General features: G+C 36.7%; 2 protein-coding genes across 4 annotated transcripts; both read left to right on the forward strand.

The window, feature by feature from the left end:
* Positions 1-15,822: 15,822 nt before the first annotated feature.
* On the forward strand, positions 15,823-34,490 carry ppp2r2aa (protein phosphatase 2, regulatory subunit B, alpha a). The gene is made up of 10 exons (XM_051668278.1): positions 15,823-16,072; positions 16,552-16,623; positions 21,141-21,238; positions 21,887-22,052; positions 27,672-27,784; positions 27,920-28,097; positions 28,403-28,567; positions 29,594-29,763; positions 32,244-32,335; positions 33,819-34,490. The coding sequence occupies exons 1-10, from the start codon at positions 16,066-16,068 to the stop codon at positions 34,105-34,107; spliced, it is 1,350 nt and encodes a 449-aa protein (XP_051524238.1). The 5' UTR covers positions 15,823-16,065; the 3' UTR covers positions 34,108-34,490.
* Positions 34,491-39,988: 5,498 nt separating this feature from the next.
* On the forward strand, positions 39,989-57,685 carry LOC127423760 (BCL2/adenovirus E1B 19 kDa protein-interacting protein 3-like). 3 transcript variants are annotated; one of them, XR_007894369.1, is made up of 7 exons: positions 39,989-40,105; positions 47,649-47,892; positions 50,606-50,687; positions 50,815-50,921; positions 51,449-51,604; positions 54,446-57,478; positions 57,565-57,685. XR_007894369.1 is itself a non-coding variant. In XM_051668312.1 (6 exons), the coding sequence occupies exons 1-6, from the start codon at positions 40,051-40,053 to the stop codon at positions 54,492-54,494; spliced, it is 693 nt and encodes a 230-aa protein (XP_051524272.1). In that variant the 5' UTR covers positions 39,989-40,050; the 3' UTR covers positions 54,495-57,685. The 3 variants fall into 3 exon arrangements, 2 of the variants coding, with proteins under 2 accessions (XP_051524272.1, XP_051524273.1); XM_051668312.1 differs by having other exon boundaries at positions 54,446-57,685; XM_051668313.1 differs by lacking the exon at positions 39,989-40,105 and adding an exon at positions 40,455-40,496 and having other exon boundaries at positions 54,446-57,685.
* The last annotated feature ends 7,550 nt before the right edge of the window (positions 57,686-65,235 follow it).

The following is a 65,235-nucleotide window of genomic DNA, read 5'->3' on the forward strand; positions in this document are numbered from 1 at the left end:
CCACGGCACATCATTTTAAATAGTTTAGCATGTCAATATTATATCAGAATAAGTGACGTTTTTTTTACTTTTTTTTTTTTTTACTTTTTAGATGAATATGTGAGTGATGCTTGTCTGTGCCAAACTCGCAGTGTTAAGGGCCATTCACACCAAACGAGTTTTCTGATAATATGGGGGCCCTATGCTATATTCTACTCCAAGCCCAGGAAAAGCCCTTTGAGTGTTTCTCTCTCCTTGTAGTTGCATTCTCCCTTCCCTCTTGAGCCACAAGGGGGCCACCTATAATGGTGTAATTGAGCCATAACAGCTGTCCAAGTCTTACCCACAGCTTTTAGCATATAAAAAAGAAAAAACCCTCTGAGGGGCCCCCGGTGGCTGGGGGGGCCCTAAGCGGCCACTTATACTGCTTATAGCTAGAAATAGCCCTGGTGTCTGTCTGCGCTCTTTTTCAATTGTTTTTCTTTGTAAAAGTGTTAGACAATCCCCTTTGACCCCAGCTGTTTTTTCAGTGCCTCATTTTTAAGATGCCGTGTCAGGAAAAACAGTACATCAACTTTTCTTATAAAACGCAAGCAAGTGACATTGAGAAAATGCATAGGGCCTCTCCAGACCAATAGCTGCGGGTCTGTTGTATATGCTGGCTTTCCATTGATTTGTTTCAGTAATTGACTGTCTAGAGAGTCCTCTAATCTGGAACTCACACTACAATCAGTTTGTTAGTCGGTAATTACTAACACCTGCCCCCAAGCCCTTTGACTCACCCCAGCAGCTACTTATGCAGCTTGTGTTTAGTTTTCCCAGGCATCCATGGATTCCAGTGGTGACTCTGCTCGGCTCGAGTATTTTGTGTGTTTGTGGCATTGTTATAGCTGACTTAAATGACACCGGTTGTTGTCACTACAGTTAGATTTGTTTCAAACATCTGGGTGATCCCACTGGATGCTTGATGTGACATTAACCTAACAGAAAGATTGCCGTGTAGAATCTAGTTGGGGGACACCCTGAAAAATATAAATCAAAAATCAAGCTAAAACCAGTTACTACAGTATCAGAAGTTTTGGTAATAGTTTACAATTAGGTTCTATTTGTTAACATTTGTAAATGCATTAGGTTTCATGAACTAACAATGAACAATATTTTACACCATTTATTTTTTGGCATATGTTAATTTATGAAAATACAATTATTTATTGTTAGTTCATGTTAGTTCATAATGCATTAACTGAGTTTAACATATACAACTTAAAAATGTGTATTAGTTGAAATTAACATTAATCCATTTAATAAGTGCTGTAAAAGTATTGTTCATTGTTAGTTCATGGGTCAATGACGTGACATTCGTTTTTAATTTATTTCTTATTTTTGTCCATCTATTCAGTTATTCAAAAATGCATACATTTATTTTACATAAAACAATTACTGTAAAATACCACTACTATGCTGAACATGTTTTTGATTTCTTAGTCCAAGGTTGTTTAATTTTTTATTTTTATTTTTTTTATTATTATTATTTTGGCTTAAAATAAAAAATGTCTGAAATTCTTGGAAAATGAAATGTTGGCATAAATAGTTTAGAAAAATCTTTCATTATTATTTCTTTTAAAAAAACCAGTGAAATGATCTTGTTTTAAAATATTATGAATATTTGAGAAACTTTTGTCCACCAAATCAGCATCATGTGGTCTAATCAACATGCAGATATCCATTCTGTTTTCATGTGTCACACAAACCATAAAACAGAGAAGACCCCTTTAGATGCTCATGACTGTGTGTGAAGTTATTTTAAAAATATCAGATAATTTTATTTTATTAAGGCACATTTGTTCATATCAATGGAGCAACCCGTGGAAAAAAGGTCCTGATATTCGTGCATTCAAAAAAATATTTTAGCCTATTTTTAAGATTTATGCATTTTAAATTCATAGCAAAATTCCATCAAATTGAATTGTAATGTTTTAATAAATTCACATTGTTATAATTTAATTTTGTTAAAGATTACGCATTTCAATTTGATAGAATTTTGTTACAGAATTGAAATGTGCAATTTTAAAAATAGGCTAAAAAGTGAGTTACTTAAAACCTCATGATATTTCTGGAAAACAAATTGCCTATTTCTTAAAATTATGCATTTAAATTTCATAACAACATTCTATAATTTTTGCATAATTAACTAAATTAAATTATTATTAATTCTGTTAATAATAATTGATCATTAATGATTAATCATGTAAAATATTTTTTTAAGTGTGACTTAAAAATTCTTGATATTCTAACAAATATTTTCCCTTGAAAAATGTTTGAAAATGTTTTGAAAATGTTGCATACTGTACACTCACATCACATGTATTTTAGGAGCAAGGAAAGTATTTTAATACCTTTTACTTGATGTTACACTACTTGACATTAAGTCATTAATTTTTTTTTTTTTTTTAATGAAATGCTATTATTTATTTATTTTTAAATATGAAACTAATATGGACACAAAAAGTACAGTTCTATGAACTTGATTCATGTGGTATAAACTAGATTATTAAAAAGATTTCTCATTTTTATCATCTGGGTCAACCTTGTTTGTCAACTCATTTAATCTAGTTAACTAATATAAACACATACAAACTTATTACAAGAGGTTACCGAAGTTTCTAGCTGGTCGAATACATGGTTAATCAGCTAAACTTCCAGTTTTATGGAGCTGAGGTTGACCTGATTGGATCTGGCTGATCACTTTGGCTATTCTGTTAGTGACCTTGTTGAGCTGGTTAATCATGTTCCAAACACAGCTTGAATTGGTTGACCAATTTGATCACCATAAAGTCAACTTAAAATCACAGTTAACCCTATTTACTTTCTTAGCACATATTCCTGGTCATATTATGATTGATTCAATGATGCGTGTTATTCCAAAGAAAAATGCCTTCGTGATCTCTCATCAAAATGTAGAAACTTGCTCCGCCTCTGAAACAACAAAAACACTTCATATTATCTAATCAATTCCAAATGGATAAAATCAAGTAAAAAAAAAAAAAATAATAATTTTCATTCAGAAATATGTCACATTATGGAAGAAAAATGTGTTGTGAAAGCTTTTAATTTGGACTTTAAACTGGAATGACCTTTTTTATTCTATTGGAGTATGATATAATCTTCATGTTATTATGAAACGTGGTGGCAGAATCTTAAACTTATGGGTCAACATCGTGTCCATGGCTTCAGTATATTCCTGTATATTTGGTATGCAAGTAAACACACACTCTAGTACACTGAAACTCTTAAGCTGTGTCAGGCTTTGGATAGCATGAATGATGAAACTGCTTTGCTGAGTAAAGCATATTTCTCTATTTGCTATTCATTTTGGCATGGCAAATGCTTCTTACAGGGCATACCCATGCCCTCCTGTGCTCTTGAATCATGAAAATATATATATATAGCACCTATTTGTTTCATGGCAAAACTGCCATTCCATGACACTTATCTGCAACGCTGTTCATAGGTTTTCATTTATGTCACAGACAAAAAAATCATGATTTGCTACTTGATTTTGCTAAAGAGCAGGTGGTTTTAGAGGGAGGAACATTCTCATTCAAGAGAGCATTAATTTATTGGACAGAAAAATATTGTAAAACACTCTTGAGTGCAAGATGATGTCATCAATATTTGTGGTCCATTCTCCAAGACGAGAAAGACTGTAAATTTAAAATGTGTTTCTCTGCTTAAAGTGCATAAATGAATGGGTCGTTCCTACAATTTGGTGCCTTTTCAGATTTAAAACTTGACAAATGAAACATACTTTTATTGGTATCTTTGTTTCATAATTAAAGGGGACATGTATGATGCAGTTCAAGCTAAATGACTTCAATTCTGATGCCCATCTGGTTTAATGGGCAGGGTCAGGGTGTAAAATAAGAGGGTGGACATTCAGTAGCAAAACCTAGCCACTACATGCTCTGTAAAAGATATTCAGCTTCCATATTTGTAAACTTACAGTGATGGTTTTATTCCTGCGAACATAAATATATTGAAATTTTAAAATTATTAATTTTCCATATATCTTCCAATAACATGGTGGGCATGCTATGCTTGACAGCATATGACTGACATCACAAAATAAAGGAAAATGTAAATAAACAGAAGAGTTACATACTTCATAATAACTTTAGTATTATTTTGCTAAATGGCTGATGTCCACAGTACATAGATCTTCAATTAAAGGTCACATAGCAGGGTGGACAATCAAATCAAGGAACGTACACAAATAAATACATAAATAAATAAACTACAAAAATGGATGTAAAACTAAACACTTGACTGTATGTGAAAACATTTAGAAAGTCGATGATTTAGCACTTATTTCATCAGAGATGTATAAGTTCTCAGTAATTAGAAATTTCACTTTAGGCCCAAAGCAACATGTAACATTACAAATAGTATTTATTCTTTTAAACAAGCCAGTTCAAAATGTCATTGGTTGAAATTAAACATTATAAATACCATAACTTGTCCTGGGAACTTAAAAGGCAGCAAATTGTAGAAACGACCTGAATAGTACACACAAAAATAGAAATTATGTCATCGTTTACTCACCCTCATGTTGTTCCAAACATGTATGACCAGGGGCGCAACTACACATTTCCGAGCGGGTATGCAAAACGAAATTTTGTGCCCCATGTATCTGTCAAGCGAGGGTGGGGGGGGGGTCATCCATTTTAACCGTTGAGCAGGGGGTGATGTTGGAGGGGTCGAGGAGGCCGATTGCACCACCTTTAGTGAGCCGCTGGCACCCCTCTTTACATGGCGCCCCATGCATTGCATACCTTGCATATATGGTTTTTGCACCTCTGTGTGCGACTTTCTTCTATGGAACACAAATGGCAGAATGTTGCGGACTCACAGTCTCAGTCACCATTCACTTTAATTGCATCTTTTTAACATACAATGAAAGTGAAGGATGACAGAGGTTGTCAGTCCCTAACATTGTCATTTGTGTTCCACAAAAGAAAAAGTCACATGGGAACAACAGTTTTAGAATAACATGAGGGTGAGTAATTGATATCAGAATTTTCATTTTTTGGGTGAACTATCCCTTTAAGAATACATTAGCATATACATGGTCTAAAACCACAAAGCCACAAATTTTGATAATACTCATAGTGTCTTTGAGAGTTTTTTGCGCTGTTTTTGAACCAGTCATTCAATTTTTCCTATCTCCTCTCCGTATTTATAAGTGTTTGATGTAATGGAGGCTCTGGGCAGGACATAAATTATGATTTATTCTTTAATCAAAGAAAAGCCCAGTGAATTATGTGGAGGAAGTGCGTGACATATGGGTCACCGCTGACAGAAGGCCACATTTGTGATCGTATATAGCAGAGTGGAAAAGGTAAAACTGCATGCGTTTCGGCTTTGTAAAATTTTTCTCAAACTCAGTATATGCTATGATGATGCTGAAGCCACAGAAACTACACACTTCACCTTTAAATAAACAGGGTTAATGCTAATTTCATGTTGACTTTAAAATCTTTTAGAAAACATCTCATTACTTCAGGAAAATCAGTTTAGTTTCCACTCATCAGATGTGTTTATGCATTTATGATTATGTGGTTATTACATTAATATTTCAACAGACTTGATTTAAGGGCTTGGTGTAAGAAAGGGCAATATTTCCTGAACTTTAATTTAGCAATCTATGGTAATCATTAATAAAATCATCAGGATTTACATGGGTGTTAGGCCTTCAATTTCAGTTAAATGCATCTCAATTATCTATTCAATAATTGATCAGTTAAAGCAGTAAAGTTGCCTGCATGTGGTATTCAGTCTGGTCTTGTTGAATCAGTATGGACAGACTGCCACCTGCCTGCTGGATATATGATGACTCACATATAGGCATTGAGATTCTGTGTGTCTCCTTTTTGCAGCATATTTGACATGTTTGCATGTTACGTGTTGAATTTCAAAGGCTAATCCTTCAGAGAGGACTAGTTATATTTTATTAGTGTTATGATTTATAAAGCAAATGTATTTAAGAAATGTTCCAGGTTCAAACCAACTTAAGCTCATTTGACAGCATGTGTTGCGTAATGATTACCAAACATTTTTTAACTCATCCCATGTTTATTTAATATTTATTTTACTATTATTATTTTAAAAAAAAGCAACAAATAACTTGTAGTTACATTAATACATAAAATTAGTAAATTGATCTGTGTTAAGTTATATCAAATATTACAACTTAGTTGAAATGACATAAATCTGGTAACTGCTGTAATCTGGTAAAAGCCATAATGCAGTAGTTTGTATGTTAATGTAATCTTGTGTTGAAGCAGTAAACGTATTTGGCTTGCTGTCTGTATACTGGAGGGCTCAGAGCTCGAGACTCGACTCGAGTCCTGAATGATTAGCCCTCCCGGACTTAACTTATTTAGATAATGAATCTGGAGTAAATAGGTGGAGATGGGGTGGAGGTGGGTGGTCAGGAGAGTTTGTCACAGGAAGCAGGTAAGCGCTAGTTTATATACTCCTGCATGCTTGCTGTGATTTGTCAGATTAAAATTAACATGCTCCTCCCAACCCACTGTTAATTAACTCCATTTCAGTAGTTCGTTTGTTAATGTAATCTTGTGTTGAAGCAGTAAACGTATTTGGCTTGCTGTCCATATACTGGAGGGCTCGGAGCTCGAGACTCGACTCCAGTCCTGATTACCCCCAAAGAAGGCGTTAAGATGAAAGATCGGTACCATGACTATGGCAGGAAGTATTTAGGACAGCAGCGACAATTCTATTTGGTAAATTGGCTTGGCGGATGCTTCTGAATTGTTCTTCCCCCCAAAATCTGTATAGAGGGAGCGCTTTACGCATGTGTTTGAAGGTGCGTTCTTGTACGATGGGCTAGGCACTTGGACTGACACCGACGCCGTGCTGGCTGAAGGCCTTTTTCGGGATGGAATTTTGGTGAGGGAGAAATGGCCTGTACCTGAAAACCCAGAGGGTTGTGAGCAGTCGGGGTGTTTGCGAGATGGAGCGTCGCATCTAGAGGAACGGGTAGAAGGTAAGGATTCGGCTATCACGTTTTCAGGGGTTTTAGAGGTAGAGGGAATATCATGTTGGGAAGAGACGTATAAATCATATAACTGGATTTTACTTAGCCTACGAGAAAAGTGGATGTTAGAAGCGGCTAGAGCGTGGCGAAGTTTGTTAACTGTCCATTTTGAAATGACAGGTATTGTTGGGCGGTCGGCAGAAGTTGAAGATCCGAGTGATCTGGATGGCGGAGGAGAGGGTTGATTCCTACATCTTGGTGTGTGGGTTGCTGAGCAAGAAGATCTGCGTCCTCGGCTTGGAGCAGCCAGATAGATAACGCCGTTGGACGGAGAAGTGTCTTTGCCGGGATCGGATGGCTGCGATGAAGCATTGATGGGAGAGTTGAAGAGTTCCTCGTTGGAGGGAAAGAGATCCAGTTCAGACATCTTGCTGGCTTGAGGGTGGGACCCAATTGTCAGGAGAGTTGTCACAGGAAGCAGGTAAGCGGTGGCTTATATACTCCTGCATGCTTGCTGTGATTTGGCAGATTAAAATGAGCATGCTCCTCCCAAACCTCTGTTAATTAACTCCATTTTATTACACTAGAATAATTTTAACACACATTTTGTTTACATCTTGTGACTATAATTTTGGAACAGTGAGTATTTTAATGTTTATGGACTGGCTCCATTCACTTCCATTCTAACCCAGATTTTTGCTTTTTTTAAATAAATGACATTTTGACAAATTCTGCCTATTGAGCTTAACTTGTATTGAACCTTGAACATTCCTTTAAGCACTCCAAACACATTTTACTTTTGTGATGTGATGTATTTCCAAGTAAAACAGGATATTCACAACTCGAGCAAGTTATCATGTTTTAATAAGATTACCAAGACAAACATTTCTTCTTTGGAATAATGTGCACCAATAAAGAAAGTATGGACAGAATGGACTTTCAATGTCCATTCTGATATAATGTCCACTTTAAACAAATTCCATGTTCAATACAAGCTTAGCTCATTTAAAAGCACTTAATCTTAGGTCTAATCTTGATTTCCACACATTTATTTCAACTTGTCCCTCCTTTTCAGAAGGAATGCAAATCAAGGTTACAGGTAGGCACTTATAATGGAAGTGAATGGAGCCAATCCATAAACATTAAAACACTTACTGTTTCAAAAGTATATCCACAAGACATAAACAATGTGCATTAACATGATTTTAGTGTTATAAAATCACTTACTAACCTTTCCTGTTATATACACAATTTTACAACTATGTTGCCATGACGACGGAATGCTGTAAACCCTATAATCCTGCAAAAATGCATATTTAAACAACTTTACTGCTCAGATAATACACAAGTTGACACAGAAGAATTAATGAGTTCTCTTTTATAAAATTATAAGCTTCACATTTCTGCCTTTAAACCATCCAAAAATTGGCCCCATTCACTTCCATTGCAAGTGCCTCACTGTCATCTCAGTTTTTAAAGAAAAAGATGAACAACGATATGCCACAAATGCAGTTGACTGATCTTGACTTGTTTTAAACCCGGAATACTCCTCCTAAAATGCACTTGTTGAATTTACACCCACAGAGCAAAACTTTGATAATGCTTGGACTGACATACTATCAACAATTATTGAAAGAAAGTAGTATACAATGTGTATACTGCACACAGTTTTTATGTGTCCCCAATGCAAGGAAACCCGTATGACCCAATACATTTGCCAAAACGTGCACATCTTGCATAATATCCTGTAATGAAATGTGCACAAATTGACCTTCCATTTCCAGTGTGATGAATGAACTGGAAGAGATATCCACTGCCATTTTTAATATCTCACTCTCATGACATGCAACAAAATGAGGTCAAGTGCCAACAATGTAGTATCCTAATGCACTGTTTAACATGCTATGTTTTCTTTATAGTAAGCAAAATATACTACATTTTGCGCAGTGTGATGTAAGAGGCATGCCAGCATTATTCAGAACACAACCTTTGTTTACCATTTGACTTGCATAATTTAGCTAACGATAATCTGGGGAATTGTTGTTAAAATAAAAGGCTCACAAAGCTTTTGTTTTGATCTAGAACAATGGCACAGCTTAAAAGCAAAATAAAGAAAAAGACAAAGAGATCCGTGTCCAAGGCTAGAGATCACGTGTTCTGTATAATGGGAGAAATTAATCTTTATGGGCCATATCATACAAATAAAGCCTCTGGGCAGGACTCTCCAAGCCACATTCAATTCTATTTATTCTCACTTAAGACTTGATACTAATTGGTTTTAGAGCTACAACTTACACTTACATTACATTACTGATAAATCAATAACCAGACTGTGATTTCTTATCACTTCAGCTTGTAGTCATTTAGAGAAACAGTATCATCACGAAAGGACACTAGAAATGTGGAATTCTGGGAAACAGAGTGGATGTTGAACTATAGAAGATGATCAAATGGGGGGGGGGGGGGGGGGGGGGTTTACCCAAAAATGAAAATGTTGTCATTATTTACCTTATGTTAGGTATAGCATGCACAGTGACCACATTAACACCATAAAAATAGTCCATACGACTCATGGATTGTATTTTAATCATATGTTTGTGTAAGGAACAGATCAATATTTAAGTCAACTTTCAGTAATAATCTGGAGTCTTCCCTTCATGCAAGTTTACATAATTTTACACATCCGTTTTAAAATTATAATTCATTTATTTTGGAGTAAAACTTTTTTCATGAGGAAATTACTGAATGCACCTTTAAATGAGAGAAATCAGTAGATGTGATACATTTAAATAACTACTGTATATCCTTAAATATTTAATTTAATGCTGGTTGAATTATTAATGCATGTTCACTAACTAAAGTGTTACAGTATCAACCAGTGGTTTAAAATAAGTCCATACCTGCTCATGACACATGTCGACACAGCAGAGCTGCAGGAACAGGTTTAGTGATCCTTTGGAGCAGGCTGTTATCGTGAAAGCAGGTAACAGCAGTGGATGAAAAAAAGAGATGCATTAAAAAGAAATTAACCATAGTAACCATACATGGACTTTTTTACTCAAATGGTCAGTGCATGTGCTTAGAAAGTTCAATTCTGAATAAAAAAAATTGTCTGAGCAAAACAGACATGAAAGACAGAGAAGACAAGAAATAATCTATTTGCTGCTGACTAGTATCGTTTTGTCATAAGTAACTTTTTTAATATTAACTATTGTATTAGCCACTAGACTTCTATAGGCTTCTGTAAGACTATTACATTAATAGTCATTACAAATGATGCATAAATGCTTGACTTTGTTTACCATGATTTACCATGGTAGCCTATTTTCCATTAAAACACCAATACAGTTACTGATATCACAATAAAACTGTGGCAATTTGGTAACAGCTACCACTGTAACAAAAAAGACTATTATGAATATTCTGAAGGCTTCTTTCACTGTTTAAAAGAGATCCCATTTTAATTAACTATGTCCATAATTTTTCATTAGTAACAATAACTATAATTATAGCTAGAGTTATTTCTGTTATACAGTACTATTTAAACTCTGTTTATGATTTGTTGAAGTAATTCTATGAAAGGGTACTGTATAACAGATTTTCAGAAAAATGTACTGGTCAAGCGGGATGTGGGCCAAACTCACGGCCGAAATGATGCCGAATTCGGCCCAAAGCAATTTTGCTATTTGGGCAGGCACGTTAACTTTTGTTATTTTATACCTTGATGATTTACAATTATTATTTATCTTACAATGGCAAGAACATTAATAGGTGCTAAAAACACTTTTAACAGTTGTAAAAAGTACTCGTCTATAGCAAAAAGCAACGGTAGCAAATTAGCGTGTAGCATGTTAAATTATGTCACCTAATTTTTATTAAACAGAAGATATAAATGGTGAACTGAACTTACTTGTTTAATGTGAAATTTTGTAGAAGTGCTCTTTATTCTTGAAGGTTTATACAATTTCTGCTTGTTCAATAATAATTAAAAAAAAAAAATATATATATATATATATATATATATATATATATATATATATATATATATATATATATATATATATATATATATATATATATATATATATATATATATATATATAAATGGTAAGATAAACATTTCTGTTCTGTTTTCTCCAGTTCAGGAGGTGGATCTGGTGGGGCAGTGCCCCCATGTCAATAGACCTGACCTCCTCAGTGGCCCCCCTAAACCCCTAAACTGGAGCAGTAGATTGGTAAGAGTGGTATCTTCATTTTCCATCCTACTGAGAGATCAGTGACCCCACATCATAATTGACCAAACAAATTATTTAAACAAAACATTAATGCATTATGACTACATAATAATATTCAGTAGGGTAAAGTTAAATATTCACTTATGGTTCATAAGAGATAATCTAAAAAGTCCACATGCTAAATGTCACTGATGTCCAAGTATTCAATGCAACTGCCTTGCATGTTCTGTCTTGAACACTTATTAAAAAACACATTTACACATTCTAAAGATTGTAAATTTTATGCATAACTTACACTTTAATTTGACTAATTAATTAATGAATACTTGGACACCTCTGACGTTTTAGTGCTGTGGGTGGAATTTTCAGACAGTCCCTTACAAGCGCTAGTTAATGAAAGCACATATGAGCATTTTTAGGCAAAATGTTTCAGCTACAACAAGTGTTAACCGTTTGAGTTCAATGTTTTATGCCTGTGTGATATAGTCATATATTCATTAACCCAATTGCGCTAATGATAACATTGTAAACTTATCGGCTCCAGATAGCGCAGGTAGGAGAAACCAAATGTCAAACGAACAACGAGTCAACAACACCTGAAGAAAAGGTAGAAGTTCAGCATAAATGTCGCATCTTTGGACCTGCCAGCTCCAGTTTCAGTTCTACTTAATGTGGATTATACATGCTGGTGTAAATGTTAGTGTAAGTTAAGTTACTTTTATAGCGCTATTTCCCACGTTATTATCACGAAACCCGATCTGGATCTGATTTTCTACATTATTGAATGCACCTGAGCCCAATTCGTTAGAGATCGCTCTTATTTAGCAAGCATTCATTATTTCTAATGAGGTCTTTTTTTTTTTCCCCCACCATCTTAAATGTTTTGCATTGTACAATGCAAAAACAAGACAAATGTAGTGCAGCAAGTTTGGCACAAAAAAAAAAAACCAAACAAACAATGAAGCTACTCAGCACACTGGAACAAATGTATAGAAACAGGTATGAAGAAACAGCAGCTAGCAATATACAGGGCCACAGCGCACCTGCAGTGGCAAATTTATTATGAAAACACTTAAAAACATACAATTGAAACCTCTATAAACCACCCCACTAAAGCCCAAATAAATGCCTTACCTTCGGTGAGAATGGCTCTAATACACGAAGCTCACCACATCAACATATATACAGATTAATATCGATACTGTTGGGTACAGGCGCAAGAATAAAAAACAAACGCATAAGTCACTGGGAGCGAGAAAAGAGCTTCAGAGTTGATCCTGCTGCTTCTCTTACAAACGAAATGAAAGAGAAGCAGGGGTGAATTATGACTAGTGAGGGCCCCGGGGCCAATATTCTTTTAGGGCCCCACTGGGCCAATTATATTTAAGATTGAATTATCTTTTAAAGTTGAGAACCACACAATCCGTTTTTCAGCGGTTTAAGTCTCTTTTTATACTCTTTATGTTATTTACAGTCAGATTAATTCTAATCACACATAGGGCAGATGTGGTAAAAAAAAAAAAGATAAACTGAAACACGTTTTCTGAGCAGGCACTGTTCCTGAAGAGACAGTATACCATTTTAGCGCTTGTTATACATATCAGTGTAAACTCAATGTAAATACTGCAAATTATGAATACAAAAACAAGTATGTAACAAAATGTGTGATAAATGTGTAAACGTGCATATATTTAAAGGGACAATAATACATTATGTAATATTTTAACTTCAAACACTTTAAATATAGAAGAATTCAACAAATAGTTTCCTACAGCATCTATGGATGGGTTTGGTGAAACCCATGTATAGCCCTGCTCCATAAACCGAATGTTAACTTAGTATTAGTATAAAATAGCAATAATTATTTTTTGATGCCCACTGAGGTAAATCATGCAGGTTACAATAGACAACTAAGGCAATTTTCTAAGTTAAACGTTAGATGTGTAATTCTATTTTCATATTTAGGTTCCAATCTTGTGAATATTTTTTGTTGAAAATCTGTTGCTGACATTACATTTTACACAGTGGCATCATTATGATACCATATGACATTTTCTGACATCATATTATTGTTAGAATGAAGAATTTGTACATTTTTAAAAAGCTCAAATGTGATTAAAATGATCTCCAATCATGTATCTGTAGAGAGTTGCAATGCAGTGTACACACTGAAAATGTTTGATTAAACTAATTTATTTAACTGATTTGATTTAAACTCATTTAAAAATACAGTACCTGTCATAACCACTATAATCTGATTATACTGTTAAAAAAAACTAATAATCTTTCAAATATTCACATTGCTTTATTGCTAATGTTTAAAGGCTATTTGATGGAACTGTATGTTACTAACTTTCACTTTTTAAGCTACATCCAACAAACTCTGCAAAGAGTTCAGGCAGTTCTGGCTCACGCTGCTATATCCGTTCTTACTTATCTGAACTATGGAGTGTGTTCTATTCAGAAGTAATCATCCCTATACCCTATTCCCTTCAAAGACTTCACCCTCCACTGTGAGAGCTTTGGAGGGCTGAAAGCACATCAAATACACTATTATGTTTTTTAATAAAATCAATTATCATCATGTTTTTTTATACACCAAACACTATATTGATGTTTGCTGTCTCAGGAGGTTATAGTAAAATGTCTCCATAACAGCTTGTAATATAAAACCATGAGATCTTTATAATGACAGAGCCAGCTGCATTTGTAAAATAACTAGCTGTTCACACTTTAAAAATAGGCCTCTTATAAAGTTTTATGTAAATATTTTCAAAGCTCTTTTTTTATTGTGATGGGCGTGGATGTAAAGTAATGTTGATTAAGAGATATACCTCAAAACCCTGTTTTGTCTAAGCATTGTCTAGGCTTTGGGGTGCACATATTTAAGCATATATAAACAGGTTGATGGGCTGCGAGACCTTGCAGCCCAGGGCTCCCCCGGGCCCCTGGGCACTGGCCCTATTGGCCCGGTCTGTAATTCACCTATGAAGAGAAGCACTAAATAGTTTACAGGGTAGATAATAGACACAACATCCTCTTTGAACATAATTTATCAATCAAATACTTAACACGTGGCACACCAATCACAAGGGAGAGGCACACATGTGCTCAATAATGGAGAACTGAATTTAATATTGGCAACTGCATTCTCTAATAAGTTAGAGAGGGTTACTACTGAAATGTATTCCACTACAGATTACAGAATACATGCTGTGCTCCTTGAAACAACCACACCATCTTTTTCCAGAGCAGCCTGTATTTCTCATGAGGTTACCTGTGGGTTTTTCTTTGTATCCCGAACAATTCTTCTGTCAGTTGTGGCTGAAATCTTTCTTGGTCTACCTGACCTTGGCTTGGTATCAAGAGATCCCTGAATTTTCCACTTCTTAATAAGTGATTGAACAGTACTGACTGGCATTTTCAAGGCTTTGGATATCTTTTTATATCCTTTTCCATCTTTATAAAGTTCCATTACCTTGTTACGCAGGTCTTTTGACAGTTCTTTTCTGCTCCCCATGGCTCAGTATCTAGCCTGCTCAGTGCATCCACGTGAGAGCTAACAAACTCATTCACTATTTATACACAGACACTAATTGCAATTTAAAAAGCCACAGGTGTGGGAAATTAACCTTTAATTGCCATTTAAACCTGTGTGTGTCACCTTGTGTGTCTGTAACAAGGCCAAACATTCAAGGGTATGTAAACTTTTGATCAGGGCCATTTGGGTGATTTCTATTATCATTATGATTTAAAAAGGAGCCAAACAACTATGTGATAATAAATGGCTTCATATGATCACTATCCTTAAATAAAAGACAGTTTTTTTGCATGATCAGTCATATTTTCAAAATCAATGCCAAAATTTCACGATTTCTGCCAGGGTATGCAAACTTTTGAGCACAACTGTATATATATATATATATATATATATATATATATATATATATATATATATATATATATATATATATATGATGTCACTTCATGGATGATAAATTGATTATTTAAAAAATATATTTTTTAGAAGTTAGTGGATGGCCAGTATGCCACAAATGAGAACATTTGCTCATACCGTAGTAGTGAAAATACATAAGATTCACGTCTATGCTCAACAGTTGCGATACTGTGTAAAGAAACTACATTTCCATCTTTGAAAAAAATGTTAAATTAATATTTTAACCAATATATAAAATACATATCAGATTTGGACATTAAAATATCCTGGAATACCATAGTAGGAATGACCCAACTATTATATTTTAGTGGAAACTATGTTTTTTTTTATTTATTATTTATTATTTATTTTATTGCTTAATGAACAACAGTGACATAATAGACAAAACAAAACAATAGTTATAACCAGACATACACAGGGGATATAGTACAATACATACAACTATACATATTCTTACAAAAAAGAATTATATATATATATATATATTCCTTCTTTTTTATACAAATTAGCCTAAAGGAAACGATGGTTACTTTGCTAATTCTTTTTTTACTGTGTGATCAACCGCACGTGGTCGCTGTCGGGCTTCATGCGACGTGACGTCATCAGCACACGCACGTCCACATCGCGTGTGCGTGGGAAATGTTTTCTGTGCGGATCTAATAGAGGGACTAAACACGCTTTTGTACGGAGGGAATTATGAAATCAAACCTCTTTTAACAAAAACGCTCTTCTCTTATCAAAACATCTTTCTGCAATAATCGAGTAAGAACAATCGACGCTTTGGAAATCAAGATCGAAAATAAAGAGGCCCAGGATTGATCGAGATCCCTCCCAGCATGGAAGGTACATACAACTTATTATTATTGAACTCTTAATATTTAATTTAATGCATGCATGAATGTATTGTTCAGCTATGCATTGCACTGCTATTAAATTGAGCCTTTATCTCGAGACCCCTGCTTAGGTCATTTTAATTATGTTGTATTTGAGGAGTGATTGGATTTGTTACATTTGATTTGCTTTGAATTGCACCGCTTGTTCATAGAAACAAAGCCCCACCTCTCAATGTTCTTATTCATGTCGAGATAATCACATGTTTGATGCAGTTGTGGTCAGATGTTTGACACAGTCTGACTCAACAGCTTTCTTCCAAATCCATTCAATCTTAGAGGATATCTTTTTTTTATTTTTATCAAATTTATCAAGATTTTAAAGACTTAAACTACATAAACCTCTAGTCCTTTACAGAATATTTCTTTAAAGGGGGTCTTCAATGTGGTCTTCATGTTGGACATACAGTGTGAATGTGTCTTCGGTTTCAGGAGATGTAGACGGTCCGAGCAGCTGGTGTTTGTCCCAGGTCAAAGGGGCCGTGGATGATGATGTAGCTGAAGGTAAGACATTCCTGATGGTACCTGCAAGATTCCAGGGATACGAACAGGCTGATATTTTCTGTTGTGGAATTCTAAAGGCAACAAAACATGTTTACTACTTATATGCTGTGATAATCGTAATACCGCCATAATTACACATTTCCAAAATACCATAGTTCAGTTATAGTATCAATAGTATAAAAAGCTTTCTGAAACATTGTCATTTTCTTTAATTTCTTGATTTGATGATTTTTGTGGTGGCTAATACCAAGTTACTACAGTTTTACTAATGTAGTTTTTAGTAATTATCGATAATAACAATAACTGAAATAGGGAACATTTTTTGGGGAAAAGTAGGTTTAGAAAAACTGAAGATTTTAAAGTGCACCTATTATAGTTTTTAAATGTGCCTAATTTCATTTTAAAGGTCTCATACAATAGATTTACATGCATCCAAGGTCAAAAAACACTTTCATTTGCTCATAATTAAAATTGCAGCATTACCTTTTTTTTGCCCCAGTGTCAAAAACAACTCGTTAAAGGATTCATTCTAAACTCCTCCTTTCAGAGAGCCTACTCTGCTCTGATTGGTCAGATGTCCCAGTCTGTTGTGATTGGTCTAGCTCTTAGTGTAGTGTTTGAGGGCGGGTCAAAGCTGTTTGCGAGCAGCCAATGAAGACCAGAGGCGGGTTTTTTGTTACCAAATTACGTAGGTTAGTACAGGAAGTATGTCTGGAATTACTAACGACTCGTTTCAGGTGTTCAGAATCGGTTCTTTCTTTTGGGATTCAATAACTCCGTTTGTCGTGCACTTTGAGTTTTGAAACTTTGCAGACTTTTTTACATTCACAAACAGCTGTATAACACACTACATGAAAGGTAATATTTGAAAAACCATAATAGGTGCTCTTTAAACAAAATGGGTTGTGTGTTTGTTCTCTTTTGGCATAAAGTTGGAAACAGTCATGGAAATTTCTATGACGAATATAGTTTCATCACTATTGTAAGTTATGCTAAGTCTGAAATATTTTATTGGTGAGAAATAGCTCTTTGCGAGTGCAGTCTTGATAAAATTATTTTAAGATTCCTGATCCAGTCATTTGAAATGACTACAAAGGTCGTGGAAAATTCAAGGATGTTCATTGGTGAAAAGACGTGGGAACCCTGTTCTTTAAAGTTGCTTTGGTTTTACAATCCCAACTCTGAAAAAGTTTTGACACTATTGAAAAAGCCAACTCAATCTCATGAAAAGTCGTACGAATTTGTACAAGGTGGGTAATTCATATGAAATCATACAAGGTTGTTTCTATACATTTGTACAATTTGTTGACGTGCAAATCCCTAGATGTTTAAGGCAGAAGTGAACGTTCCATGTGTCAAACGTTGTGTATGTGGTTCTTAATTGTATGCCCTTATCTAAACCTAACCATAGAGTCCCAAAGCATAATTTGAAGCAGAAAGAGTATGTAATGTATGATGGAAGACAGTAATTGTTGTGTTTTAGAAGGAGAATAGGGAGAGTCACCTGATTGGCTGTTGTAAAACTTGTACGAAGTCGTACGACCCAACTCGTACAATTTCATATGATTTATGCAACTCCTTATGATTTCTGTGTGAGAGAAGGGATGCCACGGTGTTACCGGTTTTACTCGGTACAAGGGGCAACACTGGTGTGAAATTTTACACTGGGGAAAAGGGGGAACTTTAAGAATGGAACTTCCAATATCAATACAATAGCCTAACGAATAGAATAGCCTTAAATGAAGAATAGTTGTCAAAGAGTTTGCGACCCATGATAAATGAACCTAAATAACGCATTGAAAGACAGATGTTCTTTACCAAGGTATCAAATTACACAGGCAGCATAGTACGCGCACTGACCGAAGATGTTTAATTGCAGGTAGCGAATATAATGTGCATGGTGGGTAACTGTAAGACGTCTCGGATTCGGAGTGACACAAGAAATGCTGTTAGACACACAGACACATGCTTGAAGAAACACTTTATTATATTTTTAAGAACAGAAAAGCCATCTTTGCACATGAATGTCGTGCTGTTTGTTCGGAGGTGTGCAGTCTCGTGGAACACGCGTATGTAATTGGATATTGTGATTATTTTTTTAAAATTTTTATTATTATTTATTTATTTTATAAAAATATCGTAAACATATTTCTTGCATATCGCCCAGCCCTAGGAGGGAACAAAACAAATTTATTCACACACATTCAAAGTCATTACCCTTCCGAAAAAGCTAAACTGGGTCCTGGGATGAAAGGTAATAAAACACCAACAATAAACCCGCAACAACCCACAATAAATGATGTATTTGCCCGGACAATGAAATACCCGACCGGTGGCCCATGATGGAGAGAATGCACAGATGAAGTAGGTTCGTTGCCAAAGAGATGTTGCCCTTCACAACTGTTAAAGCCATCTTTCAAAAAGTTGAACAACACACATTTTAATTGCACTTCATTTTTTCAGTTTCATTTGAGTTTTTAGTTAAAATAAATCAAAAATAAAGTTCAGAGTTTGAAATCAAGCTGCCTTGCATTATTGTGTAGGCTATTGCTTAACGAAAATTACCCCATAGTACCACTTAGTGTCCAACCAAAACATTATTTGATGTTTTACCTTGTGAATTTAATTATATATATACACTCATTTCAAATCAGATGATTGCAACATGCTCCAGAAAAGTTGAGACTAATAACAATCTGACGAGTTGAAATAACAATGTGATTTGAATCAGGAGATGTTAAACAGGTGAGGCAATCGCCTCTAAAAACGCCTAATCCTTTAAGAGCAAGGATGGGTTGAGGCTTGCCAATTTGCCAACAGATGCGTCAGCAAATAATCCAGCACTTTGAGAACAATGTTCCCCAAAGAAAAATTGGAAAGATTTGGGCCATTTCATCCTCTACAGTGCACAATATAGTCAAAAGATTCAAGGAATCTGGTCAAATGTTGGTGCGTAAAGGGCAAGACAAAAACCATTTCTGAATGTGCGTGATCTCTGATCCCTCAGACGTCACTGTCTTAAAAACTGTCATGCGTCTGCAATGGATATCATGAACATGGGCTCAGGAATACTTCGGTAAACCTTTGTCAAGCAAACACCATTCGCCGCTGTATCCATAGATGCAAGTTAAGACTTTACTATGCAAAGCAGAAGCCATACATCAACACTGTCCAGAAGCGCTGCCAACTTCTCTGGGCTCGGTCTCATCTGAGATCGAAAGTAGAACAGTGGAATCTAGTTTTGTAGTCCGACGAATCCACATTTCAGGTTTTTTGGAAAAAATAGGCGTCATGTTCCCCGGGCCAAAGAGGAAAAGGGCCATCCGAGCTGTAATCAGCATCAGGTCCAAATTTCAGTGTCTGTCATGGTATGCGGGTGTGTCAGTGCCCATGGCACAGATAGCTTGCACATCTGTGAGGGCACCATTAATGCAGAAATATAAATACAAATTTCAGAGCAACATACTGCCATCTAGACGCAGTCTTTTCCAGGGACATCCCTGCATTTTCCAGCAGGACATTGGCAAACCACATACTGCCCGGATTACAAGTGCATGGCTGCGTAAGTAGAGCGTGTGCTAGATTGGCCTGCAATTGAGAATGTGTGGTGCATTATGAAGCGCACAATACGGCAACGAAAACCCCGTACAGTTTTCTTACTTCAGCAGCTGAAGACCTGCATTATGGATGAATGGGGGAAAATTCTGCTTGCTAAACTTAACAAACTTGTGTCTTCAGTGTCCAAAAGCTTAATAAGTGTTATAAGAAGAAATGGTGATGTTACATAGTGGTAAATGCTCAACTTTTTGGAGCGTGTTGCAATCATCTGGTTTGAAATTAGTGTTTTAAAAATCATAATAATTAGATTCACAAGGTAAAGCATCAAATAATGTGCTGCAGTAGTGGATTTGATATAACACAAATGCAAGGCAAGGCAAAACGAATGGTAAATTTAAATTACAAATCAATCCTTTTTGTTTTTATTAGCATTTTCCATACTGTCCCAACTTTTTCAGAATTGGAGTTAATATCATATAAATATATAATGTAATACTTTTTTAAATGAATTAGTGAGAGGTGCTGTTTAACTTTATCTGCATAAGGGGACTGTAGACAGATCAAAATACTGTATGTTTCGCAAAGTTTAGTCATATGAGGGTTTATTGTGCATGTGTTGTAAACAAACGGCCTGTTCTTCAGAGTTGAGTCAGAACATGGCACTGCCCAGCACCACCCTGCTGCCCACTACAGTAATACGAGAGAGAGAGCGAGAGAGAAATTGTTATTCTTAGGGAGAGAAGGGTTGGGGGTTGTTGGATTGTACTGTGCCTGCAGATACCAGAGATGCCTTTTAATGCCAGGCTCTGCGTATGCCCACCCCCACACACACACACACACACACACACACACACACAGATACAAGCAGTCACTTATGTTCTTGAGAATATTCAGTGAATAGTATGGTCATATAGTTGCTCTTTTCAATAATTCAATCATTATTGTGTGTGTGTTGTTAGCTGACATCATTTCTGCGGTGGAGTTTAATCATTCCGGGGAGTTGTTGGCCACAGGAGACAGGGGTGGAAGAATAGTGATCTTCCAACAGGAACAAGAGGTAAGACGGATTAAAGAAGGATCACTGTACATTTAAAGGAATAGTGCACCAAAATTTTAGATTTTAGTCTGTACTCATCCTTGTTCCAAACATGTTTTGAAGCTGTTTTAAAGATTGTAAATGCTGCTCTTTTCCATAAAATGAAAGTGAATGGGGACTCAGGCTGTCAAGCTCCAAAAATGTATAAAAAAAAAGCTCCATTAAAGTAATCCATTCAACTAAGTCTATATTCCAAGTCTTCTGAAGCCATATGATAGCTTTATGTGAGGAACAGACCGAAACTTTAAGTTTTTAAAAAGTCTGCTTTTCTGTTTCTCTTATGGTTTTTGTTAGAGCCCGACCGATATGGGATTTTTGAGACCGATACCGATTTTAGAAAGGGGAAATTCGGCCGGTATATCGGTCGGGCACTAGTTTTTGTCCATGACAGTTGTCAGTCACTCTATGCTTTCATTGTATAAAGAAGAGCTGAATAAACACTTTCTAAAACATAAGAATGAAAGTAATATGGTTTTGGATCAATGTGGAGAATAAATGATGACAAAATGTAAATTTTTGAGCAAACTATTCGGTCAACAGTGCCAATTGCCTGCACCATTGAAGACATGCAGCTGAATAACAAGTCATGTAACATCTGTGTTTTGTCAGAGTAAGAGTCGTGCGCAGTGTCGTGCGGATTATAACGTCTACAGCACGTTCCAAAGTCATGAGCCTGAGTTTGATTATCTGAAGAGTCTGGAAATTGAGGAGAAGATCAACAAGATCCGCTGGCTTCCTCAGAAAAATGCTGCACACTTCCTGTTGTCAACAAACGGTCAGTTACATATAATGTGTTTGTTTTAAGGATGCATCGATGTATCGGCCACCGATATTTGTCGGCCAATTATTGACCAAATTAAAACCATCTGCAAATCGATTTAAACATGAAAATGCAGATATGAAAATCCTATGGTTTATTTACAGTATAATTATCATCACACATAAAAACTCTGAATTCAAATGCACTATCCAGAATTATTAATAGCTACAGAATGTAGAAGGGTATTGGCATTTCTAAGAACATGTCATATTAAATTTATAATCATTCTCATTCTCACCTTGAGGAAAAAACAACGTTACAGATGTGATCGTTGTGAAAGCAGCACGCACTTATACATGATGAGGTAAAACCATTCAAAATGCTTTGAAACCAGCAAACTTTGACTTCAGAGACATTGGTATAGGTATTCATTAAGGCTACACAATTGATTGAGTTAAGATTGAAACCGAAATGTGGTCTTAAGTGATTAAGCTTGAAAGGCTGTTTTTAATAGAAGACTGCATTCAGCACTTCAGGCCAAATTCACACTAATGGGGCTTTTCCACTGCACGGTACAGCTCGACTCGCTTTTTGGGGATTTTCCACTGTGGATAGTACCTGGTACCTGATACTTTTTTTAGTACCACCTCGGTCGAGGTTCCAAGCGAGCCGAGCCGATACTAAATGTGACATTAAAACCCTGCAGATCAATGATTGGTCAGAGAGAATCATCACTACCAGCGTCACTGGATTTGCGACAAGGGACATCAATCCGCTAGTTTTAAAGTTAGCAACAGCGACAGCAATATCATTTGTTCACACGACTTTCGAATTGTAAATGAGGTTAGCGATGAACGAAACGACGTGAAACGAAAAAGTCTTTCAGGAAATGTCTCAGCTGTTGGCCGCACACGGCTACCACCGGACCTACCAACAGTGTAGGGAAAAGTAAAAAAAAACGTAAAAGTGACTACAGAACCATCAAGGACCACAACAGCCGGAGTGGTTCAAACAGAAGAAAGTGGAAGTGGTTTGACCAAATGGACGCTATCTATGGCAATAGACTGGCGAGCAATGGAAGGGAGAGTGCCCTGGACTCGGCCAAGGCGTTGTTGGAGTCCACGATGGAGGATGGTACGTTTTGTTACGTTAACTCTATATACTGCTTGAAAGCTTCACTTTATTTAGTTGACCAGCTACTGGAAAGCTTGCTTCTAAAACAACCAGGCCAATTTAACTGTTACACTTGTGTAAAATTACCATGCACGGCTGCTTTATGCAGCACAATGAGCTAGTAGCTAACAGCTAGCGGTCGTGTTATTGATTATGGTCAGTAATGTTTGTCGCGTTTAAGATGATGTCACGGCAGTAGAGGCGGCGCAACTATGACGATCAGCCTATAATCCCACCCACATTGAGGCGGCACTAAACTGCAGTGGAAAAGCAAGCTCAGAAAAGTAAAGCGAGCAGAGTCGAGTCGAACCGTAACGTGCAGTGGAAAAGTGCCATAATATGTTTTCATTTGAAAACGCATCTTTCTCTACGTTTTGTCCTTCTGTCCATGCTGAGACAGCGTTTTTGTCAGCGAAAATAAAGCTTTTTGAAAACGCTCTTCCAAGTGGATGAATTTGAAAATGCATCTTCACATTGTAGTGTGGTCTGGAAAACTGATATTTCTGAAAACTGACGTATTTGTTGTCATGTGAAGCAGTCGTGTGATCCATTCAACCAAGGCAATCAAGATGGCGCCCCGTGTTATAGCGGCGCTGTTGTGCCTCATATTCACTTTGATAGCATTGTTAAAGATAAATGTTACTTTTGTACAACATTCACATTGCATTCCTTCAAAGGCAATGGGAAGTTTAATCGGAATTGGTGTCTGGCGACAGAACACAAGAACAATTGCGTTTCAGACTGTACATGCAACGGCGATTTGCATGTGCAGTAAGGGGATTTAAGCGTTTTCAGTGTGGACGAGCAACTTTTGGAAAATGCTTGAAAATGACAGTGTGGATGGAGAGCATTTCAAAAATGAAAATGCTTTTCTCAAATGTATCCGGCTTAATGTAGACATAGCCTTAGTGAGCATTGTGTATGCAGTCGGCGCTCTCTAGCAGTGTGGATGGCATTCATTATACCACAATAGAATTTAAAAAGGGCATTTTGTTCCTTTGGTAACTTTTTGTCTTTCCATGATGTGGTTGACATTTCAATGGAATTGCCCAACACATGCATAATATGAATTTGTGACAGTCTATTATATACCGTGCAAACATGTAAAATGCAAGTTGTTGTTTTGAACTGAAAAACAGAAGGGCAAAATTGTTTTAGAAGTACTATGAAAAAAGAAGTACTATGCTACATCAGCATAGGGAAAATGTGAAACATAACAGCTGCTGCAGAGTATTTGCACAGGGCTCGCATTGCACAAAAACTGAACTTTTTTCTTCATTAACTTATGCAGATCGCTGACGAAACTTAAGCTAAACACTGACAACTTACACGCATGGATGCATCTTGCTTACGCACTTGGATTTGAATAATAAATCACATGTTTTAAATTACCCGGCATTAGCATAATCACGGAATTGAACTCCGTTTTATTTACATATAATGCGGGAAATGTAGATCTGATTTCTATCCATTTGGCGGAGACACTTTGATGTGGCCAAGTGTAAATGGAATGTGCTTATTCAATCGGATAGTAATCTGGTCTGTAAAAACGCATCTGACCAAGTGTAAATACCCTGTAGATTTGTGTGCAGCCCAATGAAATTGGTTTTATTAAAAAAAATGTCAAAATTAAATTCCCAGATTAATGTTCTTTGTTTTTTGCAGTGATTTTTTTTTTTTTTTCTGAATTCCATGTTTTAAAGTAAAAAAATTTAATCCAAAGGGTGTGTAATTAAATTATTTCAGAAAACTCAAGTGAAAAAAGAACAACTAATTTTCTAGATTAAATTTATTTATTTTTCTTTAGAAGTGCTTTTATACAGATTATCACAGCATAATCTAAAGACAACATTGGATTTTATTGTGAAATAAAGTGCTGCACGACACAGTATAAATAAAAACTAATAAAAAGTACAACAGCACACTTGCCTGTGAGATATTGTTTAAATGTATATTATTATTTTTTATATTATTATTAATACATTTAAGTATTACATTTTACTATTCAGTACTTGTATTCGTACTGTGATTTTCTTCAGTTTTGCGCATCTAATTAAATCTAGGGCTGCAACTAACGATTATTTTGATAATTGATTCTACAATTAATCGATTAATTTTATTTCCTGTTTTATATAATAACAAAAATAATAATTACAATACTGAATTCACAATTCTATACTCTCACAAATCTTTTAACCAAGCCTGAATCATGAAAAGTGAAGTTTGAATTTATTATTATTATTATTTTCAGGACATATGCGAAACAGTTCCTTTACTTGTAAAACTGAACAATAATTATTAATAATCATGTTAGATACATATGCTTGTACACCGTCTCTGATTACAGACATTTAAGTATTTTAATTATAGTTTTTGCAAAGTCAATGAAATGGTAAAAATCCTGCACACTATCCTGGCTTGAAAAGAGTATCAAAATGTATTCAGCAACGTATCGGACACTCGACCTTCATCAGGCATTTGTTTTATTAATATTATCGTTTTTATAATAGTATTGTCACCGATTACTTGTTTCTAAACTATTCTTTTCAAAAAACTGTGTGTGCTTTTCCAGTAAAATAATGTGTGCCATAATATAAATCAGACATTACAGGTGGCATTATCAGGAGGACTTTCAAATATCAGGACCCTTAGCAAGATTATACATTATATTCAGCATTACATACAGTTTAATATAGTACAATCATCTGTAAACCCTGTGCAAATTCACTCTAGCTCTGAAAAGATTCATCCCGGTGCTCACTGTATTACATGCGCTTACATGAGCAGGACATTTTTTTTTTTTAAACCGGAACATCTTGACTGCTGAGACTTCAGTCTGATATCCATGAAAGCTGCACAGTTGATTACATTGAAACTGAAATTGTGGTATGATGTTGGACAGTTTAATCAAAATGATTGCGCTCCCTTTCTCCATTGCGATCGGTTTGATTGACACTGATGCGCACACTCGCTTGCTCAGAGTTTAACGGAGACTCGCTTGTGGTAAGAAGAAACAGTTTTGCGAAATACACAGCTGATTTTGAATTTATAACATGTTTACATTATAAAACATAGAAAATATCAGTAAATAAAATGTAAGTTATACGCTGGAGAGAAACGACTCTCACGCATTAAACAGTACAAGCACAATGTCAACGCAGAAACTGCTCCACATTAATCTGTATGCTTATGATGATCTTCTCTGAAGTGTTTATAAAGTGCTCTTATGCACTGGACAGCTTGGTTCGTGTGTTTTTTCCACTTCAACTTGTCTCCGCTGTTTTTCAAATGAGTTTCGTAGTGCAACACATTTTTTACTTTTGACATTTTTTAAGTGACATCACTGACTTCTCCGTGCTAACCGCAAATATCCAACTAATTGATAATGAAATTCATCGTTGATTATTTCCATTATCAAAGTTTTGATTTTATCGATTAGTTGTTTCAGCCCTAGTTAAATCAAGCTTTTATTTAGGCAAAAAACTCAGTGAAGCCCTTTCAGTTTCTGTGTGTATTTGACTAGTTTTTCACCTCCAAATAAAAATTTTGCGATATGGCCTATTGATAAAAAAACCCACAAAGGCTGTGTTTTAATGATTAAAAAAAAAGCCTGCATGTGCTGCGTGCTAATATCACACCAGGACTGTGATAGAGACCGGAGCAGTCACTAGGAGAGATCACACCAAGAGAAGGAATGGCATTCCAAAAAGATGTTTAATCCATCAGAGGTGCAAAATGTGCAAATAAATAGTGTTTAAAAGCGAACATAAAAACCCAGCCTGTTTTTGATACTAAGAGCAGTACCAACTCCCCTCCCTAAACAATGGAGGCCGGAGTATATTGCACTCAAGTATCGTGGGCAACCTTGTCCATGTGCTCCAAACACTCATCGTCCATCTTTTTTCTTTGTTCCTCTCCCCTAGTGGCAGCTAGTTTAAATACAAAATTTTCCCGCCTTTGCTAATTGGAACAAACCATTATTTTAAATCAAATTAAATCTCACCTCTCCATTCTTAAATAGAATACCATGGAATAAATACATAAGAACAAGAGATAATTGAGAGTTAAAACACCAAATGAATACAATAAATAGGACAGATAAAAATATTTGCACGATAAAACCCCAATAAATATTGCAAAATGGAGATTAAAACAATAAGTCTTGGAACACAGTAGAATTCCATGATGGGAGACTGCTCCACAGGCTCACCATCACAAGGACATGCTGTGGTTTGAATTTTGATTAATTTTGGATTCATACATTATGCACGTGGCTTTATCCGATATATGTCAAATTCCGTGAAGTTCCACGTTCTTATGTTAATTCAATTTTCACGACTGGTTTCCGCAAATCTGTCTATGTTTCCCACTTCGCAGAAATCATAGGGCCCTATTTATGTTTTTTGCTGTGAAATGTGTAGACATTCATATGTTAACCCTTTACCGTTGCCTTGTATGTAGATAAAACCATCAAGCTATGGAAAATCAGTGAGCGAGACAAGAGACCCGAGGGGTATAACCTGAAAGAGGAAGATGGGCGCTTCAGGCATCCTTCATCACTGACGACACTACGGGTTTGTTTCTGACACTAACACGCTCTTGTTTACCATGACTAATGGCACAAAAAAGAGGACTCTTAACAATAATAACATCACTGCTCTCGGTATCAGTAATCTCTATGTAACCGTAGACCGAATGACTCCTCACAGGTTCCAGTATTCCAGCCGATGGATTTGATGGTGGAGGCGAGCCCAAGACGCGTTTACGCCAACGCTCACACGTACCATATCAACTCCATCTCAGTAAACAGTGACAACGAGACTTATCTGTCTGCTGATGACCTCCGGATCAACCTGTGGCACCTGGACTTCACCGACCGAAGCTTCAGTATCCTGTTTTGTCATGTATGTGTTGACACCTTTAGTGACTGTAACAACAGGACATTAGATCTGTGTTGTTTCCAGCGAGGGCTTTAAACTACATGAAATAGGATTGACCCACATTTAAGTTCCATAATGTTTATGTGAAACTGGATATTCACCGGTAAATAAAGGAGGGTGGGTTTTTGTCCATCAGGATTTGATTGGATGATGAAAAGTGTGCTGTGGTACTATTGGGCAATATTGTTTTTAATTGCTTTAGTATTTCGTGTTTTATCTGAAGTTTACCTCTTAACCACTGACCGCTCTCAGACATTGTTGATATCAAGCCGGCTAACATGGAGGAGTTGACAGAGGTGATCACGGCATCAGAGTTTCATCCACTCCAGTGCAACACGTTTGTGTACGGAAGCAGCAAGGGTTCAGTGCGACTGTGTGACATGAGAACATCGGCTCTGTGCGACCAACACTCAAAATGTTAGTGACATCCTTTCACATACACATAAAATCTTCCCATATTTCACAGCCTCTTAGGCCACATCACAAGCGGTGAACCAATATACCGTCCAGGCCGATTAATCGGCATATTTGTCCATTTTGCGAATAGATTTCTCAAAGGATAGAAGTTTTTTAAATCAACTTTAAGTGATATTGTATATATTGTGAATAATTTAGGGATGTAGACAGTTAACCGGCATTAACAATTTGCTTGATTAATAATATCGGTTAAAAATGAACCGAGAGAGAGGTTAACTCAGGACATAACAGAGACCTAATTTGATGGGTTTTACATGTAGGGCATGTTATGTACATGCTATTGGCTGACAGAAGTGGAACCCAAACTGGGCTTCTGCATTTGTAGCCCATCCGCCTTAAGGTTCGGCATGTTGTGCATTCTGAGATGCTATTCTACTCAATACAATTGTACAGAGGGGTTATCTGAGTTACCGTAGCCTTTCTGTCAGCTCGAACCATTCTGGCAATTCTCTATTGACCTCTCTTATCAACAAGGCGTTATCATCCATAGAACTGCCGCTCACTGGATATTTTTTTGTTTTTCGCACCATTCTCTATACACTCTAGAGACTGTTGTGCATGAAAATCCCAGGAGATCAGCAGTGACAGAAATACTCAAACCAGCCCATCTGGCACCAACAATCATGCCACTGTCCAAATCACTGAGATCACATTTTTCCCCATTCTGATGGTTGATGTGAACATTAACTGAAGCTCCTGACCCGTATCTGCATGATTTTATACACTGCACTGCTGCCACATGATTGGCTGATTAGATAATTGCATGAATAAGTACAGTAGGTGTAAAAAAAAAAAAGTGGTCTGTGTGTGTATGTGTATATATATTTTTAAAAAACTCAAATTATTTGGTTATCTGCTTTTTCCACCACCTTGGTTATCGGTATCGGCAAAATCCACTATCGGTTGACTTCAAGGCATTTTTGGTGTTCTTGTAACTAGTTTATCGCTATGTTCTTCCACGTCTAGTGTTCGAGGAGCCCGAAGACCCCAGCACACGTTCGTTCTTCTCTGAAATCATCTCCTCCATCTCAGATGTGAAGTTCAGTCACAGCGGACGATACATGATGACCAGAGATTACCTGACCCTCAAGATCTGGGACCTTCACATGGAGAGTCAACCAGTGGAAACTTACCAGGTATGACAATATTGCAGCTTGGTCAACTCTGACCACCAGATGGCAACAGTAATCCATTGCTTGTATTTAATGGTGAAATTTCATGGATGATGATACATTTTCAGTCACTGTGGATTTATAAAGGTTAAGATAAAGCTCATAATGTTAAAGACAACATGAAACAGCATTTGCAACTTATTTAACTTGTGTGACCTTTCTGGTAGTGCGATATATTTCACAGAGAAACAGAGTAAAGTAGGGCGGGATTTAATGTTGTGGAATTTTAATGAACCATGAAAAGTTGTCTGTAATATAAAAAATAAATTAAAGGCGTGAACAGTTCTTAGTAGTCAGGAACTCGTAATTACGGTAATTTTAACATCATATGAACACAGCAATATTATTAGTTATAAAAAAAGAAAAAAGTCCTCCCCGATACCCTTGATTGCATTAGCAGAAAAGTCGTTTTAAAGGCAAAGAAAGTTATACTTTATGGATTTAAATGTTGTAAGATGTCAGTCATTTCAGCTAATCTGGATAAAATGCTTGTGCTTGGAAATGGAACAAACTATAATAAAGGTACTATATGCATCGGTATTTATAAAGTAAGCAATTGTAAATGTGTACTTAAGCAACACAAACTGACTGTGCACTGTTTTTACGTCCTTATTGCGAGTAGAAGGAAGTGTCTTGACCTAATTGTTTGATATTACTGTAATATGGCTCTAATTTGCCCATTTTAAAGACTTTATTAATTCTGTAAACATCCATTAATTGTAATATTCATGAGTAGCATTCCCTGCTGCTGTCTTTTACAGTGCATCCGGAAAGTATTCACAGCGCTTCACTTTTTCCACATTTTGTTATGTTACAGCCTTATTCCAAAATGGATTAAATTCATTATTTTCCTCCAAATTCTACAAACAATACCCCATAATGACAACGTGAAAGAAGTTTGTTTGAAATCTTTGCAAATGTATTAAAAATAAAAAACGAAAAAAAAAATCACATGTACATAAGTATTCACAGCCTTTGCCATGACACTCAAAATTGAGCTCAGGTGCATCCTGTTTCCACTGATCATCCTTGAGATGTTTCTACAACTTGATTGGAGTCCACCTGTGGTAAATTCAGTTGATTGGACATGATTTGGAAAGGCACACACCTGTCTATATAAGGTCCCACAGTTAACAGTGCATGTCAGAGCACAAACCAAGCCATGAAGTCCAAGTCTGTAGACCTCCGAGACAGGATTGTATCAAGGCACAGATCTGGGGAAGGGTACAGAAAAATTTCTGCAGCATTGAAGGTCCCAGTGAGCACAGTGGCCTCCATCATCCATAAATGGAAGAAGTTTGGAACCACCAGGACTCTTCCTAGAGCTGGCCACCTGGCCAAACTGAGCGATAGGGGGAGTAGGGCCTTAGTCAGGGAGGTGACCAAGAACCCGATGGTCACTCTGACAGAGCTCCAGCATTTCTCTGTGGAGAGAGGAGAAACTTCCAGAAGAACAACCATCTCTGCAGCACTCCACCAATCAGGCCTGTATGGTAGAGTGGCCAGACGGAAGCCACTCCTCAGTAAAAGGCACATGACAGCCCGTCTGGAGTTTGCCAAAAGGCACCTAAAGGACTCTCAGACCATGAGAAACAAAGATTGAACTCTTGAATGGCAAGCATCATGTCTGGAGGAAACCAGGCACCGCTCATCACCTGGCCAATACCATCCCTACAGTGAAGCATGGTGGTGGCAGCATCATGCTTTGGGGATGTTTTTCAGCAGCAGGAACTGGGAGACTAGTCAGGATCGAGGGAAAGATGAATGCAGCAATGTACAGAGACATCCTTGATGAAAACCTGCTCCAGAGCGCTCTGGACCTCAGACTGGGGCGAAGGTTCATCTTCCAACAGGACAAAGACCCTAAGCACACAGCCAAGATAACAAAGGAGTGGCTACGGGACAACTCTGTGAATGTCCTTGAGTGGCCCAGCCAGAGCCCAGACTTGAACCCGATTGAACATCTCTGGAGAGATCTGAAAATGGCTGTGCACCGACGCTCCCCATCCAACCTGATGGAGCTTGAGAGGTCCTGCAAAGAAGAATGGGAGAAACTGCCTAAAAATAGGTGTGCCAAGCTTGTAGCATCATACTCAAAAAGACTTGAGGCTGTAATTGGTGCCAAATGTGCTTCAACAAAGTATTGAGCAAAGGCTGTGAATACTTATGTACATTTTGTTTAGTTTTTTTTTTTTTTTTAATAAATTTGCAAAGATTTCAAACAAACTTCTTTCACGTTGTCATTATGGGGTATTGTTTGTAGAATTTTGAGGAAAATAATGAATTTAATCCATTTTGGAATAAGGCTGTAACATAACAAAATGTGGAAAAAGTGAAGCGCTGTGAATACTTTCCGGATGCACTGTAAATGTAAACTATGAATATCATACAAATGTGACATTAATGTGTGTTTGTGTTTTCAATGTTTCTTCGTCTCTCATCAGGTTCACGGTTATCTCAAAAGTAAGCTGTGCTCTCTCTATGAGAACGACTGTATCTTTGATAAGTTCGAGTGCTGCTGGAGGAGTGATGACAGGTGAGATGCTGTTTTGAAGTCAGACTCATGTACCGTAATGTTCGGTGTGGAGCCGTCACTATGAATATGGATGTCTTCATTATTATGAAATACAGGGGTGTTTCGCAATATAAAATTATGGAGAGCTGAATTTTTCAATTAAATAAAACATTAAATATTTCGAAATAATTGTTTAATATATTATTTAAAGTGAAATAGCTCATCACATCTTAAAAGTATTTCTAGGGGCCATTCACACTGTTTTGCAATTGTTTTTCTACGTAAACATGCACTTGATGAGCGCTTTTGATATGTCCACTGGGGGGGGAGGTGGTTCAAGAAGGGTCTGCCTCACTACAAGTTACGCCTCCTTTGAAATAACATGCGAAATGCTTAAGTCTTGCAACAGTTGGATGTTACATTCATACACTGTGTTTGTTGTGTTTGAGTCCCGCAGCATCCTTACACCTACAACTGTCCCTTCCCCTGTTACTAACCTTAACCACAAAGATTACAAACTGAAAAGTTTGATAAATTATAAAATTTACTGCAACTTAAAAGTTCTATTGAATACAATCATACCGACAAATCACTAGGTGGTGACAGTGAGGAGAAATGTGTTAAAAATGAAGAGGAGAAAACATTAGCGGTTTGCTAAGCTAATAGGCTAATCGGTTAGCTTGTGAGCTAACTGGAGAAAACAAAACAGAGAAATGGGGAACGTATCTATGTTCCCAGGGTCCTAAGTTCCCAAGGTCCTATGTTGCCAGGGTCCTAAGTTCCCAAGGTCCTATGTTGCCAGGGTCCTAAGTTCCTCATTTCAATATTCGGTTAACACACATTAACCCTCCATATTCTCTGCGGCATCCACGCACAACTCACCACGCGCCCCACCGAGAGCAAGAACCACATTATAGCGATCACGAGGACGTTACCCCATTTGACTCTACCCTCCCTAGCAACCGGGCCAATTTGGTTGCTTAGGAGACCTGGCTGGAGTCAATCAGTACGCCCTGGATTCGAAGTCGTGATTCCAGGGGTGGTAGTCAGCGTCTTTACTCGCTGAGCTACCCAGGCCCCCTTATATTTCATAAATATTAACCCTAACCCTATAAATCTGGGGAACATAGGACCCTTTGTCATGTGTTCATTATTTGCCATATAAACCTGGGAACATAGGAATGACCCCGAGAAATGTTAAATTTCACCATTTATATCTTCGGTTTAATTATATATATACACACACACACACACACACACACACAGAGAGAGAGAGAGAGAGACTGATGGATAAATAGATAGAATATCATTCTTCCTTTGTTTATTTTCTGAAAAACAGTGTGGCAAACATGCTTCAATTTAAAATGAAGTAAAACTAAATTTTACATCTTGCCATTGGCAACAATGGCTATTTGGTTTAAATGATATTCCAGCTATACTATTACCTTAAAACTGGTGTCCTTTTTCATATAAAAGTAAAACAAAATGTCATCTCCTCTTTCAGTGAGGTCATGACCGGCTCCTATAACAACTTCTTCCGGATGTTTGATCGTGAAGGCAAGCGTGATGTGACCCTGGAAGCCACATGGGAGAACGGCTTGCCCGGCTGCCCGCTCAAGACCTGGCGGGTGAGTGCGGGCAGCAGGCGCAAGAGAAACGAGATCGGCGTGGACTGCCTCGACTTCAGCCGAAAGATCCTATACACATCCTGGCATCCTCAGGACAACATTGTTGCCTTGGCGACAGTCAATAACCTTTACATATTCCAGGAGAAACTGAATCAGGACTTTTAAATTGGTTCATCCCTGTTCCTGGCTCTAGGAGTTTGGCGGGATCAGTTCTAACCTAGTATCCATGCACAACTTTTCTCCTGCAACTCATAGTCTTACTATTAACTACTGTAGTACGAGAAAACCTTTGGATTATTATATTATGTTAATTGAAACACTGTTGGCTGAAGGGATTTGTTTGTTTTGTTTTGTTTTTCGTATTTCTGTATTTGGTCTTTATTTTGCACGTCACTGACCTGTCAGTTTTAGCTTTAAAGTGATAGTTCACCCCCCACCCCCAGTCATTATTTACTCGCCCTCATGGTGTTCCAAACTCTGTATGCTGTTTTTTTTTTCATGTGATTAAAGTGAATAAGTCCTCCAAATAAAATTAAAAAAAAGCACCATTAAGTAGTCCAAACGACTCCTGCACTATTTTCCAAGTCTTCCGAAGCCATACAATAGCTTTATGTGAGGAACAAACTGAAATTTAAGTCGTTATTCACTGAAAATCGTTCCCTCCGCTGTAGATAAAAATATCAAATATGTTTAATCACAAGACCCATCAACGCACGTTTTTTTGTAGTCCATGCATCTTTTTGTTTGATTTTCAGTGAATAACAACTTCAGTTTTATGTTCCTCACAAAATGCGATCGTATGGCTTTAAAAGACATGGAATATAACACACAAGTCACATGGACTACATTTATGTTGCTTTTTTGATGAGTTTTGGAGCTTGACAGTCCCAGTCCTCATTCACTTTCATAATATGGAAAAGAGTGGCCGGTACGTTCTTCAACATTTCTCCTTTTGTGTTCCATGGAAGAAAGTCATATTGGTTTGGAACGACACGAGGTTGAGTAAATGCTGACAAAATGTTTTTTTTTTTGGGTGAACTGTTCTTTTTAGGTTATTTTCAAAATCTCAAACACTCAACCAAACTGACCTACACAACTCTAGAATCCTGTTTAATAAGTTTGCATAATCATGACACTGAATCAATTTCTTAAGGTGAAACTCATGCACGGATCTCCCCCTAAAAGAACCTTCTCTTTTCCCGCTTAAAGTACATTCTCCTTCTCAGAACTCAGGCCTGGGTAACAGGATTTTTCCCACACCCAAAAGTCTAATCCAAAAGTCTAATGCCTGATATTTTGTCCACAAGTGCAATTGACTTGAAGCAGGGTTCCCAAATAGCAACAGTGCATTATTTCTGATAAAGTCCCTAGTGGATACAACTAATTGTGGCATTAATTTTATGCTATATCTTTGTGGAAAGCGAGACTTTTGATCTGTCTCTTTTTATTGTTTTATATGGAGACACAAATGTTTTAAGTCTTAACTAAATGTTGGTGCTGATGTGCATGTTTATAATGTCTTATGGTTTTGGCATCTAGTGTGTCTTTTTATTTGCAGCTTTTTAATACAGGATGGTTCCTATGAGGTAAAGTGAATGCTCTAGATATTTTTATATGAATTTTCAAAAATCGAGAAATTATCTCCTTGACAGTGTTCATTGTATTTAATGCAGTCATGTGACTGTCCAAGAGCTGTTGACTGGTGCAGAATGATTCTGTAGCGTGTTTACATGATCAGGCCTGCTGTATATGAACAAACTCTGATATATGTTCCCTTTTATCCTAATAGATGTAAAACCCAAATGTAAAATAAAACTTAAAATTTAAGTCTGAAAACCAATTTTGTTGTTTTTGCATCTGGATGCTGTTTAAGGAAAATACATTAAAATGCCATTGAATTGTCATTATTGTTAAAATGTCATCATAAGGCAGATTAGAGAACATTACACAGCACATCTCCTCAAAGACATCATCTTGGTGGATGAAAACAGTGATGATGAGAAAGTTAAGAGAACTGTTGCTTTGATTAAAAAAAGATACAAAATCATATTTAATTGTATTTAGTGGTTAACTAATGAAACAAGCAAGCAGAGGTGTGCTGTCACTTTTATAAGCGATCAACCATATTATTTTTGCTAAGTGACTATAAAATGGATGGACCAGAGTATCATAAATACCTGATGTTTTTTTTTTTACTTGGACCAGTAAAAAACAACCACCTAGCTATGCCCCATCAACCATCAAGAACAACCTAGCAACAGTATAGCAACTACCAAATGTGCGATTTTCGCTGGTGGTGGCTGTTTTGACTTGGACCAATAAGCAACCACCAAGAACAACCTAGCAACAGCTTATCAATAGTCAAATGAACTATTTTCGCTGGCTGACAATAAAATAGGCACACAAAAAAATCCATAGATTTACATTGGAGGAACCTGAGTCTTATGCACCAAGCAACACCTTAACAACCACCAAGAACAACCCAGCAAGAGCATAACAACTGTCAAATGTGTGCTGATGGTGATCTCCTTTGACTTGGACCAATAAGCAACCACCCAAAACAACCTAGCAGCAGAATATCAATTGCCAAATGTACAATTTTCGCTCTATGACCATAAAATGTGCAACAACAAAATAAATCCATAGATTTATGTTGAAGGTGGAACCTAAGTCATTTACACCTAGCAACCACTTAGCCCTCCTGTGCAACCACCTAGCCAGACCTTAACAACCACCAAGAACAACCTAGCAACAGTATATCACTAGTCAAATGTACAATTTTCGCTGTATGACCATAAAATGGGCAAAGAAATATCCATAAATTTACACTGGAGGAACCTGAGTCATATCCACCTAGCAACCATCTAGCAACGCCGTAGCAACCAACAAGAACAACCTAGCAACAGCATATCAATCGTCAAATGTAAAATTTTGTTGGCTGACCATAAAATGTGCAACAACAAAAAAATCCATAGATTTATGCTGAAGTTGGAACCTGAGTCATATACACCTAGCAACCAACCAGCCCACCTTAGCAACCACCAAGAACAACCTAGCAACAGCACATCAATAGTCAAATGTACGATTTTCGCTATATGACCATAAAATGGGCAAGAAAATCGATAAACTTACTTTGGAGGAACCTGAGTCATATTCTCTTAGCAACCATCTAGCAACGCCTTAACAACCACCAAGAACAAACTAGCAACAGCATATCAATCGTCAAATGTAAAATTTTTGCTGGCTGACCATACAATCTGCAACAACATAAAAATCCATAGATATATGTTGAAGGTGGAACCTGAGTCATATACACCTAGAAACCACCCAGACCTCCATAACAACCACCTAGCCAAACCTTAGCAACCACCAAGAACAACCTAGCAACAGCATATCAATATTCAAATGTATGATTTTCACTGTATGACCATAAAATGGGCAAAAAAATATCCATAAATGTATGTTGAAGGAGAAACCTGGGTCATATAGCAACAACCTAGCAACAGCATATCAATCGTCAAATGTAACATTTTTGCTGGCTGACCATAAAAAAGACTTATGTTGGAAGAACCTGAGTCATGTCCACCTCACAACGCCTTAGCAACCACCAAGAACAACCTGGCAACAGCACAGCAACAGTCAAATGTATGATTTTTGCTGGTGGTAGGCTCTTTTGCCTTGGACCAATAAGCAACAACCCAAAACACCCTAACAACCACCAAAAAAAAACTAAAACTTAGCAACAGCAGATCAATCGTCAAATGTGCAATTTTTGCTGGTGATGGGCTCTTTTGACTTGGACCAATAAGCAACCACCCAGAACACCCTAGTAACCACCAAGAACAACCTAGCAACAGTATAGCAACCGTCAAATGTGTGATTTTTGTTGGTGGACTCTTTTGAATGGACCAATAAGCAACCACCCAGAACACCCTAGCAACCACCAAGAACAACCTAGCAACAGCATATCATTCGTCAAATGTATGATTTTCGCTGTATGACCATGAAATGGGCAAAAAAAAAAAAAAAAACATATTTGAAGGAGTTATATACACTAAGCAAACACCCAGAACACCCAAGCAACCACCTGGCAATGCCCTAGCAGCCACCAATAACAATCTAGCAACAGCATAGCAACTGTCACATGTTTGATTTTCCGTGGCTGACCATAAAATCGGCAGTATAATTCCTTAGGTTTATGTACAGTGTTTACACATTTAGGTCAGGAGAAACAACATCCAGAAATTAATCAGATAGACAAAAATGTTACTGAATGATAGCATATTAATTTATGTACAGTATGTATAAGTTACGTCAAAGAATACCGTCTCTTTGCATATGTCCAAGAAACCATGGTGAAATTAAGACACAATACAGTATTTTTACATGGTACTCTAAGAATGCCGTTATATTACCTTGGTACTTTTCCAAAACCTACATTACCATGTAACAATATCCACACACAAAAATTTGCTTAACCATGGTACTTTTTTGTTCATATAGATATAGACATAGTCCCAAAGTTTCTATGTTCATAAAATTACTTAAAATACATGAACTATAACGTGTTCTTAGATACAAAGTTTTGCTGCCTCTACATTAGGGGCAAGTGGGGCTAAGCCCCACCAGAGGTGGCACTTTTGGGCAAATTGCATGGCATCATCATTAATTTATTTGAAGAAATAATATATTTTTTCCGCAACTTAAACGTGTTTTATGTCCATTATACAAGAAAAATGTAAATATTCTTTTGAGAAATTCTATTATTATTAAGGTATGTTGCGTAAAAGCCATTTAATCCTTCTCATTTGCTGTGCATGGGGCTAGCCCTTCATCCTCAATGTTAATCAACAGAGATCTGGAGAACGTCATGCGCATGTGCAACAAGCAATAGCTGGAGGGGATAGTTTGCCTTTGCCCCTGAGCCAATCAAAAGCTTTGATCATATTTATGTCAGCTGTTACCGCTCTTGACTGCAGACCTGCGTAGTGAAGTTCATTGGTAAGTTTTAAAAGCAATTATTTTTTCTAATGTGCTGTTGTTTGGATTAGTTAAGCACCACTCATTATTTCAGTGAATTGTATGCCATTGTGTTGAGTTGTTGTTGCATTGGTTTGTATTAGATATCAATGACTGCTAAATATTGGGAGTCTGTCGTTTTGATTAGTTTTGTTATGCTGTTCATTCGAGGCAGTGAGATAATATGCACAGCCTTTGACGATTTGTGGTTTACTTTCATGGTCACATGAGCTTTTTGACATGGATGTGCACGTCTTGGTGTTTTGTGCTGAGAGTAAATTATTAGGGATGTTTGTGTGCCATCATGTTCAGAGGTTGCTCAAAAAAATGTATTTATTCGTCACTCTCTGTAAAAATTTCTGTCATTGTCTATTTTTGTCAGTCCTACTTTTTTTCATTTTATAAGTACTAGGGCATTAAGTACTAGGGAGCATAGCATCTATTATAATGGCTCTGAAGCTTTGTTAACACAGTTACTCCACTAAAATAACGGACAATTATGCTCTAAACATGATGTTTGTTCTTATTAAATGCATGCATAATTGGCTGAAAAAAATGGCTTTTTTTGTGTTTCCTTTTTTGTTATTATGCAGTTTGTGCTTTATTATCATACAACAAACTGAAATAATGATTGATGTATGCAGTCATGAAGTCAGACATCCTCTACTCAAAATCTAAACACAAAAGAGACGCACAATACCAGGTGTAAATGATGATGGTGCCAGTTAATGATTCTAATACGCATATTAATACCAGGGACTAAACATGGAACATGCACAGCGGGAATGTGAGGCACAAAGAGTCAAAACTGATGCACTAGGTTAAAAAGTTTTTCTTGTTTCTTTTTTGACATCATTTATAATTATTCGTGATTAATTATTCGTATTAAGTGATTGTTTGTGCCCCACACTTAATAATAACCCTGAGACGCCATTGCTGCCAACGCATTTTCACAATGGTTCTGAATGTGCTGACGTCACACGTGCGCTCAGGTGGGGCCATTCATGGGCCGCAGATGGATGTGCGCGCTCACGAGAGGTTGGGCGGGAGCGCGCTGCGTTGACGGACGCGAGTGACTGGAGAGGCAACATGTCCACCACAGCCGCCGCGCAGCTCAACAACAATGAAGAACCGGGCCTCAATGGTAAACTTTTGTATTTCTGCAGGAAAAACTCGGGAGGGGTTCTGGTGTCGCTTTAAAGTCGCGTGTTTATGCTTCTCCGGAGCTTTAAAACGCTGTTATGCAACGTCTATTGTTTCACTTCGCTCATTGGCTGGAATTTCCTCCTTCGCTCGTGCGTTCGGGGAGGGGTGAGAGGGCGGGAACGCGTGGTTGCGTCATGGCGCGAGCGCGAATGAGAACGTGTATGAGCGGGATTCACTGTGGCGTTGCTTAGCAACTTGGAATGATTGATGGAACGCAAGCCAATCGCTAGTTCCACAGTAGGTTAATATGCATAAGAGGCGGGGCTAAGCAGATATCAAAACAAGGCAAAGAGGGTAACTGATAAAAATGGAGACGGCGGGCGGGGCGTGTGAGTAACTAAATAAACTGATACAATTGATTGGGGCTATTGACTGGGCATTGCATTATATTTTATTGACTATTTTGTGCCTTTCTGAAAGGTTGTTCCTAAATTGTATAGTAGTTATACTTTCACAAAAGCTGTTTTTGTTTAGGGGCAATTACAAGACCTAGCAAATTTGTACAGCTATGGTGGATTTATAACAGTTAATTATGCTGGGTTTTTGAGCATGTGTTATAACTTACATTTATGTAGTAGAATTGTACAGAATCACTTTGTATAGGTTGTTTTGATGTACTACTGTCTGCAAAGTATAAGAATTTGTTAAAAGACTGTCTTTAGCATGACCAGTGAGCCCAACCTCAGCCCATTTTATTTATTTATTTTTACCAGATTTTTCACATCCCATCTTTGCATTCAAAAATTGGTTGCACAAGCAAAAAGCAAAGAGCAAAGTATTTCCTCACCTATAACAAGTACACTTTCTAAGATGTGTTCTAGCAGTCTGCACTGACTAGAGTCTGTGTTAGGGGAAAAGCTTTTATATAGCTTTAAATGCATATTGTTATAGAAGATATAGTCTATTTTAAGTCATAAAGAAGCAAAAATGTACCAAATTAATACTCTTAATTCTTGGACAACCATTACATTTTTGACTGGAATTTAGATGGAGCTTCTTATGCATTTACACTGGCGGCCAAAAGTTTGGAATAATGTACAGATTTTGCAGTTTCAAAGGGAAATTGGTTCTTTAATTCACCAAAGTGTCATTCAGCTGATCACAAAGTATAGTCAGGACATTACTGATGTAAAAAAACAGCACCATCACTATTTGAAAAAAGTCATTTTAGATCAAATCTAGACAGCAGCCATCACTCCAACACCTTATCCTTGAGTAATCATGCTAAATTGATCATTTGGTACTAGAAAATCACTTGTCATTATATCAAACACAGTTGAAAGCTGTTTGGTTCGTTAAATGAAGATTAACATTGTCTTTGTGTTTGTTTTTGAGACTGGCATGTCTTAAGGTCAATATTAGATCAAAAATGGCAAAAAAAGAAACAGCTTTCTCTAGAAACTCATCAGTCAATCATTGTTTTGAGGAATGAAGGCTATACAATGCTTGAAATTGCCAAAAAACTGAAGATTTCATACAAAGGTGTACACTACAGTCTTCAAAGAAAAAGGACAACTGGCTCTAACAAGGACAGAAAGAGATGTGGAAGACCAGATGTACAACTAAACAAGAGGATAAGTACATCAGAGTCTCTAGTTTGAGAAATAGACGCCTCACATGTCCTCAGCTGACAGCTTCATTGAATTCTACCCGCTCAACAGCAGTTTCATGTACAACAGTAAAGAGAAGACTCAGGGGTGCAGGCCTTATGGGAAGAATTGCAAAGAAAAAGCCACTTTTGAAACGGAAAAACAAAAAGAAAAGGTTAGAGTAAGCAAAGAAACACAGACATTGGACAACAGATAATTGGAAAAGAGTGTTATGGATCTTAACCCTATTGAGCTTTTGGGGAGCCCCCTTCGGCATATCGCGGCACCGTTTTGTGGCCCATTCTGCATAACGCGGAGGCTCATTTTAGCTTAGTTCTGGTTCTCCCGATGGCCAGTCCGCCCCTAATCACCCCCAAAGTGCGTCGGCCCACTGGAAAAATGCCCGGTATGCCAGATTACCAGTCCAGCCCTGAAAAAAACCCATTTCTTTCCATAAGAGCAAAATCTGTACATTATTCCAAACTTTTGGCCGCCAATGTATATATATTTCTATACTGTAAATAATTTTTAATTATGATTAATAATGTATTTAAAAACCAATATCCAACCTAAACAACATAACAGAGAGAAATTAATGACATGGATTGGTTGTAGGCTAAACATCTCTCTGCAATTTGTGTGGTTTTGATTTTTTCGTTATATGATGTATGAAAGGATGTAGTATCTCTGAAGCTTTATCAGGCCCGAAACATGTCTAAACACATTTCCTTCCTAGAACTAAAATAAAAGTCATAATGAAATGACATTCACAACCCTTTTTACTTTCATTATGTGATGTATTTCGGGTTGAAACAGGATATTTATCCAGGAAAAAGGAGTGGATTTCTGTTCCATAACAGAATAGAAGCTAACCTGAATGTGATTGTGATGCCTAAATCATTATGTGGCTATTGGGTATTAACCTCTTCAACTATACCGACCCACTGGCGCATCCGTGGGCATTCAGTAAATTTAAGCTTAAATTGTAAAAGTTCACGGACACAATACACCCGTATGTGGTACCATTTGAAAGCGTAGAATCTGAACTTTTCATAAAATACTATCACTTTTGCATTTGTGTTATATAATATAACAAAATAAATCTTGAAAACAACTGTCACAAATGAGCGCCACCTAGAGATGATGTAGAAACACGAGTATGAATATAAAAGTTTTTCACCTAACTTTTAAATAGGCAAGTCATGTATCAAATGAAAGCTCTCATTCTCAGAAATGTGACTGTACACTTTATTTTATTACCCTAACAACTTACCCTAACAACATAGTTTGAATGATTATCAAAAGAATCACAAAGAGAAATATGATCTCTGTAAGACAGCAAAGACAAACATCTCATGTCTTCTCTGATCACTGCTTCTGTAAGCCCCAGTTAGCCACAAACTTCATATCTGCTCTAACCTTAGGTTGCTTTCTTCAAAAATTTTGCCATTTTTTACTTGTCTGTGAGCTTGCTTGGTTAAATAATCCAATGCTATATCTGAGATGTCCAGAAAAAAATTGCAGTCCAGCAGAAAATCTTGATTAACAAATCATTGGAAAAATATGTTATCAACCATTGATGATGAAATGTTATACATCAGTGCAAAGCTGAGGATCTCAGCTTTCCAACGACACCTAGAATGAGCTTCTGCAGTCAGAGATATTCGAAGAAACAGTGGGGAACATGCATGCAATCCAGAATAGACAGGTGTGAGTAATCAGGTGCGTTAGAGCGGCACTTATATTTCTGATCTGTATATTGTGCAGGAAGGTGATAGTGGAAAAAGTATTTTTCCTAGTACTTGCTGCCATCTAGTTGAATGAAATAAGACTAGAATTTAGCTGGGAAATACAGCAAACAGAACCAGAATTACATGCTTACAAATTTAGGACAAAAAAAAAAATAAAGAAGAAGAGAGAATTAAACATTTTTTTAATCTTCAGATGGTAAACAAATACAGCATTATTTATGAATTATTGGAATCTTTATTTATTTAAGTTTTTCTGTAAAATTAGACACATTTTTTTGCAGTTAGTTCACTGTATTTGTGTAAGGTGAGCTTTTAAATTTGGGTATGAAAAATTGCAGGTGGCAAACTAAAATGCACCAGAGTTGAAGAGGCTAACCAACATTATTTACAGTTTTCTATGTGGGATATAGCCTCATATTTTACAAATGTTTCAGAAGATATTACTGTCTCAACCTAGAGCTGCCTACCTAAACAGCAGTTTTTGACATTGTGTTAAATGCTGTCTAAGTAGGGAGCGCACTACATTTGTAGACACAACCTCTGTCAGTCTCCTCTTAGCCGTCATTTTGTCACATTTATGTAATATACTGCATTTTTTCACTCTGCTATCACCAGAGTGAGAGAGAGCTTTCAGAAGGTGCAAACTCTTGAAAACAAGCATTAGTCTTTGTCAGTATTCAGTGATGTAGGTTTATCTATAGGTTTATCTAGGTTTATCTATTTTGGCACAGAGACAGATCTGGGTTACAGACACAGCAGGGGGAGGGAGTGTGAAAACCAAAGAGCGGACTAATTTACCTCACTGTGCTCGAGATTACATAATCCTCTCCAACCTGCTCCACTGCTGCGCCGGATTCCATTAAGAACAACTCTAGGATCAGCGTGATAACTGTGCAGCAGCAGCGAGTAACTCTTGTAACTCGAGCTTGTGTGCACTGAATAACAGTACACTGGTGTGTTATCTGTGCATTCATTTAAATATTTTGACACTTGATGTAGTACGTCACCACCTTGTGTGGAAATGTGGCCAGGATGTTTCCAAGACTCCAAAACAAATAACTAGATTTGTACATTTTTTTTGGAAGGAAAACTCGCCGCCACAATGCTAGAGGATTGTGGATTTTTGCTAGGATGTTTCGATGTTGTTGCTAAGGTGTTCTGAGTGGTTGCTAGGGTGTTCTAGGTGGTTGCTTGGTGGTTACTTACTGGCAAACGTCAAAAGAGTCTACCCACAAGTCTCTATTTTTATATTATTATTTACATTCTGGTCTGTTTATATGGGTCGGGTCCCTTTTTCAATGTAAGTCTCTAGGATTTTTGGCCGTTTATATTATCTGCCCAGTAAAAATCTTCAGTTGGATCACTGAGAATAAAATAGCACACTTTTCAAGCCGCACGATTTGAGATAGCATTTGTGTCAATGACGTGATGCTAATTTTTTTTTTGTCTGCATCTAATAAATTATTAAAAAAATACGTTACAAATGCAATTCACACAAAACAACTTACTTGAATACACCTCTTCTATGGTGAGCATGTTTTAAATGACTGAGTTCGAAGTCATTTTATTTTTTTCGGGGGCTTAAAGTAAAAAATGTCATATGGTGCAACCGTCTGGAGACAGGGAAAAAAGTCTAATTAAAAGCTGAAATTCTTAAAAAAAGAAATGAGGGGCAGTTCTGTGGACGGAAACGTCTTGTTGATGAGAGAGGTCAACAGAGAATGGCCAGACTGGTTCAAACTGACAAAGTCTACGGTAACTCAGATAACCACTCTGTACAATTGTGGTGAGAAGATTATAATCTCTGAATGCTGTTCTGAGATGCAGGTTGGTGCTGTTTTGGGGGCACGAAGGGGACCTACACAATATTAGGCAGGTGCTTTTAATGTTGTGGCTGACCGGTGTATATAAAACAAAGAAAACTAGAAAACGCCCAGTTTTATTTAGTGAGTTGAAATATAAAGAGCAGAAACAGATAAATTAGCAGCAATTAACAAAATATTTTGTTCAAAAAAGAAGGCAAAGTGCCTTTTGTGGTTGCACAAGGCTCAGGTGAATTAGTGCACCATCATGTGAACTAGTTCATTTACTCCACCATCCGTCACCCTAGACCGCTGAACAAATATGGGACAAAGTTTTAATTTGGTGCAAAATACGGGACATCCCGGCTTATGCAGTACAGTGGGCTTTGTTGAGATCAATAATAGTATGAGCAATGGTAATAGGGATGCTTACTGAAATATCTCTAATTCTAAAATTAGAGCCGTATATATTGCAGCTGGGGGGCTTGGGGAGAGTTTGTTGCTTAGGTTTGTATTGTTGGGATCCAATGTGACAACAGATGCCTCTCTCAAATAAAGCCTGTGTAATTTTGGACTGTCATGGCAACAGGCCCATAACAGAATGTCACTGAGACTTGAAAGTGGACTCGTTTGACTTGGACTTGTAAGCAACCACCTAACAACCAGCCAGAACAACCTAGCGTCATGACTCAGCCCTCACATTTTCTTGAAAAATAAAATAAATCTAGTTCAGTCTTTGGTGTAGTGTTCTTTGTTATTATCAGCTACTACTAAACTGAACTTGCCTAAAAACAGCAGATGCGTCTCGCAAAGGGGAAACGTGTTCAGATGTCTTGAGCACCGCACATCACTCCAGATCATGTTATTAAAGCATCATGGGACCTGTCTGTGGATCTTTCGGTGTTGCCTGGCAACAGTGAGGGTCAGACGAGATGCAAACGTGTCTTTTGTTTGCACTGGGTCAACAGAGAGATGTGTTCTCTTGTACTGCTTTATTACCTCTGGAGTTCCTTTAATGAGCAAAACTTCATTTGCGTTTGTGACATTTTTAAATACAAAATCAGCCATATTTAAATATTTATAAAAAAAAAATACTTTTGAAATAAAGTACAAGGATTTGATGTAGACAAAATCGGACTTTCAGAGCTCAAAGCTTTCTCCCCAGTCCTCCCAGACCATTCATTAAAACTAAGATGCAAAAAACGAATCTGAAATCATCATGATTATTATGATGTTACAACCATGAGCATATTTTTTTATTTTGTGTAAATTGTGCAATTTTTTAAGATACAGTAGCAAAAATAGCCTGTCTAATTCTAAGGAACATACAGAGGCTGGAAATTCGTCATGAAAAACTTTTACTTTTTACATTTAAGAACAAAAACATTTTTTTTCATCTTTGAGCATCATCATAAATGATCACTTATGAGACAAAAAAACACATGCTATAGAAGTGTAGAACATGGTTCCTTTTAGAGGTAGACCAATATATCGGTTTTACCGATTAATCTGTGCCATTAGTTAATAATTATTTTTATTATTATTATTATTATTATTCCTTTGTGTTCCTCTGTAAGAACAGCTTGGTTCTGCAGTATATCAGCGGCCTTTAGAGGTGAAAAAACAAAACAAAACAATCATAGACACCTCGTGGGGATTTGCTGTATCCATATTGTTATCCTCACTTCAATACATATTTTGATTAGATAATGAAGTATTTTAAATTTAAGCAAGGGCATGCACAGAAAAATGCTACTATATGAAATGTGACCCATCAGCACATACATTGTGTCTCTTCATATCTTGTGAATATCAGTAAACCTTGTTCCTCATTAAACCTAATCTGGAAATAGATACATACAGAACCCTTCATCAGGTAATTATATAGGCTATAAAAAGCTTAATTTGTTAGATGCTCAAATGTTGAGCATTGGAACGGAGTGAAGTCTTTGTTATTTCAAAATAAGAGTTCCTGGTGTTTTTCAGGCTTGTTTATAGTTAAAAGTCCTACCATATGCATCAAATCTGATTTTTTTCTGATTGTTTTTGGTCTTTTGGTCGAACAATAAACTGCATCAGGGATTTTATAAATTTTTGACTTTTGGGGCCTCTGTGTCTGTTCCCGGCATAGTAAAGAAGGATTAAGAACATCTTTTTAACATTCTATAAATTGATTTAAAAAACGATCTGCAGATTAATTGGTTGTTGGCCTTTTCCACCACCTAGTTATCAATATTGGCAAAATCCACCATCGGTCGACCTCTGCTTTAAATGCAAGAATGCATTGTTACATTTTAACCAGTGCTAGTAAACCTATTCATATTGTCTTTGGTTTTCAGGGTCCTGGGTGGAACTCGAGATGAATGGAAACACTCAGCCACAGAACCCCTGTTTGCTGGAGAACGGGAATCAAGGCGAGTCCCAGGCTTCACAGGTCCTGGAAGCCGTACAGGAAGAAGAGGAGGTTCTGACAGGAGGACTGGAGCATGTACCTTCCTCCTCCTCCATCCACAATGGAGACATGGAGAAAATCCTGCTGGATGCCCAGCACGAGTCCAGCCCCAGCAGCTCATCCTGCAACAGGTAAGATACAAAATACTGGAAACAAATGGTGCTACTGAAACTAGAGTGTGACCAGTGGAGTCCGATTCCCAACAAATGTCTAATGAATGGGTTCTTTTTAGTTAATTAAAAGCATACAGTGCGATCGATCAACGTGGTCTGATTACCAAACAAATGGCTCTCTTGAGCCAGTTTTGTTAGATGAATCAAAAGCATACAACACAACCAATGTCATTCGATTCTTGAACAAAAAACTCCTATGAACCGGTTATTTTTAATGAATTCAAAACATGTTGTGCGATTCACAAACAAATGACTCTTATGAATCGGTTCTTTTTAGTGAATTAAAAAGATAAGGCTCAACCAGTGGAGTCCGATTGTCGTACAAATGACTCTTATGAACCGGCCCTTTTTTTTTTTGTGAATTTTAAAAACAATACAACCATTGGAGTCTGCTTCCCAAACGGATGATTTTTATGAGGCAGTTCTTTTTAGTGAACAAAAACCTACAGCGCAACCAATGTCGTCCGATTCCTGAACAAATGACTCTTTTGAACCGGTTCTTTTTACTGAATTAAATAAAAATGTATTGTCTGATTCACAAACAAATCACTCTGATGAATAGGTTCTTTTAATTTAATTAAGAACATAAGGCACGAACAGTGGATTCCGATTCCCCAACAAATGTTTCTAATTAATTGGTTAATTTAGTGAATTAAAATCATACAGTGTGAATAGTCTGGTCCTATTCCCAAACAAATGACTCTTATGAGTAGGGGTGTAACGGTACATGTCTTTGTCCCGAACTGTCACGGTATTAACGTCACGGTTCAGTGCATGCAGTCAGACGAAGAATACATCTGAGTGAGTCACAGCCTCCCTCGGGCTCTCCACCTCCCTCAGTGTTCCGAACCTCTTCTCCCGTCTTCTAATAAGCCACACCTGCACACAATCAGCTCACTCATCAAGGACTGCTTAAATAAGTCACTTTCACTTCAGTTCACTGTCAAGTCTCACTAAGCACAATAGTTTGACCACGCTGCTCCCATGCAGTGTTTATTTATCGTAGTTTATCTAAGCCTGAAGATTTACCTTGTTTGTTTCTCTAACCTGACTCTTCCTCCGAAGTTCTGTGGACAATATTACCTTGATACTCACCTTGCTGATCCTTCATCATCCTGAGATGTCTACTTACAGTAACTTACCTGTGTACTGTACCAACTACCTCAGGGGGGACTAAATGCCGCTAGGTGTAACAAACTGTAATTTGCACTACTGTCTGTTCAAAATAAATGAAAAGAAACCTAGCATTTGGGATTTGTTGCTTTTTCCTGTTGTACCGAACTCGTATCGAACCGTGACCCCAAAACCGAGGTACGTACCAAACCGTGACTTCTGTGTACCGTTACACCCCTACTTATGAGCCAGTTCTTGTTAGTGAATCAAAAACATTCAGCGAAACCAGTGTCATTCGATTCTTGAACAAAAGACTCCTATGAGCCAGTACTCTTTAGTGAATCTAAAGCATAGAGCACAACCAGTATATTCAGATCACCGATCGAATGACTCTAATTTGTCTATTCATTTTAGCGAAATAAAAACTTACGACATAACCAGTGCGATTCGATTCCCAAATAAATGACTCTTATGAACCGTTTCTTTTTTAGGAAGTAAAAACATACAGCATCACCAATGGAGTCTGATACTTAAGCGACTCATTCTCAAACGAATCACTCTGATGAGCTTTAGTGATTTCCAAACACACTGCACAACACTGTTGTCCGATTCTCAAACGAATCACACTGAGCTGGTTCTCAGACTCTTATTTTCCTTGAAATGCCTCGGTTAACAGTTATCTGTTTGCATACTTTTAAATGGCATTTCAAAGTAACAAGTCTGAATGGATCAAATTTATTCACTGTGCAAATTGTGCAGTCACATGTGTGCAAACATGCTGTGTAATAGAAGGATTTAATCATGGTCAAAGTTTCCATGTAAGCAGTTTTTCATTCCAGCAGAAAGAGCGTTCCATAGAGGGCACGTTTAATAGGGAGGAGAGAGTGGAAAAACCTTCAACAATGCCCTCAACAGGGGCCGGGGTAGCTCAGTGGTAAAAGACGCTGGCTACCACCCCTGGAGTTCGCTAGTTCGAATCCCAGGGCGTGCTGAGTGACTCCAGCCAGGTCTCCTAAGCAACCAATTTGGCCCGGTTGCTGGGGAGGGTAGAGTCACATGGGGTAACCTCCTTGTGGTCGCTATAATGTGGTTCATTCTCGGTGGGGCGCGTGGTGAGTTTAGCGCGGATGCCGCGAAGCCTCCACACGCACTATGTCTCCATGGCAACGCGCTCAACAAGTCATGTGATAAGATGCACAGGTTGGTGGTCTCAGACGCGGAGGCAGCTGGGATTCGTCCTCCACCACCCGGTTTGAGGCGAATCACTACACCACCATGAGGACTTAAAAGCGCATTGGGAATTGGGAATTCCAAATTGGGTGAAATAGGGGAAAAATACACAAAAAACAAAACAAAAACAATGCCCTCAACATTCTTTATATAGTCAGCAGATTGAAAAAGGAATTTTATTTATCAGATTCAAAGAAGAATCACTTTTCTTATTCTTTATTACAGTGCTAGCTTTTAGCTTAATACAGCATAATTTACTCCAGACATTGTTGGCAGCAGTTCTTGTCTCCTCTGATCTGTATTTTACATTTGCTCTGTGTTTTTACAGCCCACCACGACCTCACAGTCCTGATCAGGATGAGGGACAGATCATGTTTGATGTGGAGATGCAGAGCGAGAAAGAATGTCAGGTGAGCGCCGCAAATAATATATGAATCTACTGGAAGAGTCAGTATTCGACTGCAGTCTTATAGAGAATGGAAATAAAACTGTATGATTTTACAACTCTTCTTATCTCTTTTGTCTCATCTCTTACAGTCAGATGATGACAGTGTGGAGAAGGACAGAGATGATGATATTCTCATGAATAAAGGGGAGGGTTGGGTGGCAGACTGGTCCAGTCGACCAGAAAATATTCCTCCAAAGTAAGTAACAGTATTCATGTAAAGCCTTATGTGTTTTTTGCATACGCCCATGGTGTCTTGACTCAGCACTGATGAAGTTTCCCCATATATGGACACATATTTCCATGTGCACAAATAAATAACTTGCCTGTTTTTGAACAGTTCAATCCAATATTCCCTAGATGTACTGTATATCATGGTTTTAATGTAAAACCATGTGTTTTATGCATATCAAGCAGAAAGACAGGGTGTTCAGCTGGAGATATAGGGTGTTATAGCGCATGCCGCTGGCAACACCAAGGTTATGGGTTCGATTCTGTACACCTTGAATGCACTGCAAAATCAGTTTGGATAAAAGTCTGTAACTTTACAAATATTTCTTAATTTCTGGGAAAATTAAATGAACCTTGCAAGGTATCAAACTCACAACAGAGTTACTGTAACAGTTGATACAGTTTTTGAAATTAAGTTTGAGTTTGTAGTAGTACTTGATTGCACAGTCATACAGTTCAACTGTAAATATAATCATCGTCTTTTACCTGTCGCAGGGAGTTTCATTTCCGTCACCCGAAGCGCTCTGGATCCGTGTCTCTGAGCATGAGGAAGACTGGTGCTATGAAGAAAGGAGGCGTGTTCTCTGCTGAGTTCCTCAAAGTGTTCATGCCATCATTGCTGCTCACCCACATCCTGGCACTGGGATTGGGGTTAGTGCCAAAACACACACACACACACACCATATTCCAGCTGTACATGTGTGTGTACTGTAGAACATATACTCTATATAGAACTGCAGAGAGGTTGCAGCATGCAGATACAGTTTAATTACAATATAACATTCTTTCTGAGATAATTTGTTGCAAAGTTAATAAAACAAGTGGCGTATTTATATTTTTAATATATACATTTTGAAAAGATCCAAAAATGAAAATCTGTCAACGTGTACTCACACTCAAGTCACAGTTTTCCAATTTCTCCAATCTGATCATTTACATGTGACTAAAGAACAATTTTTACTTGTGTTTAGAGTAGGTCTACTGTTTATAATCACAAAAATGCCATAATTTGTTTTATAGAAATCATGTTGCATCTAACCATGGTAGTGAAGAAGATCCATGCTTCCATGTGCTTACTGTGGTCTTGTTACAAATAGCAAATGCAAAATACACTATTTTGTTTTTAGATGAAATAGAAATGCATAAATCCTAAAAAAAAAATAAAAAATTGGAGTGTAAGAAAATATAACTGATTTGTTTACCTTCAGAAATTCCAAGAGATGACTCACTTGAATCAATAAAAACCTGATGAAAGGAGTTTCAACTCAGTCACACTGTTAGAATAGTCACATAAATTAGGTGTTAACTTTTTATAGATGTTATAGATAACCTTACTGTTGTTGATACCAGTAAATTTACATCTACAGTGCATCCGGAAAGTATTCACAGCGCTTCACTTTTTCCACATTTTGTTATGTTACAGCCTTATTCCAAAATGGATTAAATTAATTATTTTCCTCAAAATTCTACAAACAATACCCCATAATGACAACGTGAAAGAAGTTTGTTTGAAATCTTTGCAAATTTACTACAAATAAAAAATGAAAAAAATCACATGTACATAAGTATTCACAGCCTTTGCCATGACACTCAAAACTGAGCTCAGGTGCATCCTGTTTCCACTGATCATCCTTGAGATGTTTCTACAACTTGATTGGAGTCCACCTGTGGTAAATTCAGTTGATTGGACACGATTTGGAAAGGCACACACCTATCTATATAAGGTCCCACAGTTAACAGTGCATGTCAGAGCACAAACCAAGCCATGAAGTCCAAGTCTGTAGACCTCCGAGACAGGATTGTATCGAGGCACAGATCTGGGGAAGGGTGCAGTAAAATTTCTGCAGCATTGAAGGTCCCAATGAGCACAGTGGCCTCCATCATCCATAAATGGAAGAAGTTTGGAACCACCAGGACTCTTCCTAGAGCTGGCCGCCCGGCCAAACTGAGCGATCGGGGGAGAAGGCCCTTAGTCAGTGAGGTGACCAAGAACCCGATGGTCACTCTGACAGAGCTCCAGCATTTCTCCGTGGAGAGAGGAGAAACTTCCAGAAGAGCAACCATCTCTGCAGCACTCCACCAATCAGGCCTGTATGGTAGAGTGGCCAGACGGAAGCCACTCCTCAGTAAAAGGCACATGACAGCCCACCTGGAGTTTGCCAAAAGGCACCTGAAGGACTCTCAGACCATGAGAAACAAAGATTGAACTCTTGAATGGCAAGCATCATGTCTGGAGGAAACCAGGCACCGCTCATCACCTGGACACTACCATCCCTACAGTGAAGCATGGTGGTGGCAGCATCATGCTGTGGGGATGTTTTTCAGCGGCAGGAACTGGGAGACTAGTCAGGATCGAGGGAAAGATGAATGCAGCAATGTACAGAGACATCCTTGATGAAAACCTGATCCAGAGCACTCTGGACCTCAGACTGGGGCTCTTCCAGGAGCAATGACCAATAAACATGTAGAGACAGTGCTCAGTGTCACACAAACAATAAACACCATCAGGGTAACACATGTGAAATGTAAATAATACAGTAAACATTAACTAAAGCACATTAAATATAAAACAGAACACCCCAATGTACATAACTGATATTAAAAATAAAAAACAACTAATCCCATAAAATATAATGGAATTCTGGGAATGCCTGATTATTGTTTTTTACTGTAATTTTAACAGTAATTTACTGTAGTAAGTACATGTACTCTCTTGTTAAACAATGTACATTTTTACCATTAATTTGACAAGAAATCATACTTTTTCCATCTAAAAAAATTACATTTTTACCACATTTTATTGTAAAAACTACTCTATTGTCTTTTAAAATATATTAAAATTTTTTACTGTATATTTTACAGTTAATATTCGTTAATTAATGTTTTATTTCTGTAGCATTTTTACAGTCTTTTACGTTTAAATTACAGACATTTTTTTTATAGTGTGCATATTGTAGATCTCTCCTTGCTCTATCACTCCTGGATCCATTTATGAGCTTGTTATCAGTACTTTGAACTAATGACTAATCTTTTAAGAAAAAAAAACATCCCAGAAGATATTTTTGTAAAAGTTTGTACACCCAGACATGTGTTAGTTTGAATTTTATATCAAACGTTTTAATCATTATTATGATTTTTCCTTTGCATACAAGAAGACTATTTAGTTCATTGCAGCAAAAGTTAATGAGCAAACAGTGGCACAGAAGTGCACCAGGAGTGCATTTATTTAATTCTTGCTAATTTCCTGACCAGTGATTTGTTGTGGAGACCATTTAAAGCTTAATGTTTTGCAATTTTGTCTTGGCCCATTTTTTTGTGCCCAGGAGTGTAGGCAATAGTAAAATTCAAATTTGCATTTGGAAACCTAATCAGTTGGAAAAAATAAATAAAAAATGTACACCTAAATACCAATTAAATATAGATTACAATATAAAACAGTATATCAGTAAAAATATTTATTTATGACTTTTTTTTTTTTTCTTTTTTTGGTAGGGTCTACATTGGGAAGAGGTTGACCACACCTTCCACAAGCTCGTTTTAAACCCAAACACAACCCAGTGCCTGGATGCCTCTTCTGAAGCAGTGGTGGCAAAACAGTGGCCAAACATGTGTGATAATTTCTCTCTTTCTCACTCTTCCTCTCTTCTCTCCCCTCCCTCATACTGCCTGCTGTCATTTATTTGATTCCACAGTCCTGGTTTTATTCACACACACTCTGCTGGGGAATTTCTGCTTGTTGGCCTTTGACTGTGTTGCCATTCCTTGCCCTCTGATGCTTGCTTTCTTGTTTTAGATGTTTTTATTTCTCCTTTTATTTCATATTCATATTCCTTGCCTTTTCATTTATATACAGTATTATACAAGGTAGACAATAGTACCAGCTATAGCTCCAGTTATCACTCCATCACTACAGCAACATGCATATTATTCATTAAATTCTGCATGGTGCACTTCATATGCAATTGATGTATGTAACTTTGCTGTGGTTTGTAGTTTGAGTAAGTACTGGGAATGGCATAGCTGAAACAATAAGCATGGACATACATGTCCACACTTCAGTTTAAGAGCCGGTTTGTTTGGGTTAGTTGAGTTGCTATTAAGGCCACACACACACACACACACACACACACACACATACACACACAGACACACTCTCGTTTGCCTTGATGCATTTCCTGTTGTCTCGGACCAGGCTCACAGCAGTGCCAAAGGGTTTCCACTGTGATTGTGCATCTGCCAATCCAACGTGAGCTTGTCATACCTCTCGTAGACGTGTTTAAATGAGGATCGCTGCAGACTCTGTTTGGCTTGAGCTGATTATTTTATCCTGTAGGTCACTCCTTCAAAAATACCTTGCAAAGCCTTGCGGTTTTATGGTGAACACCTGTAGTAAGCGTAGTGTTTCTATAGTAGTGCTATAGAATATAGTCTATATGCTATTATATGTACATTTGTCAAAACATGACAGAAAGTAGAGGCGAATCTGGTGACCCCACATACATATTTGTGTACATATTTTATGTGTTGTGGTGTAGTTTTACAGATCAAACTACTCATTTAGTATACTTTAGCAGGTTTACATTCAGACACATACAGGTGATTTTCACAAAACAGGTCATATTTCACCTCAAATTTAGCAGAAGGAAATACAACAATTTTTGCTTTAAGAAAATAAGATTTTTTTTTTTTTTTTTTTGCATTGTGACAATTTACAACCAAATTCTCATTATTGTAATGCAAAATAGTCTGATCCTCATTAATTTGATGCATTAAAGATGTATTATTTCATTTATAAAGTATTTGTACACTCGAGAAAAAAAAAAAGAAATTAAGTTGATTTTTAAGATTAACACATTTCAATTGTATGACAAATTTCCGTCAAACTGAATTGAGTAATCTTTAACGAAATGTACATATTATGCATTAAGCGTAATAAGTCTTTATTTAAACTTAAACGTTGCATTTACACCAAAACAACGTATTTCTATATTTCAATTTCATATCAAAATGCCATCAAATTGAAAAGTTTAATGTTTAACAAAATTAAAGTAATAAAATTTATTTATTTTTTGTTAAAGATTACTCGGTTCAATTTGACGGAATTTTGTTATGAAATTTAAACGTGTAAACCTTAAAAATAGGCAAAACAATGTCAGTGTAAAAGTATTTATTTAATGTATGATTGATTTATAATAATGTAGATTATTTTAATTTGACTGCCCCTAATTTATTCTAATTAGAAAAATTATAATAAAAAAAAATCACTTATTACATTAATGACAATCACTATTGAGAATAAGGAAAATATATGTTAATATATATTAAATACATTAATATAAATAGAATTGTGTGATCTTCAAAAAATGTACATATTATGAATTAAGCATTATGTTAAGTATTTATTTAAACTTAAATATTTTCACATTCATGCTTCATTTATAATAATGTAGATGATTTAATTATTATTCAATTCAGTTTGATGGAAATTTGTCCTACAATTGAAATGCCTAAATCTTAAAATAGACAAATATATGTTTAAAATATATTATGATGGTAACATTTGTTGTACTTTGTTTTTAACGTACTTTAAGACTGATTAGAAAAATCACAATTAAAAAACAGTCACATATTAGAGTAATGATAATCATCATAGAGAATAATAAGAAGAATTACAAAAGTACTCCGTTCAAAGACAAGGACATATAACAATCAGGGGCGGACTGGCCATTGGGAGAACTGGGACTTTTCCCGGTGGGCCGGCTGCAAAACGGGGCCGAACGGCCAAACACCCCCCGCACCCCCCTGCTCAACAACTTTGTGGCAACTACCAACCCCTCCGACAAATTTTGGGCCAGTTTTTATTTCAAATACAGGGCCGATTTCTCTTCCCAGTCCGCCCTTGATAACAATAATGAGAATTTTGTTGGAAAATGTGCTTAATTGTCTTGAAAATAATGTCAGAAAATGTCCAGAAATAGGCCTCATGTTCTTTAAGAAAAATATATATTTTTTGTGAAATATGAACTGCATGTTTTCTTGACAGGTTTCGTGAGATTCATCCTTACATTATCTTAGAAACACGTACCACTTTAAATGACTGTTTGCTCGTTTGTTTGTTTGTTTGTTTGAAGTACATGTTCTATGAAGCAAAATGTGTTTGATAGACCCTGAAACCTCAGAGTTGAAGAGTTCAGCAGCATAACCAGTTAAAAGGTCACCCTTCCATTGAGGCAAAATGCAATTTCACACCCAGCCTGCGTCTGTGTCATTGTGCCACACTTTCTTCACCGTTTTCATTCTTTTTCTGTCTCGGAGAGGGGAGATACAAGAGGCCAATTTTGTGTTACATTAGCCATGCCTCAAGTTATGTTTGCACCTATTCTGAGCCCCATTGCTTGCATGTGTTATGAGAACCCACACCAGGACGAGCTGTGGATGGTGAAATGTATCCCTGCATGGGACGGAATCAGAACTGTGAAGTTGTAGCTCATGTCAGCAGTAATAAACTAACCCGCTCTGTTTCGGGTAGGTACACCATATGATATATTTGATGCACATTATTATTATGTTTTCTTTCTCTGTTATATATCTCTCTTTTTTTTGACTGACAGCTCCTGGATGTGTTTTCGTTTGAATTCTAATACTGGAGTGATGAAGCAAAGATGGTGTAGTTTCTTTTATTTCTCAAATATTGGAGGAAAACTGATATTAAAATGACAAATATAAACCTGACTTTCTCAAGAACTCATCTTCTTTTGTTGTCATTCCATTGTTTGTGTGTCCGTGCTAGTCATGTGTTTTATTCTTTGCCATGTAAAAAGGAAACCGTATAATTAAAGGTACGTTTCGGGTTTAATACAAGTTAAGCTCTGTTGACAGCAATTGTGGCGTAATGTTGATTACCGCAAAACAATATTTTCGACTTTGCCATCATTTATTAAAAAAGAAAAAAAAAAAGAAAGGCATCGATCACGATAACAGTAAGGCCCTTACAATGGAAGTGAATGGGGCCAGTCCATAAAAGTTAAAATACACACTGTTTCAAAAGTATTGCCAAAAGATGTAAAGAATCTGCTAGATAACATGATTTTAGTGTGATAAAATTGCTTACAAACTTTATTTGTGTAAAGTTATATCCAATATTACAACTTCGTTGCCATAACGATTCAACACCGTAAACCCAGTAAGTGATTTTATCATGCTGAAGTCATGTTAACATTGCTATACTTTTGAAACGATGTGTATTTTAATATTAATGCACTGGCCCCATTCACTTCCATTGTTGTAGCTATTCCATTGTTTTTATTGAGAATTAAGGGCGTACATTTGGCTTGAACATTGGGGGGTTGCGGCTTGAAGCATTTACCTATTTTTCCATTGATCATGTTATAAATATTGGGCTTGTTTTGATTATTGGCGGGGTTACAAGATGGTTACATTGCAAAATGACATGCTATCATTTTCATTTGACATGTCAGTCATATCCATCCATATGTCTTCATAATATCTGAAGGTAAGAAAAATGTACCACAATCAACCAAATTCTCCATGTAAAGGTGATGGTGGGGTAATAAATGTTGATCTACAGCATGCATGAGTGAGTGTGGTGTTTGATAGAGTAATTGGCTTACAGTCAGTGGGGTGTGTGAACTGACTGTGAGTGCATGATGTTAAGCATTGTGAATGTGGGGTTCTGTGTTTTTCTTATGGTAAAACGTCTCCACAGACAGGTAAGCATGCGACCTGGCTCTGATGATTGTCTCCTGTGATGCATGCTACAGGTACAGATTGTACAGGAGACGCCTTTTTTCTGTGCAAACTTTACAAATGGAAGGCATCAAATCAGCTGCAGCAGTTATATGGTGTGTTCAGGAGCAGATCTAAGTTTGTTCACTCAAAAGTGAAAATTCTGTCATCATATTCTCACCCTCATGATGTTCAAGTAAGTCATATGGGGTTGGAACAACATGATGATTTTTCATTTTTGGGTTAACGATTTATTGTTATTGTTACAAGATGATCTGTGATGTTCATAACCATCTCATTTCATGATGGAAAGCAGAATTTAGTATGTTCAAAGAAAGTGAAAATTCATCTTCTGTTCTTTTTGCTTTTGATTTAAGGCGATCTCTGTCCATTACTGTCATATTGCTGCTTTTTTTGTTTGTTTGTTTGTTTTTTTGGATGGTTGGTTTGAAACAAAACCAGCTTTGATTCTCCTTTTGAGTCCCATCAGCAACTGAATAATTTTACTCTCTCACTCGAAGGGACACAAATTTATAGCAGGTCTAACAAATGGACAATTAGATTACAATGTAAACTTTGGTGAAAGCTAAAAGTATCCCAAATGCTCTTTTGATTTATTCTTCATCAAGTCTTGTTTGTAGGTGGATGAGTTGTACACTTTTATTTGCCAAAGCATTTTTAGCCAACCTTTGTAAGATATGTACTGACAGATTCACAACACTTGTTTAAATCATGTTTTGTGTATTGTTTGCATTAAAAGTAGAAAAATTATAAACTTTTTTTTTTATGTTGTCTCTTTTATGTTGATTGCAGCTTCTGAATTTGCGTGAGTTAATTCACTTTCATTTTAATATTTGTGTGGCATGGTTATTCTTTACAGGATGTACATTTCTTAGGTACTGCCTTTGCTAGCCTGATTTGGCATACTGGTGTACTGTTTACTGCATACTGCACAGGATATACTGTAATAGTATTGCCTACTATTTTTTTTTAAAGTAGTAGGTGAAAGATTATGCGATATACAACAATAAATATTTCAAATAGTAGTGCTACATTGTTATTACCTGATGACCTCACTAAATAGCTGCAAGTTTAATTAGGTGGTGGAGCCCAGTTATGTCAGAAAGAAAAAAAAAAAAAAAGTTATTTTGCATTTTTATAGGAATATTCCAGGTTCCATACAAGTTAAGCTCAATTGACAGCATTTGAGGCATCATGTTATAAAAAAAGAAGCGAATGAGTGAATGGGGCCAATCCGTAAACATTAAAATACTCAGTGTTTAAAAAGTATAGCCACAAGACATAAACAGTATTCATGTTGACATGATTTTAGTGTGATAAAATCACTTACCTTTTTTGTGTGAAGGTATAGCCAATTTTACAACTTTGTTGCCATGACGACATAATGCTGTAAACCCTAAAATGACTGTAAAAACAATGATTTAAACAACTTTACAGCTCAGATAACACGTTTTAACAGAAGAATTAATATAAGTGCTTTTATATCATTTTACATTTCAAATTTCTGCCTTTAAACCCTCCAAAAATTGGCCCCATTCACTTCCATTGTAAGTGCCTCACTGTAACTCTGAGATCACTGAGATTTTTGCTTATTTTAAGAAAAGGAGGGACAAATCGAAATTATAATAATCCTAATATATTCCCGGAATATTCCTTTAAATCAATATCTGAAATTGAATCAAAAGAGGATTTTATTTATCACAATAGAAATGGAAGAGCAAGGCGAGTATGGATGTACATTAGATATATGATAGACAGACAGACAGACAGACAGATAGGTAGATGATAGATAGTGTAATTATTCAGTGAAGGCAAAGGAGGAAGCTGGGACTGGCTTGACAAACACGTAACACATTTTATGTGACACGTTTCAGTGGACATTAAACACTACAACACAGCTGCTTTTCAGCAGCTCCGACACTGACACCCAGACAGACAGCTTCGTGTGTCTCTCTCTCCTCTCCTCAAATACTCCCGCCGCCCCTCACTGGAACACGAGACCGGTGTGGCACACAGGTGGAACTCATTCACCACTTATCTTCCCGGCCTCGCTCTGCCCAGACGTTGCTCGACCCCACCCTGCTTGCCATAGTTAGGCAGACAGACAGATGATAGATAGACAGACAGATAGACAGACAGACAGACAGATAGATGATAGATAGACAGACAGACAGATAGATGATATATAGATAGATAGACAGACAGACAGATTATAGATAGATAGATAGATAGACAGACAGACAGACAGAAGATAGATATATAGATAGATAGACAGACAGATAGATAGATATATAGATAGACAGACAGACAGACAGATGATATATAGATAGATAGACAGACAGATAGATAGATATATAGATAGACAGACAGACAGACAGATGATATATAGATAGATAGACAGACAGATAGACAGATAGATGATATATAGATAGACAGACAGACAGACAGATAGATAGATATATAGATAGACAGACAGACAGACAGACAGATGATATATAGATAGATAGATAGACAGGCAGATAGATGATATATAGATAGACAGACAGACAGACAGATAGATAGATATATAGATAGACAGACAGACAGACAGATGATATATAGATAGATAGATAGATAGATAGATAGACAGACAGCCAGGCAGATAGATAGATGATAGATAGGCAGACAAACAGACAGACAGACATATAGATAGATGATAGATAGACAGACAAACAGACAGACAGACAGACAGACAGATAGATAGACAGACAGATAGATGATAGATAGATAGATAGATAGATAGATAGATAGATGATATATAGATAGATAGATAGATAGACAGATGATATATAGATAGATAGACAGACAGACAGATAGATAGATATATAGATAGACAGACAGACAGACAGATGATATATAGATAGATAGATAGACAGATGATATATAGATAGATAGACAGACAGACAGATAGATAGATATATAGATAGACAGACAGACAGACAGATGAAATATAGATAGATAGACAGACAGACAGATAGATAGATGATATACAGTATAGATAGATAGACAGACAGACAGACAGATGATAGACAGACAGACAGATAGATAGATAGACATACAGATAGACAGACAGACAGATAGATGATATATACATAGACAGACAGACAGATTATAAATAGATAGATAGATAGACAGACACACAGACAGACATAAGATAGATATATAGATAGATAGACAGACAGATAGATGATATATAGATAGACAGACAGACAGACAGACAGATAGATAGATAGATAGATAGATAGATAGATAGATAGATAGACAGACAGCCAGGCAGATAGATAGATGATAGATAGGCAGACAAACAGACAGACAGACATATAGATAGATGATAGATAGACAGACAAACAGACAGACAGACAGACAGACAGATAGATAGACAGACAGATAGATGATAGATAGATAGATAGATAGATAGATAGATAGATAGATGATATATAGATAGATAGATAGATAGATAGACAGATGATATATAGATAGATAGACAGACAGACAGATAGATAGATATATAGATAGACAGACTGACAGATGATATATAGATAGATAGACAGACAGACAGATAGATAGATGATATACAGTATAGATAGATAGACAGACAGACAGACAGATGATAGACAGACAGACAGATAGATAGATAGACATACAGATAGACAGACAGACAGATAGATGATATATAGATAGACAGACAGACAGACAGACAGATAGAAGATATATAGATAGATAGACAGACAGACAGATTATATATAGATAGATAGATAGATAGATAGACAGACAGACAGACAGACATAATATAGATATATAGATAGATAGACAGACAGATAGATGATATATAGATAGACAGACAGACAGACAGACAGATAGATAGATAGATAGAAGATAGATATATAGATAGACAGACAGCCAGGCAGATAGATAGATGATAGATAGACAGACAAACAGACAGACAGACATATAGATAGATGATAGAAGATAGATATATAGATAGACAGACAGACAGACAGATGATATATAGATAGATAGACAGACAGACAGATAGATAGATATATAGATAGACAGATAGACAGACAGATGATATATAGATAGATAGACAGACAGACAGATAGATAGATGATATACAGTATAGATAGACAGACAGACAGACAGACAGATGATAGACAGACAGACAGATAGATAGATAGATAGATAGATAGACATACAGATAGACAGACAGACAGATAGATGATATATAGATAGATAGACAGACAGACAGACAGATAGATGATATATAGATAGACAGACAGACAGATGATATATAGATAGATAGACAGACAGACAGACAGACAGACAGATAGATGATATATAGATAGATAGACAAACGGATAGATAGATGATATATAGATAGATAGACAGACAGACAGATGATATATAGATAGACAGACAGACAGACAGAGAGATATATGATATATAGATAGATAGACAGACAGACAGAGAGATATATGATATATAGATAGATAGACAGACAGACAGAGAGATATATGATATATAGATAGATAGATAGACAGATAGATGATATATAAATAGACAGACAGACAGATAGATAGATAGATAGATAGATAGATAGATAGACAGACAGACAGATAGATAGATAGATAGATAGATAGATAGACAGACAGACAGATGATATATAGATAGACAGACAGACAGACAGACAGATAGATGATATATAGATAGATAGACAGACAGATGATATATAGATAGACAGACAGACAGACAGACAGATAGATGATATATAGATAGACAGACAGACAGATGATATATAGATAGATAGACAGACAGACAGACAGACAGATAGATGATATATAGATAGATAGACAAACGGATAGATAGATGATATATAGATAGATAGACAGACAGACAGATGATATATAGATAGACAGACAGACAGACAGAGAGATATATGATATATAGATAGATAGACAGACAGACAGAGAGATATATGATATATAGATAGATAGATAGACAGATAGATGATATATAAATAGACAGACAGACAGATAGATAGATAGATAGATAGATAGATAGACAGACAGACAGATAGATAGATAGATAGACAGACAGACAGACAGACAGACAGATAGATAGATAGATAGATAGATAGATAGATAGATAGATAGATAGATAGATAGATAGATGTAATGAAGAAATTACATTAAAATTATATAAGATTACCATATTCATCTGCTACAGATTAACCTAGTTTAGATTAGATTTTTTTTATTTTTTATTAATTTATTTATTTATTTGCATTAAATTGTTCGAACTATTCTTTATTCTATTTATAATGTTCAACCCCAGTTGGGTGGTGGGCAACTCTTTCCTGTTACATACTCGAGTGTGCTATTCCATACACAGCCAGTAACAGTTGGCACACTACTGCCTCCTAATGGCTATAAAGCCAAAATGATGATAAACACGGTGGTGGCAGTAACCAAACATCTGTTATGTTCTATACCAAGAACCACCAATACAGCCATCTGCACATTTTACAATATTAGAGGGTTGCAAAAAGTTTGTGCACTCATTTTTCCTTTGTGGGTCAATTTGCTCACATTGATAAAGAAGGATTAGCCACGCCAAGAGATCCAGTCCATGAAAAATCAAATTATCCCACGCAAGAGGAATCCATTGTGTTGGCTGTTGTTCATTGATGGAGGACAGCAGTAGAGCACCAGCCTCCCTGTTACCCACGGCAACCATAGAAACTCAGTGGGAGGAGCCTGTAGGCTTCCATTCACGCGATTGGCTGCGGGCAGGTGTTCTGAGGTTACATGTACAGAACTGGAGGGGTTGTGTGTGTGGATGCACGCAACACTATAAGTGAAATCGAATGTTTCATTCATTGCTTAAATAATCAGTTATATATTACCATATTGTAAATTCCTCCATTAAAGGTTTTTGATTTAGTCGTCACATTTATGGGAATGTCTGAAAAGAGAGATTCATTTGCAAGAACACACATTCTGAAAAGTGCCTCTCACATACTGTATTTGAATTGTAATCTTTATTTGTAATTATTTACGTTTAATTTAGCATATTCAATTGTCCTGTTCATGCTTTCAGTTAGGATTTTGGAAGTAGCCTATTAGCCTTATTACTCATTAAAATCTACCAAAACAGATCAAATAAAATAATATTAAACAAAATTCTTAAGAAGATGCAATCAAGCAGTAGCCTAGGTCTAACTATATCAATTATAAATATATAAATAATAATAATTTAAAAAAAAAACGATATCAACTGAAAATTCTGAATAAGAGATACAGTAAATGTGATTTTATTTGATCATTTATTTATTTTATTTTATTTTTTATATATATACATTTTTATTTCGTTATATTTATTTTACTTTTATTTGATAAAAATACTATTAAATTGGCTTAGTGATTAGGTCTTTGAGGATAGACCAGGCCTGGATTGATTTCTAGGGTCACAGAAAT

Source organism: Myxocyprinus asiaticus, chromosome 33 (genome assembly GCF_019703515.2).
Source record: "Myxocyprinus asiaticus isolate MX2 ecotype Aquarium Trade chromosome 33, UBuf_Myxa_2, whole genome shotgun sequence".
In the NCBI taxonomy this organism is placed as follows: Eukaryota; Metazoa; Chordata; class Actinopteri; order Cypriniformes; family Catostomidae; genus Myxocyprinus; species Myxocyprinus asiaticus.

What these genes read in the sequence shown, in the direction of transcription:
- LOC127423760 (XM_051668312.1), top strand. Translation starts at nt 40,051, where the DNA reads ATGTCCACCACAGCCGCCGCGCAGCTCAACAACAATGAAGAACCGGGC. An exon ending in AGAGCGAGAAAGAATGTCAG is followed by an intron (nt 50,688 to 50,814) that starts GTGAGCGCCGCA and finishes CATCTCTTACAG; the next exon opens with TCAGATGATGACAGTGTGGA. An exon ending in CCAGAAAATATTCCTCCAAA is followed by an intron (nt 50,922 to 51,448) that starts GTAAGTAACAGT and finishes TACCTGTCGCAG; the next exon opens with GGAGTTTCATTTCCGTCACC.
- ppp2r2aa (XM_051668278.1), top strand. An exon ending in TCTTCCAACAGGAACAAGAG is followed by an intron (nt 21,239 to 21,886) that starts GTAAGACGGATT and finishes GTGTTTTGTCAG; the next exon opens with AGTAAGAGTCGTGCGCAGTG. An exon ending in GTGCGACCAACACTCAAAAT is followed by an intron (nt 28,568 to 29,593) that starts GTTAGTGACATC and finishes TTCCACGTCTAG; the next exon opens with TGTTCGAGGAGCCCGAAGAC.